At 34.7% G+C, this 72,089-nt stretch overlaps 1 pseudogene; it reads left to right on the top strand.

The window, feature by feature from the left end:
- The first annotated feature begins 43,377 nt into the window (after positions 1-43,377).
- On the top strand, positions 43,378-43,493 carry LOC120238333 (annotated as a pseudogene).
- Positions 43,494-72,089: the final 28,596 nt, after the last annotated feature.

Raw genomic sequence — 72,089 nt, 5'->3', positions numbered from 1 at the left:
TTCAATTAAGTCTCTTGATTTCGGCTCATGTCATGATCTCATGGTTCGTGAGTTCAAGCTCTGCATCAGGCTCCGTACTGACTATGCAGTGCAGAGCCTGCTTGGGATTCCCTCTCTGTCCTTCTCTGTTCCTCTTCCATGTGCTCTCTTTCTCTCAAAATAAGTAAAATAAACTTAAAAAAATAAAATGACTGGCTTAAAGTGTTAAAACATGAATAGGTTAAAACATCAAGGAGAGGTAGAGGCACACTCAGAATGGCAGAGAAAGAACCATCAAAACTCTGCTCCTCAATGAAGTCAATGGGAAGACTGACAAGAATGTGAAAATCAAACAGTGGGCACCTGGGTGGCTCAGTCGGTTAAGTTTCAGGCTCAGGTCATGATCTCATGGTTTGTGAGTTTGAGTTCCACAGTAGGCTCTGTGATGACAGCTCTGAGCTTGGAGCCTGCTTCAGATTCTGTGTCTCCCTCTCTCTCTGCCTCTCCTCCATGCTCTCTCTCTCAAGTAACTAAACATTAATTTTTTTAAAAAAAAATCTAAAATGAAATCTGCTCCTCAATAATTCAGTGGGAAGACTGACAAAAACTGTGAAAATCAAAGAGAATAAAAATTTAAGTGCAAAAGGTAAAACTATAAAATTCTGAGCAAAAAAATAGGTGTAAATCTTCACAGCTCTGGATTTGACAATGGGTAATTAGATATGACTCCAAAAATAAGAGTAAGATTAAGAAAAGAAAAAAAAAATAGACTTCATTAAAATTAAAAACTTTGCATCCGAGAATGTAATCAAAAAAATGAAAAGACAACCATGGGGGAAACATTTGTAAATCATATATGATAAGGGACCAGTATCCTAAATATATGAAGAACTCTTAAATTCAACAATAAAAGTCAACCCAATTAATAACTAGGCAAAGAACTTGAATAGATATTGCTTCAAAGGAGATATACAAATAGACAACAAGCACATGAAAAGATGCTCAGTATCATTAGTTAGAAAAATGCAAGTCAAAATCACAAGAAAATACTGCTTTTTGGTAATAATAATAATTCAGAAAATAAAAGTTGTTGGTAAGAATGTAGAGAAATAAGAATCTTTCTACATAACTGGTGGGAATTTAAAATGGTGCAGCCACTGTGAAAAACATTATAATGGTTTCTCAAATAGTTAAACATCATAATGCCATCTGACCCAGATATTCCATTCTTATATATATAACTAGAATAATTAAAAACACGGACTCAAAAAACTACTTGAACATAAACATGGTACACAAGTACACAAGATGATCATAGCAATATATTCATGTTAGCCAAAAGATAGGAAAAACCCAAATGTCCATGAATGAATGAATAGATAAACAGAATATGGTACATAAATACAGTGGTCTATTATTCAGTCATAAAAAGGAATAAAGTACTAAAAAATGCTATGACATAAACAAACCTTGAAAACATCATGCTAGATGGAAGAAACCAGACACAAAAGGTCACATATTATATTATTCGATTTATATTAAATTTTAAATTAATAGAAACACAATATGGATTTGTGATTGTCAGGGTCTAGAAGTGTAGGAAAATAAGTATTAACTTCTTAATGGGAAATAATAGCCTCTAGGCACTATACCATTAGTTGTGTGTGATATTCATGCCAACACATGGTTCCACAAGGCTGTATCCAGCCAGTGACTGAGTGAGGCAGTGTTACCAGAACCAGACCTATTTGCTCACTGAAAGACTTTTTAAATGAACAAGAACCCACTGACAGGAAAAATGCCTGGGTATCTAGGAGGAAGGACATTGTAGCACCATTGAAAGTATGCATTGTAATGATTCACCCAGTTTTCTACAAAGAGACCTATACTTGGGAAAAGGAAAGACTTATCCATTTTGGAGATTATTTGACAGTGTCTGTGTTAACATTGGTATTTGGAAAATCAAAGTGTTATTATGGTCCCTTATTTAGAGTCAGAGTTTGTGGAGGTCAGAAAGGAAATGGAATTCTGGATAAAGTATGGGTTACCCTCAATACACTAATTCTGGAAACTGACTTTTAACTTATTTCTTAGATATTATGGCAGAGAGGATAGCTGGGGTGCCAATCTAAACAGATTTGGCTCTTATGACCCTGCACTTTACAGTAAAGGGCATGGGATCCAGACGAAGAAGTATAGAGACTATACTCCTAGCCATACTGAGTAAAGATGAAGGTGAGTCCTTAATAAGAAATGATAATTCTGGCCAAACCATGATTGCTTTGTTCATCAAGTAAAGGCATCCTTCTAGTTTTGTTGTCTTCAGGAAATTGGACTAAGTAATTTACCAAAGTTAAGGTTTTTGGAGTCAAAATGGACAAAATTTGGTGATTTGCAACCCTTCTAATATAAAGAGCTTTTACTACTGAATGTGTTGATGTGTCCTGGGCCAGGGTCACCAGGTCTGTAACAATCCAACGTTACAACCTCTTTGAGGTTACCATTGTAATTATTCTGGGGTGGGGGGGTCTCCAAACCATGCCCATATGAGATGGGAAACTTAATTGATAAATTTTGTGTGTGTTCTCATTGCTCCACTGATCAACTATTCCCTCATTTCTCTCCATCCCCTCGGGTATTCCAATTCCCTGAGACACATCAATATTGAAATTAGATTAATTAATAATCCTATGATAACCTTAAGGTGGTCAAGTGAAATAAAATGTTACAGATCTCTTTATATTTTTGTGTGTTTTCTTTATTTAATTTATTTTTTTTAATTTTTTAATGTTTTATTTATTTCTGAGAGAGAGAGAGAGACAGCGTGAGCAAGGGAGGGTCAGAGAGAGAAAGGGAGACACAGAATATGAAGCAGACTCCAGGCTCTGAGCTAGCTGTCAGCACAGAGCATGACACGGGGCTCGAACCCACAACCGGGTGATCATGACCTGAGCTGAAGTCGGACGCTTAACTAACTGAGCCACCCAGGTGCCCCTCTTTATTTAATTTTAAAATCCAATATAGTTAACATACAGTGTTATATTGGTTTCAGGTGTACAAAATAGTGATTCAACAATTCCATACATCACCCAGTGCTCACTGGGACAAGTGTGTGCCTTCATCATCATGAGCTATTTTACCTATTCCCCCACCCACTTTTCCTCTGGTAATCATCTCTGGTAACCATCCATTTGTTCTTGATAGTTAAGAGTCTGTTTCTTGGTTTGTGTCTCTCTGTTTTTCCTTTGCTCATGTGTTTTGTTTCTTATATACCACATATGAGTGAAATCATATGGTATTTGTTTTTCTCTGACTGAATTATTTTGCTTAGCATTATAATCTCCAACTCCATCCATGTCATTGCAAATGGCAAGATTTAATTCTTTTTTATGGCTGAATAGTATTCCTGTGTGTGTGTGTGTGTGTGTGTGTGTGTGTGTGTATCACATCTTCTTTATTCATTCTTCTATCAATGGACATTTGGCTATTGTAAATAACGATGCTGTAGACATAGGGGTGCATGTATCTCTTTGAATTTGTGTTTTTGTATTTTTTGGGTAAATAACCAGTAGTGTGATTGCTGGATCATAGTTCTACTTTTAGCTTTTTAAGGAACCTCTATACTGTTTTCCACGGTGGTTCGTTCAGTTTGCATTTCTAACAACAGTGCAAGAGGGTTCATTTCTCTCCACATCTTCACCAACACTTGTTGTTTCTTGAGTTTCTGACTTTAGCCACTCTGACAGGTGTGAGGTTATATCTCATTGTGGGTTTGATTTGCAATTCTCTGACAATGAGTGTTGCTGAGCATCTTTTCATGTGTCTGTTCGCCTTCTGGGTGTCTTCTGTGGAGACATGTTTTCTGCCCATTTTTTAAACTGGGTTATTTGGGGGCGCCTGGGTGGCTCAGTCAGTTGGGAGTTTGGCTTCGGCTCAGGTCATGATCTCACAGTTTGTGAGTTCGAGCCCTGCATTGGGCTCTGTGCTGACAGCTAGCTCAGAGCCTGGAGCCTATTTCAGATTCTGTGTTTTCCTCTCTCTCTGACCCTCCTCTGCTCATGCTGTCTCACTCTCTCTCAGAAAAAATTAAAAACATTTAAAAATTTTGTTTAAATAAAAAAATTGGGTTATTTGGTTTTTGGGTGTTGAGTTGTAGAAGTTCTTTATATAATTTGGATACTAAGCCTTTATCAGATATGTCATTAGCAAATATTTTCTCCCATTCATTAGGCTTCCTTGTAATTTTGTTGATTGTTTACCTCACTGTGCAGAAGCTCTTTATTTTTATATAGTCTTAACATTTTATTTTTGCTTTTATTTCCGTTGTCTCAGAAGATATATCTAGAAAAATGTTGCTACAGCCAATGTCAGAGAAATTACTGCCTGTGTTCTCTTCTAGTATTTTCATGGTTTCAGGTCTCACATTAAGTCTTCAATACATCTTGAATTTATTTTTGTGTATGGTGAGAGAAAGTCCAGTTTCATTCTTTTGCATGTAGCTGTCCCATCTTCCAAGTTCCCTTTGTTGAAAAATTATCCTTTCCCATTGGATATTCTTTCTGTCTTTGTCAAAGATTAATTGACCATATACTTATGGGTTTATTTCTGGGATTTCTATTCTGTTTTATTGATCTATGTGTCTCTTTTTGTGCCAGAACCATACTGTTTTGATTACTACAGCTTTGCAATATAATTTGAAGTCTGGAATCATGAACATATCTCCTACTTTAAATCGAGAGCTAGAAATGATTATGCTTAGTGAAGAAGACATGATGAAAGCCAAAAGAGGCTGAAAGTTAAGCCTCTTATTCAAAGTTAGCTAAATTTCAAATGCAAAGGGAAAGATCTTGAAGGAAATTAAAAGTCCTACTCCAGTGAACACACAAATCATAAGAAAGCAAAACAGCCTTATTGCTCACATTTGAAAGAAGTTCTTTTATGGATAAAATGATATCAAACATCATTACATGCTATGGAGAAAGTATTCGTGAAAGGAAGAATCAATCAATACAGCAAACTTCATTGTTGTCTTAAGAAATTGACACAGCCACCCCATCCTTCAGCAACTACCATCCTGACCAGTCAGCAGCTATCAATATAAAAGCATGACCTTCCACCAGCAGTAAAACAGAAAAAGAAAAAGAATGACGACTCCTCTCTGGAAGCTCAGAAGATGGTTAATATGTTTTAGCATAAAGTAATTTTAAATTAAGATATGTATATTGGTTTTTTAGCTATAACGCTATCATATACTTAATAGACTACAGTATAATGTAAACATAACTTTTATATGTGCTGGGAAATAAAAAAAAATATTTGACTTGCCTTATTGCAAGATTTGCTTTATTGTGGTGGTCTGGAACCAACCCCATGATGTCTCCAAGGTAGGCTTGTACTTCCTACCACTTCAGGCTTTTTGGCAGAAATATTTCTTTCTTTCCTTTTTTTTTTTTTTTTACAAATAGTTTATTGTCAAATTAGTTTCCACATAACACCCAGTGCTCATCCCCATGAGTGCCCTCCTCCATGCCCCTCCCCCCTCCCCCCCACATCCATCAGTCCTCAGTTTTTGTCAGCATTCAAGAGTCTCTCATGGTTTGCCTCTCTCCCTTACTCCCACCATTTCCCCCCTTCTTCTCCCCTTTGTTCCTCAGTTAAGTTCCTCCTAATCCTCCTATACGTGCAAACATATTATATTTGTCCTTCTCTGCCTGACTTACTTCGCTCAGCATAACACCCTCAAGGTCCATCCATGTTGCTACACATGGCCAGATTTCATGGTTTCTCATTGCCATGTAGTATTCCATGGTATAGATAAACCACATCTTCTTGATCCATTTGTCCTTTGATGGACACTTAGGCTCTTTCCATGTTTTAGTATTGTGGAGAGTGCTGCTATGAACATTGGGGTCCATGTGCCCCTATGCATCAGCACTCCTGTATCCCTTGGGTAAATTCCTAGCAGTGCTATTGCTGGGTCATAGGGGAGTTCTATTGTTAGTTTCCGGAGGAACCTCCACACTGTTTTCCAGAGGGGCTGCACCAGTTTACATTCCCACCAACAGTGTAGGAGGGTGCCAGTTTCTCCACATCCTCGCCAGCATCTCGTGTTCTCTGATTTGCTCATTTTAGCCACTCTGACTGGTGTGAGGTGGTATCTCAGTGTCGTTTTGTTTTGTATTTCCCTGATGAGGAGGGATGCTGAGCATCGTTTCATGTGTTTGTTGGCCATCTGGATGTCCTCTTTGGAGAAGTGTCTGTTCATATCTTAGCAGAAATATTTCTTGACTCATTTCTGAAGAAAAACAGGAGAGGAAAGAAGTAAAGCAAAACTCAGAGTGCCCTGGAAAATAGAATGAAAAGAACAAACTTGGGAACAAACACAGCATTCTTGTATTAGGGACCACTAGGTAACAGAGGAAACAAGCGAGGAAAAATGCAGACATTATTTCTGTTTTGAGGAATGTATCCTTTGCTTGGCATCTGCCCCCTCATCAGTGTTAGGTCTTCTCAGACTGTAAGTTCTGCCTTACCCCATGCAGATACTCATCAGAACCACCTTCTTCCTTCTAACTTCTACTTCCAAACATCACTGTCAGACCACTTTCTATATGATCTTTCATTTATCTATTGAAATCAATCTGAATAGATTGTAAAATGCTAGAGGGCAGGCTCTGGGCTGTTGTGAATAGAATCTAAAACTCTACCACAATTCTTACAGGTAGACAAACATTTTATATGCACATGCAAGTAGAGAAATACAAGTTTGAATTATATGGGTTGTTTTAAAACAATGTCATATACATTGTTCCATTCATCACTATTATCCAGCATATCTCCAATACTATTTTGTTCTGTTTCCTAAACCCTACACCTTCATTCATAGAATATTAGAAATCTTGACCTTGCAAACATTCAGTAATTTAATTCTTTCATGATTTTGTCCGTGGTTTTATCTTGGCTTTGAACACCTTACCAGTCTTCTTCAAATTTTATATTTCCACTTATCCTCCAAACTCAAACCTCTAAATCACTTCTTATCCTCATCAACCATGATAATTCAATCCCCTTCCCCAGAATATCCAAATTACTTTTGCTTGTATTGGTTATGGTAATTAACACACTGATTTCCACTGAAGTCAGTGCTGTGATGAATCTCTGTCCCTAGTTTTCATATTTATTCAACAAATACTACATGACATTTTTTGAGGGCAGAGACTTTAATCTTACCTAATTATGTGATTCTTTTAGCTCCATAAAACTATGAATTTTTTTTTTACTTTTTTACTACTATTACTTGGCATATTAAAATATTCATTAGAATAACAATATCTGTTATCATGTACTGAACAACTATCTTGTGCCAGATATTTTAGCAATCTTATTTTTTAAGAACTATTTAGAGTGATAATTAGTGAATTTACTTTATAGGAAAAAATAAGTCCATGATGGATTAATTTGTCTAAATCTATACAGGAATTAAGTCTCAGACCTGGGATTTGAATCCAGTTCTGTTTGAAAGGAAGTTCTGTAGTTTTAACCATTTTTGCATGGTCTCCCAAAAAGTAAGTACTCAGAAAGTAAGTACTCAGAAAGTACTCAACTGAATGTTGACCATTTGATAAATGATACTCTGCTATTTAATAATTTCATGAATGATTAAGAATAAAATACTACTTCTGGTGCTGATGATGGTAGAAGAAATATTCAGTTCCATCTGAATTTATTAAGATTTATTACATAATTGGTCAACTTTGAAAACCAAAGCACTTTTTGTAAACTAGATATATTATATCATTACTACTTCTTGACTTTGAATCACTTTAAGACAACATTCTAAGTATTCACTTGGAAATAAGAATAAGACAAAAAGATAATAATGAAGAAATTGGGGAGCAGTAAGTTAAACTGTTAGAAAATAGGTTATATAATTCATATGAAGACCTCATCAAAAGGCAGAGAAACCACTCAAGGATTACATTAAGTAATAGGGTTAAGAAGAATATGGTCTGAAAAATTGAGTATCTTCTAATAACTGTAAGTACATGAGTTTCTAAAATGCCATACATAATATCCATGAAATTATGTTGCATAATGTAATAACACGTTATGCTACCATTAACGCATTATAACTATGTCATTTGGAAGGCTAATTTTTTTGTGTAAAACCACTTAACTACATAAAATTGAAAATAATGATTATTGTAACTACTTTCACTTTTCATCTTTAGAAGTTCAGGATTAAATACTCCATGCGCAGTTATTTTATGGTGATGTGTATTTTTATGGAGTGGTCATAGACTGTTCTAAGTAATAATTGTCTTAAAATTCCCAAATACATAAATCATAAGATCTTTTTACATATTATCATTATGAAAAGTCAAGGTAAGTCACTTAACACCTACTTAACAATGCATATAGAGTTGAACATAAAATTTGGATAAAATCTAAAAAGAAAACTACAAGTTTTACAAAAAAAGGAAGGGAGGTAAAATTTTATGGGCTAAGCACTATATTTTATATGTGAGATTTATTCCAAATCCATGTAAAATAGGACATTATTTTCTCCACTTTTAGGAATAAGAAGAATGAGGCTCAGAAAGGTAAAAGTCTTCTCAATATCTAATAAGAACTAATAAGTAACCAAGAGAGTTTCCCTAAATATCATGTAACATGTATTCAATCAGTTAACCTTATTGATTGAACATTTATTGAATATCAAACATGGCTCTAGATGTTGAAAATTATAAAGATGTTTAAGATGTGGTTTCTATCCTTAAGGATCTCACCACACAGTGAAGAGAGACAGATAAATAAACATATACTGTAATGATGGATAGTGTAAAGGACCTGTTTGTAAGACACTATGAAGTTTAATCTACGAAGTGTTCCTATAATATGGATATCATGACCTGGAGAACAATAGATTATCAAGAATAAGAAAAGAAAGAACTGCACCTTTATTTAAACTTGTCCTTATAAGTTTTTATTTATCTGCCACTTTTTCCTCATCTCCCTTCTAATTTATGGCTATTTAAGTTTGAATATATGATAGAAACTACTCTTTGTTAAGAAAGAACCTTGATAGTGTGCCTGAGAAATGCTACATAATACATTACACATTCAAAAAGCAAACAAATTAGGATTTTCTTTTTAAATCCCAAATGTCTGCCTTGAAGAATAGGTAAAGACCCTGTAACGGCTGGCAGTAGAGTTTTCAAATGGAGATTAGGTAAAAGAAAGCCTAAATATGATTTAGTTTGATAAATACTCCTACTCTGGTTATCACATTCATCTTTCCAAATCTCAGACTCCTGTATCTTTTGTGTCAGGGCTTTATTTTCCTTGAGTAGAAATGTTTAAACGTTATAAATGTTTAAAATTATTTGTTAATATATTCTTTTCACTGATTTATGATTGGGATTCTTCTTTCATTTTCCTCTATCATATTTGTCATTGCTTCCTTGTTTTCTTATAGTTCTGAATGTGTATCAACCCAATCTATTTTTCCTTTTATTATTTCTCTTTCTTCTTCTTTTTCTCTTTCTTTATTTGTTGCATCAGAGCTGGCAACATTTCCCAATTATTATCAGCTGCAAATTTAATTAACATGCTGTTTATTTCTTCTTCCAGATAATTAATAAAGTTGTTAGAGAAAACTTGGATGAACACCAAACACCCCACCAGACAGCTCCCCTAAGTCGGATGCTCTGCCACTTATAATTACCTTTTTCTTATGGTCCTTAAGCACATTTTCAGTGCTCATTCCAGAGCCAATTTAAATTAATTTGGAGGGAACTACTTTAAGAGATACACCAACTGTTTCATAAGTCCTCTCTTAGAACTTTGATTCTGTAAAACATTTATACTTTATTACTCATGCCAAAACCATATTAATGAAATTGAACATTGAAGCACAAGGAGAGCAAAGTCGGAAAGTTCTCAATGAGAGAGCGTGGTCTCAATAAACATTTAAGACAAAGCTCTAATTGCATTATTTATGACTTAAATTAGAACATGAAAGAGGCATTTACTTTTCACCTTTTGTGCCACTGATTTCCCATTTCACTTAATGAAATTACTAGCTGATTTCAACTTTTATTAATCATTTTTGGCATTTAATATATTCTATAGTAATACATTGAACAGTCATTAACGTTTTGCCAAAATTGAAGAAGAGTATTTCAAGAAAGCTTTACATTAATATCACCTCAAGAGGTCCCAAGTGTAAAACTTTAGCACTAACCCAGGGTTATTCTCATAATTTTAAACTTATATAAGGCAATATATCCAAATTTCAGTATCTTTCTTAGGTTTTTTTACATTATGTGTTAATACATAAGTATATTATTATTGTACATTACCATCTTTGATTCCTATAATCATGGAATTTTAAAGCTAAGAGGTATGCAACATAATAATACAATTTTCTTGTTTCATAGGTGAAAAAAGATACTAAAGTTAGAAATGAAAATTAACCCAGGTTGATCAATCTGGTACTGTGACCCATAGAATCATTCTCTTTGAACCAAAAACTAAAGATTCAGATCTCTTAAATTTTAAGTTTTCATTTTCTGAACACGTTGGCTGTGGCAGCAATCCAGAAGAAAATTGTGTACGTACTATGTGGATTAAGTAATCAACTTACATATTTTCCAGAAGCCAAGGAGACATCACAATCAGAAGATAGCATTGTAAATAAACAGCAATAATATAATTAGAGTGTTATAACACAACAAATCTATAGTACATGGAGGAATAGACTGCCTGCTCAATTACTGGAAATAGACAGATATGCCGATGGTCATTTGTCATTGTTAAGTTCAAGCTAAGTGTACTTATTAAGAAAGGAAAAGTTCCAGGAACTCAAGAAACAGGGCCAATAAAGAATCTTAATAGCCAATAACCCCTTCTTGTGTGTAATCACAATAGGCAACCAAACATAATTTATAAGTTTTAGTTAAGTCTTCTCTTGTCTTCACTCACTAAGCAATTATACTTACTTAAATATCCATAATAGACTAAAACATTTCCAAAGGAAAATAGCTTTGATTTTCTATTATTAAGTTTAACACACAATGTTTAACACACAGCTATTCCTTCATTTTCCCACATGAGAACACAGAGTCATACATTTAAATGAAATACATAAGACTTTGATATTAGACAGTTCTCCTTAAGTGTGATAGTCACTTGCCAAGCTCTTATCCTTCATCCCAGCTTTCTCAAGAAGGTATTGATTTTGAGATCATAAGATGTGTTATAGATAGTTTTCACTTGCAGCTGTATCCCATAATATGCACATAATATTATTAGCTGCAAATCTGTTAATTCAAACTGTGTTCCTCACAAATACTTAATACCATACAAGAGATGTATTTTTTTGAGTGAGAAATCTTCCCAAAAGTCAGAATTTACATTGCTTTTGAGGAAGTTATTAAGATGCAAACCAACCATATGATTCAAGACAGAGAACTGAGAACACACTGTAATTTCTTTCATTAAGATTCATTGAATTGAATATAAAAAAGTATAGAGGTGAAAAACTAAAATTCTGAGGTACAGGCTATAGGAAAGAGGAGGACAAGAATATTAGAGGACCTATCATTTTGCATAATTTCTTAAAAGTGAAAGGGTATAGAATTGAATCTATGGATAAAGGAGGGCCATCTAATTAAAAAATATTATTCAAATCTCTCTCTATTTATCTATCCATCTATCATCTCTCTATATACATCATAGAATAAAATATTGATTTTCCAGGGTAGAACTCTTTAGTGTTAACAGGTAGCATGTAGTGTGGCATGGCAAGTGGCTTGTCTGTTAGACCAGAACGAAGCCTTCTGGTTATTAACAAGCTCTCCACTCACATAGCTGTTGTGGTCAGTCCTCTTAAGTCAGTGAAGGGTCAATAGTAATTCGAGAAGCCCATATGAACTACCTATATTAATCAAATTAGTTCTTCACTCAGAAATGAAAAATAATCACTAAAGAATCATAAGACCTAGGAAATATCAATAGTTTAAAAGAGAAAGACTGAGGTAAATAAATAGACAAAGTAAGATCAGTAGAAGCAGAGAAAATGGAAAGAAAAAGGATGTTAAGAGAATTCCAAAGGTACCTCTCAAAGAGCACTGAGATAACTTTGAATCATAACACAAGAAACTACTTCTATGAAAGAGGAACAGAGAAGAGGAAATGGTTCTGAAATTGAACTTGGCTGAAATTGATAATAATAATAATAATAATAATAAATGTACTAAATTTACTGAAAAATTCTCTGAACATAGAATAAAAGATCAAAAAGATTGAACACTTAAACAAAAAAATGAATTCTAGAACAAAAATAATTTTATACATAAAATAAATCTAGGAGGGCAAATGTTTTTCAAACAGAATTTTATTAATTTATTAGGCAAGTATATATGTTGAGTATTTACTGTGTACTATACATTGTCCTCATGGCTTTTGTCATGGTAATGAATGAGAATCTTTGCCTTCATGGAGTACATAAGACGCAGAGCATTCTAAAAAGAAAAAATATATATACATAGGAAAACAGAAGAAATATAGAAAAATAGAAAATATTTTCCAATAGAAAAATATTTTCTTGAGCTTCTCAATATATAGTGAAAGTAATTTTGAATTAAAATTCTATACCCAATCTGGTGAGTGAACTGGTATGCAGATAAAAGCTTAACAACTGGTACTGAAAATAAATAAATATATTATTATAAATAAATAAATAAGCAAGCCAAATGCTCCTATCATGGGAAATTTCAAGCTAACAAAGTGAAGTCCTAGAGTAGGGAAGAGATGCTAAACCATCAGCATTTGTGAGCTGGTGTCATTTAATTTCAGCATTCCACTGGGGGCACAGTGAAATAAAATACACTTTTTTTGAATTGCAAGATCCCAGAAATTTACTACTCATCCACTGTTTAAAAAAAAAATTATTCCTAGAAAGTGAAAATGAAGTTTAAGAAAGAAAAATATATGAGATCTAAAATATGTTGGTCTTACCTAGGAGTGCTTTGATTCCCATAAAGAAGTTTCTCCAAATTTCACCATTCATCTGGTAGTGCAAAGAGTATATATTTCTATTTAAAAAATTTTTTTTAGTTTATTTATATACTTTGAAAGAGAGAGAAACAGAGCATACAGTCGGGGGAGAGACAGTGAGAGAAGGAGATAAAATCCCAAGCAGTCTCCGTGCTATCAAAGCAGCGCCCCATGTCGGGTTCAAACTCACAAAATGTGAGATCAGGACCTGAGCTGAAGTCAAGAGTCAGATGTTTAACTGATTGCGACATCCAAGTGCCCCTATATTTCTATTTTTAATGTTAATAATAAAACTATGGAATTAATAACTCTTGCTCTCCAAGAAAGTCATAGCCCCCAAAATTTGGGGCATTGATCGGTTATAAGAAAATATAACATGTTTGACTTTGACATTTAGCTTATCCCTCCATAAAAGAAATAGATTTAGCTCAAAAACAGTACCTGCTTCTTTATGGAACCAATATTTACTGTATTCTGTACTCTATAGTACTCATTATTTTAATAATAACAATATTTCAAAAACTATTTATTACCAGTTTTCAGAATTAACCTAAATATGAAGTATAGAAAAATAATACACTATATAGGTATACATAAAATATATTTTGTTGTACTATACTGTTTAAATAGATATATAAATAGGAAAATAAACGTACAACTGGCAATATTGTATTTATGACACAGCTAACAAAAGTTGGGAGGGGTTAGAGAAAGGATGATGAAGACTGAGATGGAGACTTAATGTCTTCTTATGCATAGGGGAGTTATATATAACACCAAAAAGTTATGGATAAAGAAATAAAATTTAGCGTTTTCATGGTGTAATCTATATAACTAAAAAGAAAAATGTAATTCATAAATTTTGGAGTTTAGAGAAGATAATTTAGTGAGCTAAATCCCTTACCTATCTTAATGAGAAGGCTGTAGAAGTCATTTATTGTTGATAGATTAATAAAAAACTTAGTATTTAGTTTTATGGAGGAAAGAAGCAGGAAATGATAGGAAAGTTCACTTTTATGTGAGTTTAATTTCATGTCTTTCTGTACTTTCAAGTATTTCTTTTCAGTGTGTAGTTACATACATAGGAGGTATATTTTCAGGACAAAAAAGCTACATTGACAAGATGGCAGACAGTCTCATGGAAGTCTCTACTCATCAGCAGTAGTATCGTATGTTGACAGTTTACTGCATTGTTCCTTTGCAGAATATTATCAATTTCACATGTACCTTTTGTGGTCTACATCATGCTGCTTGACAAAATTTCAAAAATGTTCCAGATGCTCAAAATAGCTTGTGTATTTTGTATATACACAAAATTGTATTGTGTATATAGAAAGTACATGGTAAAAACAGACGGAACAACTGATTTCTCCACTTGTTAATACTTTATAAAATATTTTTTATATTTTATATATAAAATGATTTAAAAGGAAGAACAAAACATAAGTATTTGGGATCATAATAGACAAAAGAGAGTTGGAAAAACACAAGTTGAATATTCAGCCTCTGGAGTGTGGTCAAAAATGAACATTATGAAACAATTACACATCATATAAGTCTGACTTAGTTTTAGAGTTAAACATATCTAGCTATATCTGCTAGATATAGATATGAATATAGATATTCATCATATCTAGCAGATATGTACACAAAAGAGTTAACAAATATTTATGAAATAATAATTGAGTACCACACTATGTTGTGTCATATAGAAAATATAAAACAACCCTTTCCAGAACTTGATAAAAATTAGGAAAAAAAGAAATCACATTACATATATTATAAAATTAGAAAATATTTCTAAGAAAAAAGTATGAGTAAGAATGGCCAGGTATATCTGAGGTTACATTTGAGTAAAATAAAAAATTTATATTAGAGAAAAATAATTATAAAATGTGTGACTCTGTTAAGATTTTGTGGAAGAGGGAGACTAACCTGTATCTTACAGGTGAGCAGAATTGGGCATGAAGGTGTGGGGCTGGGGGAAAATCTCAGAGAAAAGTCCTCAAGGCAAGAACAAGTGTATGTGATTGGTTGGGGAGGGAGGTGCGATGTGAAGAAGCAATGAGAAATCATTTTTAAGACAAAGTTTGTAAATTTTCTATTGTTTTCCTTATTAAATAGAAGGACTCATCTTCTGCAGACTCAGCTTTGCATGGATTCTCATGAAACACAGGACGTAATCTTATGCTTGTTGTTTTTTATGCTTGTCGGTCTGTGAAAGGATGTGTGCTTAACTGGGAGGTATTGCAGCAAAGTTAAATCATGTTTCAACATTTATAACATCCAAACAATATGTCCATGAGTATACATTTTCTTTGTTCCCCTTGAGTTATTAAAGTCACCTCAAATTAGGGAATAATTTTTGAGATGTGTATTCCAGAGAGGAAGTACACACTAATGTTTAAAGCTTAGGCTGTTGATCAGACTACTTGGGTTCAAAATTCCAGCCACTGACTACATGACCTATGGCAAATAACCTATTTGTGTCTGTTTCCTAATCTACAAAATAAGAATAATAATAGTTGATTGAAGGGGTGTAGTGAGGTTTAAATTTGAGTAAAATTAATTTGAGTAGTTAATTTGAGTGAAGTACTTCTATTTCTACCTGCCATGCAGTATAAGCATATCACAAAAATAAGCTGTTCTAATATTTATTTTAAAACAATAGTTGTACATAGATAATAATTAGAAAGCTTGACATTAAAAACTCTACCATCTCTGAATTGCTTCTTCCAGAGGCAACCGTTGTGTGAAAATCCATAGGTATCTGTAGTGTTATGCAGGAATGAAGTAGCTCTTTCCTCTTTTCCAGTTATCTTTGTACGTCCCTCAGAACATGTTACAATTTTATACACATGGGTCTTGAGCAATTCTCTTTAGGTTTTTTTTCTCAGTATTATGTCTTGGTGTAAATATGAAAAAAGACAACTTAATCATTATTTTCTAATCCAATATATCCTCAGTATGTGAGAAATCTACTGACTTCTATATACTAATTTTTTGACAAGCCAATGTACTGAATTCTCCTAATGCTTGCAATCATGTTCAATTATTCAGCATTATTTTTATGTTTGAAATGATTGCTTTAGCCTCATCTAAAATTCTATTCAGACACCTGTCTTCCTAATCATCCTCACCCCACCCTGTGGCTGTCCAGAATGGTGGCCTCCAAAGTGAACAAGTCATTCTATTAGGACATAGAGAAATATCAGGTCCTGTAATGAAATTTATTTTCATCTAATAAACAAGAAGAAATTATGCTTTTTTAGAGATCAACACTAGTCCAAAGAGAGAGGCTCATTGCTATGCATTCCATCCTAGGGAAAGAATGAGGTTCCACAACGTGGTTGAAAGAGGTGGTCTTACATCACTGTTTGCCTTCAGCATATTGTAACAAGTCACACCTTTCATAACTATAAGATTTTTTTTAAAAAATGGGATTTATATATAAGCAATCCATTTAAAAAGTAGAATCTTTACAGTAATTTCGAATGACATGAAGAATGCCATGAAAATATTCACTGGTTTTCTTATGAAAAAGTTCCTAGAAAAAAAAATGTACTATATATTTTTATCTTTTAAAGAGATAAGTATTCCAAATTCATTGATGATGACAAGTGGCTCCAGTGGTGTAGTAATTAGCTGGCTTTTTTTTTCCCCCCAAAAGGATAAAAACACTCATTATATCTCTTTTTTTGTTTTTAATGTTTATTTATTTATTTTGAGAGAGAGTGCGGTTGTGGGAGGGGAAGAGAGAAAGGGAGAAAGAGAATCCCAAGCAAGCTCTGAGCTGCCAGTGCAGAGCCTGATGCAGGGATTGGGGCTCCATCTCATGAACGGTGAGATCATGATCTGAGCCAAAATCAAGAGTTGGACACTTAAACAATTAAACTAGCCAGGTGCTCATCATTATATCTTTTAAAATAAAGATGCTATATATTAACAAATAAACCTTTATTTTGGAAAAAAAAACATACAGAAAATAAATTTTGAAAATAAGTGTATGGAGATGATATGTCATTTTGGGATTTTGTGGCTAAAGTGATATGTCCTCTATAAAATACATCTTTTTTCACTTAAAAAGAAAAAAATCTTAGTAAGAAAATTTTCTAACATGTTTTGAAATCTCCTAAAGAATTTCGGCAATGTTGAAGCTATTCATTAAAAATATTAAAGTGTGGGTGCCTGAGTGGCTCAGTCGGTTAAGTATCTGACTTAGGCTCAGGTCACGATCTCATGATCTCATGGTTTGTGAGTTCAAGCCCTGCATCAGGCTCTGTGCTGACAGTACAGAGCCTGCCTGGGATTCTCTCTCCCTGTCTCTGCCCTTTCTTGACTTGCTCTCTCTCTCTCTCAAAATAAATACATAAACTTTAAAAAAGTATATTAAAAGCCTACTCTATCTAACTAAATGCAAAAGTAATTGTCTTTTGCAGAGAAATGGAAATTTATCATCAGCATTTAAATAAAAATATTTGCGTATTTTGGGATGGAATTTGAATATCAGTATAATAATTTCATAAAAGCATTTCTTGTATAATAACTTTGTTAGATATTATTTCCAGCTATAGTAACAATTAAAACCAAGTATCAAAATAAACTGAATCTACAGCCAGTCTTTGGAAACTACTGTACCACTAAGACTTTAAACACAATTTCCAAAAATAAGGAATCACATCCAGTTATGTACAATTCACTAAAATATTATAATCATTATCATTACTAGAAGCAAAATATGTTTTTCCCTGTTAATAAATAAGACATTAATATATATTTTATTTTATTTTCTCTCATCCTTAATATCCTCTTCATGTGTGCCTTAGAATATTTTCTGAATAGAATAGATAGATAGATAATTTACCTATAAATAAAAAAAATATATTAAGGACGCTTGGCCAAGTGTTTTACTGATAGAAGTGAGAAAAATAAAAATTTAAACTGAGTGTAAGGCACCAGTCAATATGAGAGATAAATATAATGAGACCCTAGTGGCTCAAAAGTGAACTACTCTTTCCAAGGCCCTAACTTACAGTCAGGAAATTCCCTTGCTTAGAGAAGAATAAGGCTTATCTATTGATATGCTGAGATAACATTGTGCTTTACTTGCATTTCTCCACAAGCTCACATTCTGAGGAAAATAGAGACCAAGGGAGGTTTTCTTATAGTTTCGGTTTGATAATTCATTTGTTAGACATTTATTTAGGTTCTGAAATATTTGCTCACCGAGTGGCAAAGACTATCTTAAACCATATTGATCTAAAATAAGAGAAAATTTAAAGAAAATTATATATTTAAAATTTGTATATATTTTGACAAGTGGCTGTCAATTTAAAAAATGTGATACTAAAACAACATTTTACATATGAAATATAGAGCTCCAAAGGACAATGACAATAGTATACCCACTGTGCTCCTGGGTATCTCAGCAAGAGATCCAGATACAGAACATTCCATAGTATTTCAAGTTCATTCTTAATAAGAAAATATATTAATTAAGAATTTATTTTTCTATTAGATGTGGATATACAAGGACAGAATTCCACAAACAGCATGATAAAAGAGACACTTTCCTATATTGTATCACTATGGATACTGAAATTCTCAAAAGATAATTTTTAACAGTAACAGGTTATATTCATGATAAGCATATCATTTATGTTGATGAGCTTAACTGTACATTTCTCTTTCCCCTTATATGTTAAATTTCCTGAGAGCAAGAAGTTGATTTTTACATGTTTGGTAGCTCTCTACAGAGTTGAGATTTACTCAAAAACCTAAACTGGTTAACTCCGACTTTCACTTTTACTCTTTTGGCAAGGTGTTTATCAAATAAAGAAATAAAAAAGGGTACTTTGGAGTACCAAGTTTGAGAGGATAAGGATTTGTTGGGGACAAAGTTCCAAATACGGCCTGTTACCTCAAATATTTCTTATATTATTTGTATTTCTGTTTTTCTTTACTCTTTTTTATAAAGAAGTATTTATGTCCAGCTCGCGTTTTTGAGAATTCAGAACTTCCCTGACAGGAAACGTGTCCTCCAACTCGCTCCCCAAGTTGTCAGAATCGGGTTCAGAATTCAAGCTCTCTTCTTGCACCATATCGAATAGCAAGAAGGGTTCAGGGGCTGGTACGTAGGTAGATGCTCCCGTGATTTGAGCTGTGTTAGTGGTGAAGTTGGGCTAATACCTATCTCATGGGGGTATCCAGAGGATTAAAAAAATAGATTTCTATAAAGCTCTTTGGAGATGCTTGGATAAAAGGGGCCGCCGAGACACACGACGTTCTTATCTCTCCAGTTGCCACGGAGCCTGCGATTTCCCGTGGCATGTTCTATCAACCTGAGAAAAAGCAAGGGTGAGCTGTGGAAAATAGGAACATTGGCAACTGGAAGGGACAGATAGCACTAGCCCATCTGAACTGCGTGGGCTGCCTCCTGGGATGCTAGAAGATAGTCAGGATTGTAATTAATGGACAGGGATGTTGATTCTCTTTCCAGGATAACTGTGGCATTGCAAATTGGTGAAATTACACAGTGTGTATTCTGTAATTTTGTTTGACTAAAAAAAAAAAAATTAACTAGTAAAATAGCCTCTAGGACAACTCAAAGCAAGCATGGCATCAAAACCTGCAATGTGAACAGCTTAGCATTGAACTTGAAAGGTATCCTGCAGTTAACTCTTTCATTTATGGGCCAGGAATTTCTACAAGCCAAGTTAAGTAAGCGTTCTTTATAAAGATCTTGCTGGGTTTTGCTATGGATAAAGATGTTGAATAGGCATTGCTAGAGGGAGAAAAGTCTTTAACTTATGCTATATATTGTTTTAAGTGTCAAAACACATGCCATATTTTGAATCCCTTTAATTCAAATAAGCCACATTTTGGTTTTTAAAAAGCTATTCGTTTCAACTGCCTCATTTCATAAACATCACCTCTGAAAAGCACATATTTCTCTTTCCTGGAGAAAAATTAATTAGGTATTCCATATTGCCATTATATGACATGATGACATTAATTTCCTGTACATATGTGGGTGGGGGAGGAAGGCGATAGAAAGAATAATTCTTATTCCTTTTTCTCTGATGGTGCTAGAAATCACTGAAAGAGTAAAATGCAGGGACTAAATAAAAATATGGGGGTAGAGAGGGAAAATCAATAAATATCTAAATTATTTAAAGAAAAGCTAGTACCGAGTGTCTTACTGTCATGCATCATACCCTGGATCTGAAGGCAGCCAGGTGAATTGTCTCCAGCCTGCATTGGTTTGGACACTCTCTCCAGCATGCTCATTAGCAGCTCCAAGTCTAGGCTCCCTGTTAGTAGAAAGGCAGGGATCACAGCAGGGAAGTTATATCTCAGGCTTCTCACATTCCTGCTCTATCTTAGCAAAGCTTTACAAAGCCTTTTCTGGCAGCTCATTAGTAGGTGCACTGATGCATAAGAGACAGTCATTAGAAGTGTTTTTCAACATTGGCTTTTGATCAGGTGACTAGTAGCATCGTGGAGACATTTACTTACATTGTTTTCCATAAGAGATTCTGTTGCTATATTGAGAATGACATACATAAAAATGTTGAAAACTAGCTTGACCTTTCTATGACAAAAGGGGAGAAGAAAAAGAAACTCCATTAGTTCCCTGAATCTTGCCTTTATACTGTCAACTATGACGTAATAGATGCGTGGACAGCTCCCTCAGTAACTGCTGTCTCGTAGCTTTAATAATCTAAGCCAAGTTCAAATCTACCATTTGATTTAGGGTTATGACAAGGGGACACTAGTGTGAGCAAATACAAATACAATATCATAAGCTTTATAGAGTCTCTTCTAACGCTAGGCATATGTTTTTTCGCCATAAAGGCTGACTTTCCAAATAAGGGCAAAATCCAGCATACACAGCCTAATACAGCATTGTAAAAAAGTTAGCAGACAAAATTCAGGTGGCTGATTAGTCCCTAAAGACAGCTTTCATTGTGAAAAATTTGTTAAGGCTACAGGAACCATTTTTCATAAGTAAAAGCATAAGACACCCCATGTGGAAAAAGTGTATATGGTGAAGTAAACCTCCCCTTACAAAATCAGACTGAATTTGCCATTTCTTTAAGAGTGCTCTGTTAATAAAATAAAGCAGGCTATCATGGGTAATTGTACTTTTGCTCATATATTTTCCTTGTATCGATGATTATCTTTTACCACCAGTATTGTCTTCCCTTTTCCCTAAACACAGCTTTTGTCAGGTCTTTGGTGACAATTTTTATTTCATCAGCTCACAGAGGACACTTTTAGCCTTTGGTTCCCTATGAAGGGAAGAAAATCATGGTAAGTACATACCCTGACATGTAACTCAAAAGGAGGAGAAGCTTTCTTTGTGAAACTTTACTGAAACAAAGTGCATCAGCTTAATCAGGTCTGTGCTTGGCAATGTAGGAACATGACATGCCAATTACATAAACTTTCAAGTAAGTGAAGACTCCTGCTGACTAATTCAGTGTTGATTGTTTTCCGCTACTTGGCTTTGACTGCTTGTTAAGACTTAAGGGTAAAAAAAAGAGAGAGAGAGGGGATGGGAGAGAGGGTAAAAATCGTAGGAATTCTCTCCTTCCGTCAAACATTCTTATGATTGCCAGCAATTAGTTAAGCTTCTTGGCGGTAAAATGACAAGATGGAACTTGACCAAATACAATGTGTGGAACTCACAGGCTTCTGCCCCAGCTGAAAGACATTACAATGTTTGTTAACCTTACGGGTCATTCCTGATTCACTTCTGCAGACAGAAAACAAGATTTATATAACACAGATCAATACTGCCCTAAGACTTTCACCATTGAGGATGCTAGATTGAGGCACTTCTCTTTATCAGTTTACCATGACACTAATGTATTTTGCCTGTTTTGCCTGGGCAGTGATGAATCTGTTGGCAAGAGAAAACAAATAAGTTTTGTTGTTGAGAGACATGTTGTCCATGATTTGTCTCAGCAGACATGCCAGCTTGCTGGCCAATTCATTTCCTATTTAATTTAAGTGGCGTATCTGTCTTCCCCTTTCAGGTATGTCTTTTGTCTACTGCACAACCACACTGGCAGTGCACCGAGAGAGTCTGTAGTAGATCTCTGCGAGTAGATTGACACAGCAGAGCCAGGAGCCCAATCTATAATTTTCAGAAGAATCTTGCTGAAATATGGAGCCACCATCTAACCTAGCGTCTGGCATGAAACCTGCTCTCTTACCCAGTGTCTGGCATGAGAGGATATTTTAGCACCATTTTACAAACAGTTTGTGAATCTGATGCTGCTTCCAAATTGTAAATATATAGCAAGTATTCTTTTGAAAATAATTTCTCCTACTGGAGAAATATTTTCTTTACTTTGAGAGATCACGCAACTTTTACTTAATTGTGAACTGTCTCTGGCAAGATATGAAAATACTCGGGTGTGTTACGTGAGGGTGAGGTTCCTAATTTCTTCGTCACCTGAATTAGTTTTACTCAGTTCTCTCACTTTTAAGACATAGGATAATATTTAAATAGCCGGGAAACAAAACACAAGGCGATTCATTTTAAAAGCAATGTTTCTATAGTTTAATTGTAAGCAAAGCTGCGTTTAAAAGGAAGATCATATACTCTATTACCAGATACCCGCGACACCCACCTAAATATTAATAGGAAAGCTGAGGAAGAAATGAGGTTAAGTTTCAAATCATGACAAAGCTGACGCTCTCGGAAAATGTGTCGGGTGGTGGAACCGTAACACAGGAACCCCTAACTCTGACAGTCCTTAAGCAATGGAACAGTTAACAGAGCACAGCACGGTCCACAAATGTGCCAGCTAAATCTCTGTGTCAGAACACATTAATTATAGCAGTCAGTTTACCTTTCTCCTTCATAACATTTTTGATTAAAATTTCACACATTACAATGATATGTGTCTTTTCTACAAGCTGTGAAATTTACTCAGCCATCAATAGGTTTGGATTTTGTTCCTAAGATGCTTATAGTACATAAAAAGTTGACTCATGATCTCTGAATAGTGAAATCAAGGACAGTTTCTTTTGGATAGACTTAGAATTTTATACCAGCAGTGATGTCGCAGAGCAAAACATTCATTAGTAATATTGTACCCCCAAAAGCAATAACTTCTCTCTTAATATGTTGGCTCAAAATTTATAACTGCGAGGCTTAATTAAGCTGTAGATTATGTTTTGAAAGGTATAGTCAATGTAATGAATCCCTGAAGATAAAAAATAAACAATAAAAGATAATCAAAACATTTATCTATTTAATGGATTTATATAGTTGTGTTGTAAATGTTATTTAACAGATGTGCAAAGATTAGTAAAATAATGCAATGATAATTGTGAACACATTCAAAGCATTACTATCTAAACTGACATGCAATACTTCTATGTTAACTCTTAAAACTGCAGAATACAAGTTTATATACCAATTTGAAATCCAATTATTTTTAAGGGTGGTGCACTGTAGTTTAGGTTTGTTACTTTTCCAATTAGTCACATAACACAAGAATGTTTTCTACTTAAAAACTGAGGGTTTAAGACAGTAACCTTGAACAAAGACTTCTCCAGTGTTCCATCATTTATCAGATCTTAAGATTTCCTCTACACCGATCATGTCCTGGAATTACTCTTCTTATGAGATTCTTTTTTTTTATGTTTGTTTATTTTTGAGAGAGAGAGAGAGAGAGAGAGAGAGGAGGGTCAGGGAGTGAGGGAGACACAGAATCTGAAGCTGTCAGTACAGAGCCCGATGTAGGGCTCCAACAAACGAGCTGTGAGATTATGACCTAAGCAGAAGTTGGATGCTTAACTGACTGAGCCACCCAAGTGCCCCACGAGATTCTTTTTTTAAATAATCATTTAGATATCTGAAACAAAAGTATGCAATGTGTATTCATAAATACACATATATAAACACATACCTAGCCACCCTCCTGCATACATAGATAATATAATATGTCAGATTGCCTGCAATTGCTAAAGAAATCAAAAGTTAATTTTTTCCTGCTAAAACACAATAAATGACAAACATTTTTCTTGTTGAGACATACTTGTTATCAATGTACTAAACCCCTAACTCCTTTATTATATAAAAAACAGTTGAAGTACAAGCACAATATTTCAAATTTTCTATTGAGTTTAAAAGTTCTATGGATTTAAATGCCAGTGGGCATCCGTAGATCTTCTTCTCAGACATGAATATTCTCAACCTTTCCATCATAAGAAGAGTGCTTCTTTTGATAAAAGAGTTAATTGGGCCCTAATCAATCTCCTTAGATCTCACTGACAGTTTTACAAAATTCAATTGTTTGCTTTTAAAATGCAAAATTTCTCAAAGAGAGAATATACTAACATCAATATTTGGAAATGGAGTGAGTTATAATGGTTAAATTTTTTAAAAAATGAAGATTTGGCTAACTGTAGGTCATTGATTCTAAGTCTTCCTAAATTATAGACTGTAAATACCCTTTCAGCATTCATGAATAACTGGAGTTGAACCATTTGTGAATAGAACTGGTCCCTTCTTATGACACCTCGCCATATTTCGAAGAGTGAGAATCCACAGGAATGTTCCCCACACCTAGACCAGGGATGATAAGGCTCTGGCTTCCTTCTCTTCAAGTCACTTCCCAACTTTCCACTGAAGAAGTCCAATTCCATTCATGATGAGGCATTTTGGTGTTAATCCTAATTCCAAGAAGGTTGTTCTAGTTAACCTATGTCTTACCGACTGAAATTTAAGCTTATCCCTTTCACTTTTGCCATTGAAGGGGATAAACTACTAGCAACTGTTTTTCATAAACTTAAGGGAAAGTGGTAGGCTGCCTTTCAGTCTTTCCTTCTCTAAATTATTTAATCGGAATTTCCTTATTTTTCCTCTATTAGCCTGCTTTGAAATCTTATGGTTATTTCTACTTCTTTCCTTTATATTATCTTTAATTTCCTACATTTAGCTTAATGTGAGGATCCCAAATGTAATGCGGTCCCAAGTTCAGTGCCCCAATGTACAAACTTCAAGTTGGCCATGGAAATACTGAGTTTAAACACATTACCAAGCACATTAGTAAATACACATAAACTGCCATTATATCCACTTTGCATGTACTTTCCAAATAAAATAGAGATTGCTATTTATCTAAGAGCCAGTATTTATTAAGATTGTTGGAAGTCACCATTCACAGAGGTCACCTGAGGACTTTTACTAAGCAATATAACCAATATCAGGAATAATATAAGTGATATTCTTTCCCAAGGAAATGATACATTTGAGTATCGTTGAACTGGGCTTGGGAAGGAAGCTGTGCTTCATCAAGACCTTTCCCTCTCCTTCCAGACAACACCGCAGAGGTCATTTGGGAGACCCACATCTTCTACCATCACTAACTTAGCCTTGCCCTCCTTGGGAGATGTGTATAGGCTTCTGCTCTTCCTTACCCTTACTGGGTTATGCAAAACCTGGTGGTTTCCAATGTTCTATCCCTAGAAATCCTGAGTTCTTCCTCCTATTGCTCTGGCACTCAGAAGCTTGGACAATGTATCTCAGATCCTCAATTTTAAATGCTCTAAAAAGGGAAATAGGCATGCTTTGGTATAACAGAAATTTAAAGGCTAGATTATTTCTAGAACTTTTACTTTACATCAAAGGCATTCTTTGTTTATCCAAAGAGATCACTGTGGGCCAGAGGTTCCAAACCTTTAAATGTCAGAATCACCTGGAAAGTTTGTTAAAATACACATTACTGAGCCCTGAGTGCAAAGCTTCTGATTCAGTAGATGTGTGATGAGACTTAAGAAATTTTCATTTTCATGGCTAAAGGACATAATCAACAAAATGAAAAGGCAGCCAACTGAATGAGAGAAAATATTTGCAAACCACATATCTGATAAGGGGTCAAATATTTAAATATATAAAAAACTCATACAACTCAGTAGCAAACAACACAATCTGATTTTTTTTTAATGGACAGGGAATCTGAATAAATATCTTTCCAAAGAAGACAAAGAGCCAACAGATTAATGAAAAGGTGCTCACCATCACTAGTATCAGGGAAACGAAAGTCAAAACTACAACAAGATATCACCTCATCGTAGAGTGGCTGGTATAAAAAAGACAAGGAATAACAAGTGTTGGCAAACATGTGGAGAAAAGGGAACACTTATGCACTGTTGGTGGGAATGTAAATTGGTGCAGCTACTGTGGAAAACAGTATGGAGGTTTCTCAAAAAAATTTAAAACGTAGCTACCATATGTTCTATCATCCCTCTTGTGTGTATCTATCCAAGGAAAGTTAAAACACTAATCTGAACCCCCCATGTTCTCTGCAGTATCTTTTAAAATATCCAAGACATGAAAACAACCTAAATGTCCATTGATGGCTAAATGGTTAAAGAAGATGTTACACACACACACACACACACACACACACAAAATAGTTAAAGATGTTATATATACATATACATATATAGAGAATATTATTCAGCCATAAAAAAGAATGAAATCTTGCTTATTATAACAACCTGGATGGACCTTGAGGATATTATTCCAAGTGAATAAGTGATGCAGAAAAACATAAATATCATATGATCTCACTTATATGTGAAATCTAAAAAACAAAACAAAACAAGCTCATGGATATACAGAACAGATCATTGGCTGTGTGAAGCAGTGCATTGGGGGTCCATGAAATGGGTGATGGGGATCAAAAGGTACAAATTTCCAATTTTCAAATGAATAAGTCACGGGGATGCGATGTAGAGCATGGTGACTATAGTTAACAATACTGTATTGCATATTTGAAAGTAGCTAGAAGAGTGGATCTTGAAAGTTCTCATCACAAGAAAAAAATGGGTAACTCTGTATAGGGAGATATTAACTGGATCTCTTGTGGCGATCATTTTGCAATATATATAATATTGATTTTTTTTAAAAAAAAGTAATTTCCACTTCTAACAGCCCTCAGATAGTGTTAACACTTATGGCTGATGACTACACTTTGAGAATCACTGGTGTAAGCTACGCTTAAACAGGCAAATTCTAGAGAAGATGAAACATCCAGAGCTTCATAAAACACACACACACACACACACACACACACACACACACACACACAGAAAATACTGGGAATGAACTGAATCCTTCTTCTCCTTCATTATTCTACCTGTTTTAACCTAGGCTTGGAAAATAATTTGGTCACTAGGGACTCAGAATTTTATCTGTTTGCTTGTCTTCCTCAGAGCTCTGTTTTTGTAGGCAAAGGTTAGTATAGGCAAAGACCTAGTTTTAGCTGATACTATCTGCACCCTCCATTGCCTCCCCTCCCCTAGTTTCATGTCACACCCTTTCTCTCATAGAAGCACAGAGGAAGGGAGAATTCTGTAGCAGCATCACCCATGTGTACCTAGGAGAACAGTAAACCTGGCTTTTGGTTCTAAAATATTTTACATAGCCAAGTAAGCATCAGAGTTCTAGCATTTTTCCACAGACGTTTATTAAATTCTTCCTCTAGTTTATAATTCTGCAAATCATATGGGTACAGAGATAAATTTGGGGGTCTTTGAATAATTTCCGCTTGTATCACTTCACTATTAAAAACTGTTTTTGCCCGTGTTACCAGATGTGATCCTCAAAACATCCCTGTGAGGTAAGGATCAAACCCTACTGGGGTTTGTACATCTTGATTTAGTTTTACCAAATAGACTGTAAGACAAGGATTTGAGTCCAAATAATTTATTCAGAAAGTCATCCAGAAAGTACTGTGAGGGTCTGGAAATGTGAGACAGAGACAGGAGGAAAGTCAATAAATTAAACGTGCACAGATGAACAAGCTCACAATAAAATCCACAATCTATGTATTAATTGGTCAAGGAAAGATGATGATAATTGATCAGCAAGGAGCTATTTGTGTGCTTCACTGCAGTTTTTCAACCATGGCAAAGATTTTTTAACATTTCTTAAATGCACCTTTTGAAAATGAACAACAGTTTCCCCTGCGCATTTTGCATCAAAGCTGACCAAGCCAGAATTTTCAACAAAATCTAATTAAATCAACCAACTTCGCTGGATGGAGTTAGGCTGTTTCCTGAGTGCACATGACTCTCCCCCTCTGCCTGGAAGAGAGCTCAGCCTGGTTTTCTGCGGCCCTTTGCTTCTGGCTGGCCTTGATCACTCCTAATGATCCCCAGCTGTACCAGTTCCCTGCCTGCTTTAACCCCAATTGGCCTGGCCTCACATCTTGGCAGCGTCTGGAGGACAAATGAAGCCAAGCTGACCAGCACCTCCTTAATGTAGTCCCAGATAATAGGTGCTAATAGACATTTAAATCACTCTTTTTGTTCTTCTATACGTGCGATGAAAATTAATATGGGCATTTTTTTAAACATCAGGAATAAACGCTAACAAGGTGGTAGGCCTGTCAATCTGGTTGCTGCTATATCACCGTTCCCACCCCTCTCACCTACTTCGTTATTTTAAAGATGTTTACAAACCTGCCAGCATAGCGCAGAGGCTATAACTGAAAGGCCGAGGATATTTGTTCAGAATTGGACACAGATGGGCGACGGCCCTGGGGCCTGGGTATGCCACTGTCCGTATCTCACCTAGTTCTAAAACGGGCCCTTTTCCCAGGATGCCTATTTATGAAAATCATAGCTCATATAATAAAATGAGTAGTAGTCGACTGTATTCGTTTATTTTAAACTAATACTGTTTAAAGATTAAGAAAGTATCACAAAATCAAGTGTAAGACATGAAGATTGGCAGGAGGTAAGTTTGTTGTATTTGGCTATTATCTTGCTAACAGGAAGGAATCTGGACCCTGTCCTGTACAGAGATATTTTTTTTTTTTCAGTTTTCATAGATTTTTATTTTTATTTTTATTTTTATTTTTTTTACAAATAGTTTATTGTCAAATTAGTTTCTACATAACACTCAGTGCTCATCCCCAAAGTGCCCTCCTTCATGCCCATCTCCCCCTCCCCCCCACTCCTGTACAGAGATATTAACAGATACAATTTGGCTAAAGGCTTGGAGGTTATGGCAGTCCAGAAACTATTACTAGTGAGTAAAGAGTCGAAATCCACACAGACACCCCTTGACTGTTATATATCCCAAGTCATGTCAATTGCTTAACTTTGTTCAAATTACTAGTTTATACTTACCCAGCCTCCAGTGTAGGTTCTTATTAGGTGTTGTCATATCTTTATTCTATTTTTAGTTTTTAGTTTTGTTGTTATTTTAAGATCCAATCATTTTTCTGAAAACAACAGCAACACAAAAGAAATCAACATCCTCGGTCATTCTCCTCAGCACCGAAGAGGGTTTTGAATTGCCAACAGCGTCTTCATGAGTACCGTCATCATTAGCCACAAAGTCAGCTTCTTCACGATTCGCTCTAGATGCAGTATTAGAATATATTGACAGAGAGAGGAAAAACCATGGACTTGAAAAGAGCCATTATAAAATGTCATCCAGTAACTTTCCTAAGAACTTTTATCACCAGGGACATTGCTAATATAATAAAACTTTATTGGAAAAATGTACCTGACAGTTTTTCTTTAGACAACAGAAGATAGAATGTTTGAAAAGTTGAAGATACATTGTGTTTGTTAAATTCAAGTTTCACCTACATTTATTCTATAGGGAGCTATCCTGGTATGTCTATATATGCATGTATATACTTTACACATAGGTACATATGGAGTATATGCATCTCTGTCATTGTGGTATATTCTGAAAAATGAGTGTGTATGTATATACATAAATGTATGTAGTATACAACCACATTAAACTAGTTAAAAATGAATTCCAAAGTGTTACCTGTTCATACTCTCAAAAAATTTTAGAGATAATCACCCTTTGAATAATAGTTCTAGACAGATTTACACTGATTTTACAATTTTTCTGTGAATTTATTTTCAGTCTTATGAGTTGTGTGAAAAAATATAGAATTGTTAAATACTGTTATTTAATATGAGTTTAGTCATCCCACTCCCTTTTGAATGGAAACCAGGTTTTTATTTCATGTACTTATGCTCCAAACTCAATTCTGCACTTTGACATGAAACTCCTTGGGAAATCAAACCAAAATCACCAAGAATGTAATTCAAGTTGAAGTTTTTACATAGCTTGCTGGCAGAAAATTTGCCTATAACCACATGGCTTGTGATATCACAGTTGGCTTCTTGATGAATGATTTTCCTGTCAGCACTACTTTCTACTGCTGAGGAAGAGTGGGTGGCGCGTGTGTGTGTGTGCGCGCGCATGTTTGTGGTGTGGTTAGTACCATGAGTGGCTTCGCCCCAGCCCCTGATATTGTTTACTTCTGCCCACTTAAGTCAAGTGTACTATGTAATGCACTTTAAAACTAAAATGCAAAACACTATGTAAATGCAAGATTTATTCACCCTTCATAAGCTGATGAAGTCAACGTCTGAACTTGCCTTACCGAAAGGATTTTTGCAGCAAATGGTTCAGAAAGCCCTTTATTCAGGTCTTCTGGGGATAACGTGTCCAAACTAAATACCCAAAAGGCCTTCCTTCGACTAAGTTCACCACCTGAGTGATCCCTTCTCTGCAAAGGATTAATTTTCTAAATGCCTATGAATTTCAAACTAGAAATTGCATGGTACAAATTAATAAAGAGTTTAGCTGTAGGGCAATCAGTGGCACTTTTTCTAATCAAACACAATATACCCAGTGTACTCTTCAGATTCTAATAGTTCACCAAATCTATTCGAAGCGATATGGGCATGTCATCACACAAATAGCCTTATTAGAAAAACAACTCTCGAATTAATAAAATCTGAGGCGATCATTGCCAGAATGTAGGAGCGTTTGATGAATGAGAGCCAGCAGCGTCGAGGCAGAAAACATAAGGGAAAATGACCACTCCTGTCCTCTCCAAATGCACTGGTGTTGGGCATGCTCTGAGAGCATGGACTTCACTTTTGCTTTGAGTTGAAAACTTACCTAAATTACAACCTTAGTAATTCAGGAAGGTTAAAATGAACATGTTTGCTTGAGCCTCTCCTCCTGTCTTTTATCTGCTTCTTTCCTCCTCCATTTTTTTTTTTTTTTTATTGTATAAGCTCGGATGCAAAGAAACAGATTAAATCCCTCAGCTCATGGCACCTCATCATATCCCATTTCTTTAATATATGTCACTGTTTTATTTTGTTTTTAGCTTTTCTCCATCGTCCCTATTTTTTTTTTCCCCTCTTCCTCTTCCCACTAGGTACATACTCTCATTAAAAGTAAATTTATAAGATATGTAAGAATACTTAGAAAGATCTCTAGGTGTATGTTGGTATTTTTACTTTTATTTAATACTTATTATACTCTTGTCCTTGCTTTTTACTTTTCTGAGTTTTGTCTTTTTAAAAAAATTTTTAATGTTTATTTTTGAGACAGAGAGAGAGAGAGACAGAGACAGAGCATGAGCATGGGAAGGGCAGAGAGAAAGGGAGACAGAATCTGAAGCAGGCTCCAAGCTCTGATCTGTCAGCACAGAGCCCAGTGTGGGGCTCGAACTCACAAACTGCGGTATCGTGATATGAGCCTAAGTCAGAGGTTTAACCAACTGAGCTGCCCAGGAGCCCAGGGTTTTGTCTTCCTGTTTTACTTTTTTCACTCAGCAATAAGTTTTAAGATTTCCTCCTCCTCTCTGTGCTTCTAGTTTACTGCTTATGACTATCCATACTTTACTTACCCATCTCCCTACTGATGGACCTTGAGATGTGTGTGTGCTTCCAATTCACACACACACACACACACACACACACAATATTGAAGTAAGCATCCTTGTATTACATACCCTATTATGAACCTAAGCAAGAGTTTCTCCGGATGGTGTACATACTCAGGTATACAACTGTAGACTCATGTGGTAGAGGTGCCTGCACATTAAATATCACTGAGTATATAACTTATTACTGAAGGTACCGTATTGCTATTTTAATTTCCATTTAGTAAATGTATAGTAATTTGCATTACTAGTAGTATTGCTCTACTTGTCTATTTTTCTAGTTTTCCTCTTTTTTATCTTACAAAAGTTCTTTAATTGATGTAAACTACAGCCCTGTTTGCATTTTTGGAGTGGGTGTATAAGAAATCCTTATACATTTTACTATCACAATTTCATTGACATTTACATAGAATTTGAGGGGTCGACATGCCTGGTTGATATTATCTTACTATTCTTACTTTTAGACCTTGGAAATTTTATTTGTAAATATTCTCTGCCTCATTTATATATTATTATTAGGTTTGCAGCTTGTATAATGTTTTACATTTGGAGGCTTCCATTCTAGCAGTGACTGCTTTTTAAAATTTTATTAACACCTGAAAAATGGATATACTTATAGGCAAAGGTTTAGTATATTAGAAAATGAAATCCAGTGGAGTAGATATTAGTTCTAAACTCTAGAAAATATCTTCCTTCATGTTGTTGGTTCTCTGTTTACTTTTTAAAAAGTAAATATTTCTAAGTTCTAAATATATATATTCTAAGTATATATATTCTCTCTATATATATATCCTGAGATTATATCTTAGAGACTGGGAATAAATGTTGAAAACAAGCATAGCTTTATTAAATTATTTTATGAATAACTTGAAAGGAACATTTCTTTTTTGACTCTTACAATTCCTTTCATTTCGTATGAGAAATTTCTGGGCATGTGGAGTTTTTGACTCTTGATTTGAGATATTTTGTGTTCATAATGATCTTAAATAAAACTCAAAATGATCTTAAATAAAACTTTCTATACTAAAACTTTAGTATAGAAAGGCTGGAAGAACAGGATTTGGGAGAGTTGATTCTGACTGTTAGATTCTTTCCTTCCTAACTGTGGGTATAGTGGGATGGCAGAACATAATTAGTAAGAGGGTCTCTTCCCCAAAGGAAAACTCTCACTACTACCCTGCTGTGGGGGATGGAGGAGAGTGTGGAGAACATGTGAACATAGAGCACACAATAGCAGGAAACCTGGGTGAAGAAGATGGTGACTCAGCCTTCCTGGGTGAGGAAGATGGTGAGTGATTTTCCCACCCTTGTACAGAGATTTGCTTTGATCCTTCCAACTCCAGCACATGGATCTCTCTTGTGACAAGTAACATACATGTACAAGAAAGTTATTCGTGATGAAGGGTGTGATGCATAACCCTTGAATACAACAAAGCAAATAATTGCACCCAGTAGTGAACTCATGACCTTAGATTCATTAGCTGAGTGTTCTTACCAATTGCACAGTTAGCCATGGATGTATACAGGAAATGGGTCCTGCTGAACTTCAATGCCACTTCACAGTCAGAACTCAACTGTAGAAATTAGCCAGACAATCTGTATACCAAAGAGCATGAAAGAGGAATTGAGGTACAAGCAATTAGGGTCTGATCACTCTCAAAGATTTCAGTTCATGAATATGACACTGACTAGTAGCAGATTCAACACTTAGAATATAACATAATTTGTGGTTTGTGAGTCCTTAATGTACTGAAATTGTTAAGTAATTTCAGATTTAGTATTATTCATGAATCATGAATGAAAACCCCTCAAAAGAAGAAATTTTATTAAGAAACTGTTCATGGATAGTTTTGTTTACAACCCTATAGAGTGTCTTAAACTATAAAGAAATAATCAATGTAAAATATTATTTATTATGTTATTTTACATGCTATAAATATTATATAATGTAATTTGATTTTATTGAAAATAAAATGTATTTATTGAAACGTAAAATACTACCACTGTCAATATCATCTCCTCTTATAAATAAAATTGAACTTAATTATAGTATAAAATGAAATCCAATAAAATATGTATCTATAAAACCAATTGTTGAACATCAGAATATCTTCTACAAGAGAATAACATGACAATCATTAGAACTTCAATAAACTACATTTTTATAGTGCTTAAAAGAACAGTGTTATATTTGGAAATCAGGATGTATTATAGAATATCCTTTTCAAATTTTCAAAGGGAAAAATGGTATCTTAATATTAAATAGTCATGAAAATGTGAATGCTCTTGTGAGATCTTTCATTATATTACTAGGCCTCCATTAGCTGGGATGTACAGATATTGAGGAATTCTGCTTCAGATCTAAATCCGCTTCAAACATATTAAATAAACATGTACATAAGACAAAAATAGTCAAATATTGGAGATTTCATATGATTCAACATAATAGTGTTGTCTTTGATTTTTGTTGGCTGTTGGTCCCTTTTCTGTTACATAAGCGTAATTTTTTAATTAAGAAAACTTGTTTCCCTTTCATGTCTTTCTTTAAAAATCAAATCTAAAAGAATAGTTCCCAGTTAGTGAAGTGTGTGAATCAAATGAGTCTAATAATGTATTCAAATATAGATAGAAACTAAAGAAAGCCTTTTAGATATTTTCAATACTGCATAACAAACATAGAAAGCTGGGTATTGGTATTTGATTTGAAATTTTTTACTCAATTACCTTAAAAGTTTGAATACAATGACCTTCCAAACTTTTCTAGAATATTAGGAATTCTATTTTTGGTAGTAAATTGAAAAGTAGCTATACACATAACACAGTGGATAACTGTACAAAAATATTTTATTTTATTTGTGTGCACATAACTGATGAGGATACATAAGTTTATAGAGACAGTATTTATGATAAGGTTGTTGGTCAAGCAATGTAAACACAGGAAGGTGGAGAAAATAAGTCCCTGATTTTTAAAATGGGATGGTTTGTGTTATATTTAGTACTGTTCTCTTCTACATGCTTTTTTGTTGTTGTTGTTTATTTGTTGCTTTTGAGCCTTGGAGGTTTGAGACAAGAAAGATCATGAAATAGAGGTGTGAAAATTCAGATAGCAGTTAATTAGTTTAGTTAGACTGTTAACACGAGCATAATGGATTTTCAGCTTTTTCTCTTTTTTATCCTCTGACTTCAGGCAATTATACACCAACAGTTCTTGAATAAGTTATAGTACATGATTTCAGAAAATAGACTGCTTGCACACTTGAGCCCAACCTAATTAATTTAATTTATTGAAATTGTTTATTCATCTTAAGTCCGTTTGAGTCTACTATGACCATCATTGAGCTCACTCATATAGTGTTATCTCTGATGTTGAAGTAAGTCACCTTTTTTCCTTCCATTGGCTCCAGAGGAAATATTATATATTGAGCGATTTATAATTTAAAAACAGTAACTTTACAAAAGAAAGATTATGTTTATTGATTCTTACATGCATGTGTCTGAGTGTCTGAGAAATAAGCCACATTTGGGTCTTGAATTCTTCATGACTACTTTAATATTTGTCTTGACATCTTATAATTTATCTTTTATTTTCCTAACAAGTTGGGAAAATCCAAAAATGGGAATTGAGTAAAACAATCTAAACTTTTAAAAAATAAGACAATAAGGATGAGGACTTTGAAAAGCGGTTTTATTTTCTCATATTGTGGGACTATGTACAGAAGCTTTCCTGATTCAACATAAGGGACTCTGGTTTCCAAGAGTGATAGCTTTCATTGTAACTTTTCCTTTGTGTTTCTGAATTACAAAACACTGCTCCACTCAACTCTTCTGCACCATCCAAAAGGCTATTGTTTAACCCATTCTTAGGGTTGGGTGTGAAAGACAAGCCCCAGACGCCTCAATTTGGGTGAGACTAAGATTTCTGCAACAATCGGGTCTGATATCACTCATTTGTTCAATATTTTAAGTAATTATCTAAACCTTTTAGAGATTGGTTTTGGAAACTAGAAAGCATCGAAAATATCCCTCATGCTATATAAATGAATAAAAAAAGAAATGAACAGTCTTACTGTGGGATACGTGCATAACATTTAAGTAAAGACAAAAGTTGATAATCTGGCCATTCTACAATTGTCACCTAAGGAAAAAAAAACATTTTTGTAGTCAGCGTGTGACAGGGAAAGATAGAATAAAGTAGGCAGAGAAGGAAAGGTTAGGACCTGAGGACCCTGGGTTGGGGAAAAAAACCACATATTTTGGAACAATGCTGGGAGCATTTGCCGGGAGCAAACCCCCTCAGGCGTTCCTCATCAAACCCCCTGGGTTGTAAGTTTCCTCTTAAGAATGTAACAGACACTGCCTACTCCCCCTCAGCTTCCCTTCAGGAATTTGACATTCAAAATACCTAACTAAAATAAGTATACTATAAAACTTAATCCCTGTTGAGGGACAGAGTAACCATGGTCTGACTCCTCACACAATGGAATGGAGCCAAGCAGGAATGAACAACCCACCACCTAGAGTTATCATGCGTAGAACTTGAGAAGCAGAAATGGGAACCAAAACCCTATAAAGCCACCAAAACCCTATAAAGCAAAGTCCCTTGCCAATAGTCAAGGGGTATTCACTTTCGAATGCCCCCTCTCTGTAAAGAGAGCTTTCATACTATTCTTATTTTCTAATCTTATACTCTAATAAATGTTTGCCTGCTGCTCATTTTATTCTCTGTCCACCTCTTCAGTCTTCAAAGCAGTGGGACAACAAAGCTGGGCATTGAAGTAAAGAATCCTGCAACAATTACATCAGTAAACTAGAAACAACTAACAATTTGTGGCCAGCCAAAAGAAGAAAACTGTAACTCTCCACAAATGAAGGCATTATTTTTTTTTGAAGGGGTAACCATTTCTTGGCTCAAATCATCATGAAATCTTGGAATATTTTCAAAATAGACAATGAGTGCAGCCTCCCATGGATGCCCCAATTTTTTTTAACATAATATAAATAGCATAATGATCAAAGGAACTTTGATGAAAGAAAAAGAATTATTTTCATGTATTTTTAGAATTCCACAGAAAGTGTTTTTATAACATGATTAGAGTCCCTGAATGAATTACATTTCTCACTTGAAAAAGGAATGAAGACCTGGGTTAGGAAGTAAGTAAAAAAAAAAAAAAAAACTGAAAAGGAGGGATTTTTTTTTAAATTTTTTAATGTTTTATTTTATTTTTGAGAGAGAGACAGACAGACAGAATGTGAATAGTAGAGGGGCAGAGAGAGATAGAGATAGAGAATTTGAAGCAGGCTCCAAGCTCCACACTCTCAACACAGATTCCAATATGGAGCTCAAAGCCAGGAACCACGAGCTCATGACCTGACCTGAAGTCAGATGCTTAGCCAACTGAGCCACCCAGGCAATGTTTTAAGAAGCTTTGCAAAGAAACTGCAGGATTTGGTGATTTACCAAGTAACATGTAGGAGATGACAAAGAAGGACATATTAGAGATCACTCTAAGTTTTCTCCTACTTGAGCATGTTTATAACCTTTTTTCTCTTTCCCTTCCTCATTTTGTACCAAACAGCGAAATGCAGATTACATGTAAACTTTTGTCTGATAATGTGCAATGCCATTTCCACTGATTTTTAAAATTATTTTAAATTTATTTTTGAGACAGAGCACGAGTTGGGGAAGGATAGAGAGAGAGGGAGACACAGAATCTGAAACAGGCTCTGAGCTGTCCGCATAGAACCCGAGACGGGGCTCGAACCCACAAACTGTGTGATCATGACTTGAGTCGAAGTTAGACGCTTAAAGGACTGAGCCACCCAGGCGCCCTCCTCTGATTTTTTAAAGAAAGTCTACAAAGTTTGCTTAATGTTTGTTGAGTTTGGTCTGATGGTGCTAACACCAGGTAAAGATGTCTAGTAGGCAGGCCAGCCCCTCAGGAAACAGTGTGTGGCCACTTCCCAGGTAGAGTTATAGGACAACAGATATAACAAGGCATTCCATAGACGTGATGCCTCAGTTCACTTTTAGAGCTATTAGTAATAGATTTCAAGGCTTCTCCTTGGATTAATTTCATTGCCGAGACTAAGATATTACTAAAACTTTTTTTTTTTTAAGATTGGGATTTATTTTTTAAGGAAAATAATGTATCCTTAACTACTTGACTTCTAGAAACACCTTTGTCCATACTCCTATTCTCAAAAGCCAGGAAAGACACAATTTGGGCGAGTGTTGATAGTGACAAATTCAGTTATCTCGAAGACATATACAGGCCGCCCAGGTCTTGCAATCTATTCCCACATAGCATAATGCTGTCTACATTGACTGGGCCAGAAATACTTCATTTCACTGGATCACAATCTTATAAGACAGCCTTGTCATTTTAATTTGTCACTCTTTGTCTCCTATTTCTCATTGAAGTCTCATCTCTTCAGCCAAGTGCCATAGGCTACTTTTCCCAGAAAAAAAAAAATGCTATCACACTGAATAGAAAAAGGAAAGTCACTAAGAGAAAGTTTGTGTCTAAAGACACTACTATAGATTCCATTCCCACAGACATAGCAGGTGGTATAAATACAATCTAAACTGAGACAGAAAAATGAATTGTTGCTTCTATTCCCTGTCTCCAGTGTTTCTCGGAATGTTATATCTGCTTCTTCTACACAGCTATTGATTTCGTATCCCTTATCATCCACAGAACAAAAAGGAAGGGGGCGAAGGAAATAGAGAATGGGAGGGTAATGTCTGATTCCTGGTCTGAGCCTGCAAAAAATATAACAATTTTGAATTCTTAAGATCCACAAGCCTATTTCCTTCAGAAATCCTTCCTGCTGATTGAGAAAATAGGTCCCACGTTTAGTAAAGCTCCACCCTGTATAAAGAGGTGGATGCAGATATGAGGCACTTTTATTATGTTTTATCGTCTCTTTTAATTTGATCTAAACATTTGTGACATCAAATACACGCAACGTAAATGTCATATGTGTACTAATAGTATACATCAAGGCTGTCACTTATTTAAAAAAGTAATTAAATAATTTTTCTGATTAATAATAATACCCTCCTCTTCTCCTTAATACACTTTGGAACCACAAACATGATGCTGGCTGAGGTTCCTATAACTCTTTAAAAAGTATCCACTGGTTTTTAAACTGAAGAACAGGATCAAAAGATCTGTATATTTAACATATATTTTTTACAAAGCAATTCTTCCCTTCTGTTGGGCTTTATTTAAGGACACTTTCCCTTCGTGAGACAAGGATTTAATTGATGGCAGCATTTCATATATATATATATTTTGTGTGTGTGTGTGTGTGTAGTGAAGAAGATGACCACAGAATTTGCCTTTACTCTACCTGGGTTTTAAGACACAAGACCTCCAACCTGAGTGCAGACACCTGAGAATTTGGCAGAGCTGTTAATCTGGTTGCCCTTCTTTTTCTAAATCAAACAAACAAACAAAGCAAAAACAAACACAAACTTCAAAACTAAAGCAAAACAAACAAAAAAATGGAAGCCTAACTTTTACACTCTCTATGTAAATTACTTTGCATCATGTCTTAGTTTTCTTCATATTTCTTCAAAATAAGTGCGAGAAATTCTTATAAGGAACTATAAAAGTGAGTGAAGATGAATGTGAAATGAAATGGCACAAAATTGTGTGAATGCCCATTACCATCTTCTTAAAATATTAACGATGAATAAGCATATTTTTAAAAACTAAGGTATAATATTAGACTCATAGGTATGTAGTTGTTCATATGCCTTTCATGTATGTCTTACTTGTTTGAAATTATTTGCTTTAAGGTCAAAGACCACAGACATTTAAGCAATTCTGCATGCTATTATGTACAGGTAAGATACAAAAAAAGAGTTTTTATGTGATATTCTGATATTAAAAGTAAAGTGTGTGCAACAAGTCAGAGAGAAAAAGCCATAAACTAGAGCTGGATATTGAAGACTAGAATACAGGATTTAATTCTGGCCACACTTAAGACATGGAATTTAACTTTGATTTGAGGGCTTCCTCTAGTTTATTCTCATTCTGTGGCTCTGCACCTGACTGTACTCCGACATTGTGGTCACCTCCTCTAATTTATGGTGGTAGAATATTGCATGAGAAGTACTGTTATATCACTTTTTTTACTCTACAAAGATGCAAAATACAAAATGAACAAATTTAGTATTTCATAGACATGTGCACAGGTGAGCATTAAACAAATGTTTCCTGATAAAGATAGCTCTACATCTGTGTGTTCACCTGCTCAAAGAACTACCAAAGTATCAGGAAACACTGGAGTGTGAACTGTTTCTAAAAATGATGGCATCAATGGGTTGTCTAAGAATGTAGTTTAAAAAAAACCCATAAAATTTGTTTTTTTAATTAAGTTTTACTGAACATATTATGCACTTATCTAGTGAATCTTTTCACTTGAGAACAATAGCATAAGCAATGTGCATCCTGAGATATAGAAAAGTAAACAAGATGAATGAGTAGTCATCAAAATCCTGGATCAACACTTACTGTGGTGAGCATTGAGCAATGTACAAAATTGTCTTTGTTGTGTACTTGAAACCAATGTAACATTGTGTGTCAACTATACTTTAATAGTGGAAAGAAAGAAAGAGAGAAAGAGAGAAGGAAGGAAGGAAGGAAGCAAGGAAGGAAGGAAGAAGGGAGGGAGGGAGGGAGGGAGGAAGGAAGGAAGGGAGTGGGGAGGAAGGGAGGAAGGAAGGGAGATTGATTAAAGTTTAAGGGCTTCCAGGCTAAACAAAAATTCTGGATCATACAAGTGCTGATTGAAGGACTTAGGCTTTTTCATAGTTTATTTTACATTTGTTGAAATGAAATACGTGCTACATATATTAATATCAATGCTTATTTTTTAACATTGAGATAAATAATTGACATACAATAGTCACCCCCTGTAAATGTATAATTTAATGATGTTGGTAGATTATTTATAAAGATGTGAAAACAGGGGTGCCTGGGTGGCTCGGTTGGTTAAGCATCCGACTCTTGATTTTGGCTCAGGTCATGATCTCACAATTTCATCAGTTTGAGCCCCACCAGCAGGCTCTGCACTAAAAAAGCAGAGTCTGCTTAGGATTCTCCCTCTCCCCGTCTCTCACTGCCCCTACCCTACTTGCACTCTCTCTGTCAACCTGTTGATCAGTTTACCAGCTAATGGAATTTTGGATTTTTTCTACTCTTTGACTATTTTTAATTGTTTAAATGTTTTAATGTTTTATTTATTTCTGAGAGAAAGAGAGACAGCGTGAGCAGGGGAGGGTCAGAGAGAGAGGGAGATACAGAATCTGAAACAGGCTCCAGGCTCGGAGCTAGCTGTAAGCACAGAGCCAGACGCGGGGCTTGAACCGATGAACTGTGAAATCATGACCTGAACCAAAGTTGGATGCTTAACTGACTGAGCCACCCAAGTGCCCCTCTTTGACTATTTTGAATAATATTGCTGTGAACATTTGCATACATATCTTTGTGTGAGAATACATTTTGATTTCTTTAGATTAATTTTCTATGAGATTGAAGAATTGCTTTCCAAAGTGTCTGTAACCTTTTGCATTCCCACCAGCAATGCATGATGATTCCAATTTCTTTACATCTTCACCACCACTTGGTATAGTCCGTTTCTATGACTACAGCCATTTGAATGGATGTATAGTGGTCTTTCATGATTTTACTTGGCATTTTCCTAATGACTAACAATGCCAAGTATCTTTTCATATACCACAAGCGATTCATATATTTTATTTGTTGTAATCTTTCTTGACATATTTTTTCATTGTAAAAACTGGGTTGTATGTCTTCTATTAATTGATTCATTACAGTTTTTTTGTATTCTAGATAAAATTTCTTTATCAGGTATATGACTTGTCAAATTTTCTCCCTATCTGTGGCATCAAATATATCATTTTTTCTTTATTGATCATACTTTTCGTGTTACATCTAGGAACTCTTTACTGAATCCAATGTCATGAAGATGGTTCTCTTGTATTTCTCTAGAAGTTTATAGTTTTTTTTTTTCTTTAAAATTTAACTTTAAGCTCCATTTTTAGTTATTTTGAATGTGGTAATAAGACAAAGATAAAGTCTAATTTTTTTTTACTTTTTTTTTGCATGTACACATCCAATTGTCCTGGCACCATTTTTTGAAACAGCAAACTCTTCCCCATTGACTTGTCTTTTTTGAAAATAATTGAATTGAGCTATAAGAACACATTTGCAAAATCTCACCTCTGTCACACTGACCTGTCTCTTTGTCCTATTCCCGTATGGCTCTGCCCTCATTACTGTGGATTTACTACCAGGTATTGTATGTCTTCCAACAATTTTTTCCTTATAAAAATTGTTTTGAATATTCTCTGTACTTTGATTTTCCACACACGTTTTAGGGTCAGTTTGACAATTTCCATGGAAAGGTATTACAATAAATTTGAAGATCAGTTTGAGGAGAGTTGTCATCCTACCAGCATGACGACTTTAATCCATGAACATGGACCACCTACTTTTCTATTTATATGGATCTCCTTTAATTTCTCTCAGTGATATTTGATAGCTTCTATGCAAGTCTTAAACATTTTTATTAAATTTCTTCTTAAGCAGTTTGTTCATTTTGGTGGTATTGTGAATGAAAATGTTTTCATTCAGAGTTTTCCTTGCTAATACATATATATTTCTCCTTTAATTGATGTGAGCAGGTGATTTTTTTTACTTTTTTAATATAGGAGATTTAATTGGTGGTTTTGAATACTGAAATAGCTTTGCAGCACTGAAATAAACCCCACTTGGTTGTGGTAAGAGGTTTTTGTTGTTGTTTACTTTAACTTTTTATCTTGAGATCATTGTAGATTCACATGCAGTTGTAAAAAATTATTCAGAGACTACTTTTACTCTTTATGCAATCTCCACCGATAATAACATCTTACAAAACTATGCTACAATATCACAATTAGAATATTGTCATTGATACAATCCATGTATCTTATTCAGATTTCTTCAATTTTAATTGTACTCATTTGTGTGTGTTTGTATGTGTGTGTCTTTAGTCCTATACAGTTTCACTTGTGTCACTTTGTGTGTGTCAAGTATCACAGTCAAGATACAGAATAATTTCATCATCCTTGCATTATGCTTTTATAAAAATACACAGTTCCTTCCCACCCCCAATCATGCCCTAACCTTGGGCAACCATGAATCTGTTCTTCATTACTAAACTTTTGTCATTTCAAAATGTTATATAAATGCAGTAATATACTCCATAATGTTTTGGACTGACTTTTTTACTCAGCATAAATTCCCAGATATTCCTCTCTGTTGTTGCATGTCTCTGAAGTTCATCATTGTTTTTTTTTTTTTTTTTTTTTTTTTTTTTTTGTGGTATTTTATAGTTTATATCTACCCCAGTTTGTATATCCATTCACTCATTTGATAGTCTCTTCAGTTAGAATAAAAAGCAAGGTGTATTTTAACCAAACTTAGGTAAAGTTATCTGCATAAAAAAAAAAAAAAGAAAGAATAAAGATACAGATGAAGACAAATACAGTTTCTAAGTGTCTCAGAGGATCGCTTCTCGGCCTTTTGGCTAAGATCAAGTGTAGTATCTAAGTGTCTCAGAGGAATTTTTCTGCTGATATTTTACCTTTTAAAAATGTGATTTTTTTACAGCCAACTAATCTTTGAAAAAGCAGGAAATCGTATCCAATGGAAAAAAAGACAGCCTCTTTAACAGATGGTGCTGGGAGAACTGGACAGCAACATGCAGAAGAATGAAACTAGATCATTTTCTCACACCATACACAAAAATAAACTCAAAATGGATAAAGGACCTGAACGTGAGACAGGAAACTATCAACACCCTAGAGGAGAAAGCAGGAAACAACCTCCTTGACCTCAACTGCAGCAATTTCTTACTTGACACATCCCCAAAGGCAAGGGAATCAAGAGCAAAAATGAACTATTGAGACCTCATCAAGATTAAATCTTCTTCACGGCAAAGTAAACAATCCATAAAACTAATAGGCAACCAATGGAATGGGAAAAAGATAGTTGCAAATGACATATCAGATAAAGGGTTAGTATCTGAAACCTATAAGGAACTCACCAAACTCCACACCTGAAAAACAAACAATCCAGTGAAGAAATGGGCAGAAGATATGAACAGACACTTCTCCAAAGAGGACACCCAGATGGCCAACAGACATATGAAACAATGCTCAGCATCCCTCCTTATCAGGGAAATACAAATCAAAATCACACTGAAATAGCACCTCACGCCTGTCAGAGTGGCTAAAATGATCAAATCAGTAGTCTCTAGATGCTGGCGAGGATGTGGAGAAATGGGCACCCTCCTACACTGTTGGTAAGAATGTAAACTGGTGCAGCCCCTCTGGAAAACAGTATGGAGGTTCCTCAAAAAAGTAACAATAGAACTCCCCTAGGACCCAGCAATAGCACTGCTAGGAATTTACCCAAGGGATACAGAAATGCTGATGCATAGGGGCACATGTACCCCAATTTTCATAGTATCACTCTCAACAATAGCTAAATCATGGAAAGAGCCTAAGTGTCCATCAACGGATGAATGGATCAAGAAGATGTGGTTTATCTATACTATGGAATACTACATGACAATGAGAAACAATGAAATCTGGCCATGTGTAGCAACATGGATGGACCTTGAGGGTGTTATGCTGAGCGAAATAAATCAGGCAGAGAAGGACAGATACCATATGTTTGCACCTATACGTGGATTAGGAGGAAGCTAATGGAGGACCATGAGGGAGAAGATGGGGAAAAATAGTGGGGGAGAGGATGGGAGGCAAACAATGACAGACTCTTGAATGCTGAGAACAAATTGAGGGCTGAAGACGGTAGAGAAGAGGGGAAGGGGGGTGGTGGGCATGGCGGAGGGCACTACTTGGGATGAACACTGGGTGTTATATGGAAACCAACTTCACAATAAACTATTTAAGGGAAAAAATCTGACTTTTTTATCTGATTGTTGGGATTTTTAGTATAATATATTTCTTCATGTACTCTAAGACTGATATAAGTTTTGAGAAAGTCTGAGTTCATATAAAGTCTGATTTTATGGAACACCAAACATTTCAATTTGTCTTAAAATTGGTTTATTCAACTAGTTGATCTAATAACTTTCTGTGGGTGTTATCCTTTAGTGTGGACAAAATTACTGATATATAATGGATATTGTTCACATGGATCCCATCACAATTTCTTTTTAAAAAATTTGAATAATCATTGGAAAAGTATTATTGGTTGAGCCTACTTTTATTTGTTGTTGATTATCCATTTAGTAATATAAGTTTTTATGTAATGGGGCACCTGAGTGGCTCAATTGGTTGAGCATCTTACTATGGCTCAGGTCATTATCTCACAGTCACAAGGTCGAGTCCTGTGTCAGGCTCTATTTTGACAGCTCAGAGCCTGGAGCTTGGTTTGGATGCTATGTCTCCCTCTCTATCTGCCCCTCCCTTGGTCACACTGTATTTCTCTCTGTCTCTCAAAGATAAACTTAAAAAATTAAAAAAAAAAAACTTTTATGTTATCATGTCATTTACTTTTCCTTTGTAACTTGGTTTTTATAGCTGCATAATAGTCCATTTTATGCATTTACCATATTCTACTTAACCAATTATCTACAGATATATGATCAGGTTATTTACAATATTTCAATATTAGAAATAAATAGTCATGAAAATTATGCACACTCTCTTTTGCATACATTTCAGTACTTTTTAGGAAAATTTCTAAGAAATAAGCTAACAAATAAACTTTATACACATTTTTAAATGTTTATTTACTTTTGAGAGACAGAGCATGACCAGGGGAGGGGCAGAGAGAGAGGGAGACACAGAATTTGAAGCAGGCTCTGTGCTGACAGCTCAGAGCCTGACACAGGGCTCAAACTCATGAACTATGAGATCATGACCTCAGCTGAAGTCATATGCTTAACCCACTGAGTCACCCAGGTGCCCAGGTTACACACATTATTTAGGCTTTTGTTACATATTGCTGAATTGCCTTCCAGACAAGATATATTAATGTTCATCCTAAAATCTATAGACAAAGAATGCCCATTTTCCTAATTTATCATTTACATTGGATATTAATTGGGAATGTTTGAAGAGCGATTCTATTTTTCACATGTCTGTATTTGGCATTGTTATGAAATAACACACAGTGTGAAAAGATTATTGATCGCGCCCTTTTAAACATGCATAAATGCTCAAAGAGAGAACATATAAAAGCTTTGGACATCTGCATGCTATAGTACATGTGATATTAAGTGCTTAACCATTTATTTGTCCATTTATAAAACATGTTGTAGTAGGATTAAACTACGTCCCCAAAGAGACATTAACTTGTATTATACTGAAGTATTTATTATTGCAGCATATGTAACAGATAATATTTGTTTACATTTTTAATTACTTACGTTTTCAGCCAAGAAAATCTCTGAGGATAATGCTTCATTTACAAGAGTGTCCTGGCAAAAGACAACATAATGTAATCACATATTACCAACAATTCCATGACAACGATGCAGTGGTTTGAAAATGACTTCCAAATAAAAGCTTAATTATAGCAAGCTATAAAAAAATTAACCAGAAGATACAATAATGGCACTAAAATTAAATTAAGGGAAAATCACACAGTACATAAAGATGTGAATAGAAATGAAGATAGTGAAAATAAATACCTGGCATATTGTCCATTATGTTCTGGAATCCCATTGTTCAAGTCTAATTGCTCCTTCCTCAGAACTCACAATGCTGGATACAAATGAGCCAGAGGGCTACACCCAATAATCAGAATTGATGCAATGTTTGGAGGAAATAAGGTACTTTTTATTAAAAGTCTTTTCCACTTTTTCTATTCTAGTGAGATTTGTGGTGGGGTGGTGGTTGGAAGCTGGAGAAACAGAATTACATTATTATGAAGGACAGGAGCTACATCATCTTACCCATTTTTTAATTTAGAAATATGCTGCATTCAGGTTTGGCGGGGGGGATGGGTAAAATCGGTGAAGGAAATTAAGAGTACACTTGTCATAATGAGCACTGAGTAATGTATATAATTGTTGAATCACTATATTATAGAGCAGGAATTAATATAACACTGTATGTGAACTATACAGGAATTAAAATTAAAAAATAAAAATGAACAAAATAAATGTTTAAAATGTGTAGCATTCAGTAAGTAGGCTGAAAATATCGGAGTTGCAACCTTTCTTATTGGGTTAGGAACATATTTGTACTGAATATTGTAATATATGTGTATCTGGTGCCTCACAGACCTAAAATTTTAAAGAAAGTGAAAGAGCCATAGTGAAAACTTCTACTCATAAGAATTTTGTAATGAATAATCAGGAATATATAACAGAAGAAACAGGAAGCTTATATCTTTATATTAAGGGTTGTAAGCTTTTTTCCCTTAATATGCATGATGTATTTCTGATTTATGAGTTGCAGAAACCTAGTAGAGTTTATCTCTTTACAAAGATGTGAAAAAAATGTGAAAGAAGACAAACTTTGCTATTCACATTGGATTCAACCACCTTCGAATATATGAGATATGAACTGATTGATCTGGCTGCACTTTATTTATGAACTCACTCTCCATATGGTACACATCTTCCAAGTAATATATTTATTTCAATAGAATCTCTGAGGTGATAAAAGGAGGTCTGGGGCAATGTGAGAGAAATTCTGGAAGAGGAAATTGTGCTGTGATTCAAGAAAGGGTTATTGACCTGCCTAGATGCACTTGGAGGACATAACCAAAATATGAACACCAAAATGAGAGAAATAATTATACTTTAGGAAGTATTTGGCTTCAGTTGGGTATGCTTTACAAAATGGTCAGAGGTATTTTATACACATTTTTCTTCACTTGTTGATGATGAAGAGCCAGCATGATTATCTGAGTAAAATAAGAGAGAATGAAGTACAAATAACTTTTTTGAGGTCTTTTGTTTTAGTGAGATCAGAACTAGAAAATACATTATATTTTATTTTTAGTACAGGATGTCATTCATAGATTTGTGTTTCCTAGATTTCCCTAGGGTCTGCGAGGACCACTTGAAACTCCAGAGTTTATAGAAAGATTATTTTAGGCTGAAGATATTTGAGGTTCAGCAGATGCAGACAGAAACCTCTCAGAGCTTCACTTAATCTGACAGAAAGCAGAAACATCTGAGAAATGAAGACTGCCATAATTTGCATTCCTGAGTTGCATTCTACTCCCTGGGGAGAGATCAGGAGTAAACCTACCATAAATCCTCTCACTGGGGGATTTTAATGGGTCAGAAGAAGACACCAAGACTGCTCATACCTGCATAGACAAACATTATCACAACTTTTCTTATCTCTCATCCATTCTGCTAAGGGGAAAAAAAATCCCTTTATCTTTCCTAAAGAAACCAATTTGCTCTCCATACTCGAATCTTTCCTCTTCCCTCCCTTTCTTCTACTAAGGTATATATGTCCCAAATTCTAACCACCCCTTTGAGTTACTCATCTCTGAGCATTCCTATCTCTGTGTGTGTGTTGTATGCGTAAATACACCATTTTTCTCTTGTTAATCTGTCTTTTATCAGTTTAATTAGCAACTCCCAGTTCTTGAACATAAGAGTATAGATGAAAAGTTTCTTTTCCTCAACCGGCACTTATTGAAATCCACTTTTACCTAAATAGGGCTATGAAATTGGACTCTCTAAGAACAGATTCTTTGAATAAACATTTTAAACAAAAATCTAAGTAACTTTTATCAAGAAGTTATGACAACATTGTACTGTGAACCTACTGCCATGAACTAGTGGTTTGGATTCTAAAGGGAAGTAAGCTGAGAATCAAAATGTACAATTTCTAATTTGACACAGGAACAGAAAAAAGAAACAAGGTATAGCTTTTATTACTAATAAGGTCTTAATCTTTAACTCAATCTACAAGTCAAATTTTACCAATTTTGTCTGTCTTGACTTAATCAGTTCAGCCTATGCAAACAGATCTAACAAGAACATAATTTCTTCCCACTTTATCAGAGAGAACAATACTATCATCATTTATTGAATACACATTATGTGTAAGTTTCCATTCCATTAAACTCATTTAATAACATAACAACCCTATAAGGTGGAAATTTATTACCCCTATAAGGAAACTGAGATAGAAATATATTAAGTAATTTTCCCAAGATCATAACACTAATAAGTGCCCCAAAGCAATTTTGAACCAAAAGAGAAAGGTGCCAAAGACATGTTTCTGCTTAAAATTATAATCTTCTATGCATCCAAATAGCCAAAATTTTGTGGAGAGAAAAAAATGCATTTTAATTCCTCATAATATGAAGTAATAATTGTGCAAAGAAATATTTCCCAGCAGAGAAAAAAGAAGTTTGAGAAAATAGTGAAAAATAAAAGGATAATGAGGAGGAGGAAGAGGAAGAAGTGGGGGGCAGGGAGGAGGAGCAGGAGATGCTATGATAGTGGGAAAACAGGAGATTTCCTAAGAGGCAAGAAACCATAAGAAGCCATTCTACAGTAGTAAGGAAGCCTTGAAGGCTTTTGTCTTGAGGACACTTGCAGACATGTCTGGTCAAAGGTGCCATCTTGGGGAAGCATGACAGGACAAACAAAGCGAAGACCAGAGGTAGTTGGAAGTCAGATACTACCCTCAAAAAGCAGGAGCCTCAAATGTATAAAGGCTTCTATAAGCTACCTAAGAAACAACCTATCACTTTAAAGAACACTTACCTGTTTGGGTTTTGTTTCTTCCTAAGTTTAGAGAAAATTTGGGGGAGAGTTTCCCTGAAAATTCCTAATTATCATTTTACATTTATAAGGTTTGGAAACTGGAATTCAAATTCTTTTTTGGCCACCCCAAATCCCAAATCAAATGTTTAGTTCAAAATGTAACTCAGTGAATGATTGCCCCTACCTGCTAGCAGAAGCATATACACATTTTCTATGAAAGGTCCGTCTTTAGAATCTTTTTGAAGATCTAGAAAAAAGATCAAAAAGATCCCAGGCCTCAAAGAATTCTCACAGATAATGTTTAGAGACACATAGCCCCATAGCTAAAAAGGTAACTAAAACATGTAGAAAGAAAACATTAGAAATGAGTATAAGCAGAAACAACAACAACAAAATATTCAGAGATTCATAAGACTGCCTATATTTGAACTAATAGATACAAAATATAAAATACAAATATTTAACATTTTTAAAACCAAAGCATAGAATTATTTATTTAAGTGATGAAGAATTAGCGACTGGGAAATTTGAAAAAGCATGAAGTAGAATTTCTGGAAAAGATAAAATAATAAATGTCACTAGAAGTTCATAAAATAACTAAAAAGAACATTTAGACAAAGCTAAAGGAAAAATTATTAAATTGGGTGATATTAAAAGAAGCCAGGGATAACACAGGCTAGTTACCAAAACATAATAATGGCACAGATAACTGGCTTCTCAACAAGAACAACAGAGGAAAAGAAGAGGTCAAAAAATTTCTCTAAACAGTAAAAAACTGTAAATAACAAATTGCATGTTCAGTAAAAATAAAAATTAAAAAAGATCAAAATAAAGATTTTTTTTACATTAAGAGAGCTGAAAGTTTCCAGAAACCAATGTTGCATTGTATGTTAACTATCTAAAATTTAAATGGAGAGAGAGAGAGGAGAGAGAGAGAGAGAGAGAGAGATCTGAAAGAGTTAAAAAGTAAAAGACTTTAATTAAAAGAAATCCTGCAGGATGTACTTCTTTCAAGAAGAAAGGAGCTGAAAAAAGAAATAACGTTGCAGAAAATGTTAAACTAGACAGATTTTTTTCTGTAAAACTGTAATATAGTAACTACCTCATGGGTTGGTATAAAATCAAGACAGACTGAAAATCATGCACACCAATAGACTATTAAGAAGTGGGTGATCAGAGTTTCAACATTCTAAATGCTAGCATTATTTGGGAGAAAGGTGAAGATTAGATTTTGTTAAATTTTATATGTATGTTAAAATTCCTAAATTAATGAAAATATAGCATATTACTTACCATTTAGTGGAGATAATATTAAAATTATTATATGTAAATTATATGATTTCCTATAAAAAATCCATGACACATCATAGACAAACTATTGAGATTTAAGAAACAATTTTCCTAGATTAAAAAATATTAGGCAATTCAATACATGAAGGTATACAGACCAGTGCTCTAACCTCTGAGCTATTGAACCAATCACATAAAGCTATATGAAGTACAAATCTATAAGTGAATGACTTAGAAAATGCAATTAATACAAAAATAAATGCACAAAAGCATTAAAAAATAAAATACTATCAACTAACACAAAAAACAATAAAAACTATAAAATATTATTGAAAGATGTTTAAGACCCAACTAACTAAAGAGGTGCACCACGTATATGGATAGAAAAAAAAAGAAATTCCATAAAAATGTGAATTATTGACAAACTGATATGTAGAGTCAATGCCAAAATCACAACAGGCTTTTATTTTAATAAAGGAATGTTGATGATCTGATTCTATGATACAAGATTAAAGACAAAGAATATCCAAGATATATTCTAAGAGAACAAGATGAAGGACTCATTATTAGATACCAACATTGATTACAAGTTTAACATATTTAAAACAGTGTCCTAATGGTGCAGGAATAAATAGATAGACCAAGGTAATAGTTTGGGAGGACTCAAAAATCTCCTTAATATGTGGAGACCTAAAGAATGAGAGACCTGGATATTCACATCGGTAGAGAAAGAATGGACTCTTTCGTAAATGGTGCAGTTATAATTGGTTATTTTCTCAGAAATAAAAAAGATGGATAAATGCTACTCTAAACCTGTCAGTGAAAGGAAGGCATGTGTTGCCAAAAGCAAACTTTTTATGTTATTAGAGCAAACTATCCTCTAGTTAGATAACATGTTTTAAGCAAGACATAAAAACACAAAACATAAAGAAGAAAAGTTTTGACTTTACTAAAATTGAAACTTTATATTTAATGAATGACACAATAAGGTAGAAAAAAATACAAACTATAATAAGGGCTGTAAAAAAGATAATAGAAGAACACAAAAGAGAAAGGATTAGCATTCATAATATACAACGAATTCCTATAAATCAATAATAAATAAAAAGATGGACATCTCCATAGGAAAAAAAAAATGGATAAATGACATAAACAAGCACTTCAGAGAAGATAAAAAACAAGTGGCACACAAATACATTAAAAAGTTATTCAACATCTGTAGTAATCAGAGAAAGGCAAATTAAACACATAATGAATGATATCTCACCCATTAGATTGATAATAATTAAAATATTACTACATTGTAAATCCTACCTCCAGGGTCACCTGGGGGACTCAGTTCCTCGAGCATCCAACTTCAGCTCAGGTCCTGATCTCACGGCTCATGGGTTCAAGCCCCACGTTGGGCTCTGTGCTGACAGCTCAGAGCCTGGAGCCTGCTTCAGATTCAGTTTCTCTCTCTCTCTGCCCCTCTCCCATTTGCTCTGTCTCTCTCTCAAAAAATAAATAAAACATTAAAAATTGAAAAAAAAATTTTTTTGACCTCGATTTAAAGTAATGAACTCTCACGTATGGATGGAATTTGTAAATAACACAACCTTGCAAAACAATTTGCATTATCCAATAAATTTGAATATATACACATCCTTTGATTTAGATGTATAACTTAGAGATACCTACAAAAATGTTCATAGCATATAGTAATATGAAAAACAAACAAAATTTTAAAACCTGAAAACAATCCAGATGATATTTACCAAGAGTATAAAGAATCACATAATGTATCTCGAAACAATGTGTCTTAAAAATCAGACTATAATTTCAAATAAAAATGAATGATATACAAATTGATAAATCTTTATAAGTCATAAAGTTGAATGAAAAGCAGTAATTCATAAAAGATACAGACATTATGATTTTATGTATGTAAAGTTAAAAAAATTATGGTGACTGTACAGATGATAAAACTATAAGTAAAGACATGTGAATGGCTCCTACACATTTTTTGTATTTTATGTGTGGTTATGTTTCACACAAAAAGTTAAAACGAATGCAAAGAAACTTTGCCCTGCAAGTAAAATATTTATTACATAATGATAGTTGTATCCTGCAGGCCATGCTCTTTACGCTTTAGCTGCAGTTCTAATTTCTACATGTGATTCTTCCAGCTCAGCCTGCTACAAGAAAATTGCAATCAGTTATCATAACATTTCATTTGCTCTGATGAGTCTTACTAATGTCATGTGAGGACACAATACTTACGTATTCGAGATGTAAGAAGATGTGGCTTGAGGGCCCCCACTACTTCAATTATAGTATATTATTTTAAACAGTAAATAGAGCTCCAAAATTTAAATATCAGCTTAAAGAGAGAAATAACAATGAAGACTGTAATGCTATGCACATAGTATTAGCTCTTCCTGCAATAATCAAATCAATGTTTTTCTGTTATTTTATTTTATTGTTTTTAGTAGGTATAGAGATGCCAGTCCAAACCTTTTAAATTACTAGTGAGACAAAATTCAAAGAGAATATAAAGCCATTTTCCAATATCTGTTACTAAAATACATTACCATCTGCTTGGAACAGTTAAGAAGTGACAGTTTTCCTTTTAAAATATTTCTCAGCCTCTTTTAAAATTTCCTCCTGAATAGGAAATCTAACAGAATTGGAAAGACAACCAAAATAGTAGAGGAAACCTCCTGTGCACCAGTAAATACTCAAACTACATTGGAGTCACATAAAAGAATATCCATATGAGGATCATATTTGATTAACTAATGATATATCTTTGATGTAATGAGTTAATACTAATGATCTTTACCTGCCTCTGATTTTCAGCATGATAATCTACTCTAGTTCCTATTATGTGCATACATGCATACAGAAATGTATGAGTACATACACAAATACATATGAACTATCAAATAAAAATTTAGGTAAGGCTATAACTAATCTAGTAGATGAGATGAACATAAAGGAAAAATCTTGTAAAGAATTTTAAGACCTTGACTTCACAGTGAAACTGAACTTTAAAAAGCCCCAGACCCTAATAAAGCAAGGTTTCATTATCAAAAGTTTCTATGAAAAAAAAAAGTTTCTATGAAGAATAAAAACAAAAATATATCAATGACATGAACTAAAAATAAAATGACCTCAATCTTTAACAGGAGAACATGGAATTAAGGAAGGATCTGGTAAAGAGACATCTAATACCATGTACCTTCAGAAATAACTACTGCCTTCAGAAATTACCAGTGCTGGCCACATTATATGAGATATATCCCTGGTCATAGAAGAACCTGAACATTCTTGCTCTTGTTAATACTAATTGAAAAGTGTTGTAGCAACTTGTAGTTACAAGTCTGAAGGAGGATAAACTTTAAAAAGGTTTTTTTGAATAAAATAAACATAAGTTTTTGGTGACATCTATATTAACTAGAACTCTGTAAATTGTAATTAATGAAAATGAATTCAATCTAGATTAAAATATAAAGGAAAAAAAACAGAAAAATCCAAACTTTATGAATGAAGCACAGATATATTGTAACCCCAAAGGAGAAATTATGCAGCGTATCTCCATGAATGGGAAATTTTGCTGGCAGTTTTTCTCTTTGTTAGCTAGCTTTCTCTGTCTCTCAATCACCACCACACAGTGGGTAGAAGAGAGTTACCCACACTTCTAAGTTTCCAGTTACTCCTAACTGAACAAGGATATATCCATATCAATTATGAATTCCCTGGAAAGAAAAATTTTCTTTCAGTTTGGAGAGTGTTCTTTTTCTTTTGTTTCAATCGGGTAAAATAGAAAGATTGATTATGCCCTCAAGTACAATTGACAAAAGGCAGTTGAGGTAGTGGCTGTTTGTACGATGGAAAATACTCTACGGAGTATTTATTGTAATCCCAGCAGTTCCCATTCGCTAACCGGGGAATTTGGATTGCCTCAGGAACTCTATAATTAGACCTACTTTGCTGTAGTAATTGTATTATTACAACACTGTCCGGGTTCACACATCTATACTAATGTGTATGCTTTGGGCTTAATAGGGTAGTTGAATTTTATTTTGAAGGGAATCAAGTAGTGAGTTCCCTACTGTAGTGCCTTCCCTGTGGGAAAGATTCATGAGATAAGCACACCCCTGCCTGAGTGTATGGCTGATCCAATTACCTGTGAAGGTAGTATAGAAGTAGCAACTAGAGTTTTATTGTTTATGCTGGATTTATCTTTGCTGTGTACTTCCTTTCACAGATAGTGAGCTATTCAGGGACTTAGTGAGCTATTTAGACCACACAGTTTTCAGAAGCATTATAGCATAGAAGTACTGGTTTTAGAGACACATCAGCACAGTCCAAGCGAAAGGTTTGTCATTTACTAGTTGTGTGGCCTCCATCAGATTACTTGACCTACCTGTTCAGCAGTTTCCTCATCTGTGAATCTGGGATTAAAAATAGGTTAAGGGGCGCCTGGATGGCTTAGTCGGTTAAGCGTCCCACTTTCGCTTAGGTCATGATCTCGCGGTTCGTGGGTTCGAGCCCCGCGTCGGGCTCTGTGCTGACTGCCAGCTCAGAGTCTGGAGTCTATTTCAGAGTCTGTATCTCCCTCTTTCTCTGACTCTCCCCTGCTCACGCTGTCTCTCTCTCTCCTAGAAATAAAAAATAAAAAAATATTTTTAAAAAATAGGTTAAATAAATAGGGGCACCTTAATAAGTAGTTTAGGCGTCCAATTTCAGCTCAGGTCATGATTTCGTGGTCCGTGAATTCGAGCCCCAGAGCCTGGAGCCTGCTTCAGATTCTATGTCTCCCTATCTCTACCCTACCCCTGCTTGCACTCTGTTTCTTTCTCTCAAAATTAAATAAACATTTAAAAAAGTCTCAGAATAATGCTGATTCACTGTGAAGTTAAACAAAGTTAATTTTCTGAATTCTTGACTTTCCAAGGCTCATCTACCTATCTTCGCATTTTTTTTTTCTTAAAACACATTCCAAATGATTTCGGTGTCAAGCCAAATAGAACTTAATTCCACCCGTGGCCAAGTAGAGAGGACCCAATCCAGATAGGCATTCATAACTGTACTAAGAGAATTTCTTTAACTCAGACTTTTAGCAAGATGAAGAAAGAAGGATTGACAACGACTGAACACTAATTAGGTTAGAGGAAACTGTTCAGCCTATTGTACACAAAATCTTGGGAATAACTACTTTATTCTTATTCTATATAAGAATAACTAATAGTAACTTTAAGAATTTAAGTGTCATTTAGTATAGTATGGTCATCGTGACCATAATAGTGTAGAAAATGTTCATTTAACTGCTGACTCTAAAATCCCCTTTAGAGAGTTATCTTTGAGAAAGAAAAGTTCTTGGGGTCATAGTGGGACTCCCAGATGCTGGTTGGCCGTCACTGCTCCATGAAAGAAGGAAGAAATTAGAAGAAATTGCTCTCTGTAATAGAAGGGAGGGGAATTTGAGGTCCCACAATCTGCCAAAAAAGATGTAGAGGACAAAAAGATGTAGAGAGAGAAAAGCTGCATCCTGTGCAAAGTGACTCCTCCCAGACACCATTCCAAATTCTCAATAAAGTCATTTAAACTTGTAAAAGTTGTGGAAGGGACTATTTATTTTGAGAACTGAAGAACAGCTGAATCTCACCCATGGTTAGCTTATGAGGACACAGAGTTTCTAGAAATGTTATCACCCTGGGGGTACATAGAGATCCCAGGTGGGGTGCAGAGTATATATACCCCCAGAAGTCGACGCTGAGACAGGATTTTAGTGCAAAAAACCCCACCAGTCCAGCAGGGAGGAAGTGAGATAAAGAAGGGAAGGTGGCTCTCAAAATGTTCCTGATTAAGCTATTCTAGCACTGTGAGTGACTAGGCATCTTCCTGATAGGGGAAGGGGAGCCAGTGTGAGACTACACACCTCAGAGTTGTCCTGGGGCGAGGGGGTATTAATATATCATTCCTGCAAATTATTGGTAGAGAGCTATTCCCAGAGGGTATTCCTTGGCACCTCTGTCTCCAAGAGATAGAGGGATACATGTTGGTGCTGGAAGTTGAACACTAAGTGAGGGCATGTGGGTGGGGCACGAACATCATCTACTCCAATGATTTTGATTTCCATCAGGTCTGGAGTTGACAGGAGTCTTAAGAGAAGTTCACTCGATTTCTGAAGGTCAGAATGACTCCCAATGCCTTTGAATTGCATGGTGTTATTTTATTTTGTTTTAAATTTACACTCAAAAAGGATTGATTCTTTTCAAGAAAGTCTTTCTACAGATATGCCTAGGAAACATGAGTGTGAGGGCTTGTCCTGTCCTTTTCTTCTAAATCATTCAGCTGGTAATGATTCTCGTAAAATGTCCACGTCCTCTGTCCAAAGTTTTCCTATATTGGGATGATTTCCCCTTTGTATAAATTAATTAAATCATTAAAATTAATGTACAACCTCCACTCTCCAATTTTTAAGACCTGATCTTTAATAAAAGTATTTAAAGGTATCTATATTGCCCAAGAATTGGCCCGATTTGCAGTGCTTTTAGTTCTGTTTCCATTTCTGTAATTTCATAATCTGCAATATTAGTGTTTTATTCTCCTTTCTTTTTGGAAAGAAGGACAAAACTCCAGAGGCAATCTGAACAGGAAAGTTTCCCCAAATTACAAAGAAGTGTAGAAAACATTCCCTTGTCAGTGTAACACATTTTAAAATAGACATACTCCCTACTCCAATGCTACTAGCTCAAAGCTTAACTGCATATCATCTTACACAGCACTGAGTAATCTTTGCAGGCATTGTGTTTGATATGTGTAAATATCCAGCACATACCTATAAGCTGATGGGTAGGAAAGAGAAAAATTATCGCTGGTTTCATTTATTTGAAATGCTATATAGGCTTAACAAAAACATAAATGTGAATGAATTCAATAATTTCCGGGAATATATAGTATCCTTTTTTCAATAATCTTCGGAAAAAGTATTGATTTTTAGTTTTCCATCAGTGTTCCATTTATCTTTTTATTTCCTCATAGTTTCAATCCCAGTGTTGAATTTTCTTTGGCCTGAAAACACTTTAGTTCCTTTCCAAGTGAACAATGACTTCCTTTCTTCTATCTTTTGACTTCCACAATAGAATCTCTAATACTGGGGGCCATCCCAGCCTCCATGATTATGAAGACAGTTCTGGTTCTCTTCCTTCATAGTTCTACAAGGGTTATCAACCTGCTTTTTCTCTACTTCAGGTAGAAGTTTTCTTCTGAACCAATTATCTTCCTATCTTTGTCCTCTGAAGAATTGGTTTTCCACTCCCAGCTATTTTCTCTCTTAGGGTAAGCTTTCTGTCTGGGTCATTTTGCTTATTTCTCTACTCTCTTAAAAACTAGATTCCTCTGCCTTAGAGGATTCTCAACTTCACATACTATTTGACATGTTTAAATTTTCTTCGATTCTACGAGAATTTTGTTTTGCTGCTATTTGAAAGGTGCAAAGCAGGTCATCAGTTCAGAAACACAGAAACATATGTTACCTTGAGAGAGAACCCACAGCTGTATTTTGCAGGTGCTATAAAAATCATCTTGTGGGGAACTATCCAACTACTGTGTTTTATTTCCCCTTAGTCACCAGTAAGTGCAAATTCTGGAAATTACTAAAATCTGGAAACACTTCACCAAAGATTGAAAAGTTTTTCTTAATGACACTTGACCCATTTTTGCAATTTGTTGGCTATATCCTAATATTCATCTTCCTAGCAATGCAAAAGACGATTGACTACATACATGGAAAACTGATCTTTGTGGAAGTAACTTTTTTCCCGTTCTATTGAGAAATAATCGGCATATGCTACTGCATAAATTTAAGGCATAAGGCAGGATGATTTGAATTACATGTGTTGTGACGTGATTAAAATAGTTTCAGGTAACATCCATCTTCTTATATAGATACGATAAAAAGAAATAAAAAAGAAAACAATGAAGAAAAATAATCTCGTTGTGGTGAAAACTCAAGATTTACTCTCTCAACAACATTTCTGTATATTATACAACAGCATTAACTGTAGTTACCATGTTGTACCTTATGTCCCTAGCACTTATTTATCTTACAACAGGAAGTTTATGCCTTTTGACCACCTTCTTCCAACTTCCCCTCCTCCCACGCTCTGCCACTGGTAACCAGAGGTCTGGTCTCTTTTTTCGTGAGTTTTTCTTCTTTTTTTTTTTTTCTTTTAGATTCCACATATAAGTGAGATCATACAACATTTGTTTTTCTCTCTCTGACTTATTTTACTTAGCATAACGCCTTTAAGCTCCATCAACGTTGTCACAAATGGTAGGATTTCTTCATTGTATTATGACTGAATAATATGTCGTTGTATGTCTAACCACAACATGTTTATCCATTCATCCACCATTAGACACTTAGGTCATTTCCATGTCTTGGCTATTATATGTAATGCTGCTATGAAAAAGAGGGTACAGATATCTTTTCAAGTTAGTGTTTTTCTTGCTGGATCATATTGTTCTATTTTTATTTGTTAGCAATTCTCCATTCTGTTTTACACAGTAACCGCACCAGTTTACATTCTGACCAACAGTACACAAGGGTTCCCTTTCCTCCACATCCACACCGGCATTTATCTCTTGTCTTTTTTATTCTAACAGGAATAAGGTGATATCTCATTGTGGTTTTAATTTGCATTTCCCTATTGACTAGTGATGTTGAGCATCTGTTTATGTACGTACCTGTTGACCTTTTGCATATCTTTTTTTTGAGAAATATCTATTCAGGTCCTTTGTCCATTTGTTCATTGAGTTATTTGGCTTTTTTTTTTTTTTGCTATTAAGTTGTATGAGTTGTTTATATCTTGAGATTCATGATCAGATATATGGTTTGCAAATATTTCTTCCCATTCTATAGGCTATCTTTTCACATTATTAATGATTTCTTTGGCTAGGCAGAGTTTTTTAGTTTGACTTAGTTCCACTTTGTTTATTTTTTAGTTTGTTACTTGTGCTTTAGATGTCACATCCAAAAAATCATTACCAAGACCCATGTCAAGAAACTTTGTTCATAAGTTTTATTCTAAGAGTTTAGATGAGTTTAGATATTGCATTCAAGTCTTTGATCTATTTTGAGTTAATTTTTGTGAGTAGTGTTAAGATATGGGTCTGGTTTCATTCCTTTATTTATGAACACCTAATTATCCCAGCAACATTTATTGAGGAGACTATCTTTTCTGTGTTGAGTTTCTTTGCCTCCCCTGTCAAATATTAGTCGACTGTATATGCTTGGACTTATTACTGGACTCTTGATTCAGTTTCGTTTTTCTGTCTGTTTTTATGCCAGTACCATACTGTTTTGATGACTATAGCTTTATAGTATAGCTTGAAATCAAGAAATCTGATAACCTGCTGCTTTGATTTTCTTTCTCAGGAATTCCTTAGCTATTTGAGGTCTTTTATGAGTCCATATAAATTTTAGGAGGTTTTTCTTTTTTTTAAATTTCTGTAAAAAATTCCATTGCAATCTTGATAGAGATTGTAATTGATTCTATAGATGACTTTTGGTAGTATTGACATTTAACAATATTAATTCTTCCAATCCATGAATAGGAGATACCTTTTCATTTATTTGAGCCTTTTGCAATTTCTTTCTTCAATATCTTGTAGTTTTCTATGGCCATGTTGAAGATCTTCCACCTCCCTATTTAAATTTACTCCTGAATATTTTATTGTTTCTGATGTTATTATACATGGGATCAATCTCTTTATTTCCTTTTCAGAAACTCTATTGTTAATGTATAGAGATGTTAAGACAGTTCAATGGAAAAAGAATTCTTTTAACAAATAGATTCTAAATGGGTCATGTGCATGTTAAAATCGTTAGGATGATGGCTGGACTTCATTTGGAAGTATAACCATTGGTGATATATCAAAGTGTTCACTGGCTAAATGGGAATGCTCAAGAGTTTTGCAGATGATGTTGAATAGGAAAAATAGAGATGGTGTAAGAATGTGCCATGAGCCTCAACAGAGGATCAGGAGAACCCAAGTTTCTCCTCAGGAAAACCTAAGTTTCTATTCAACAGTGAAAAAGACAACAATCTGGAAATAGCACTGGGAAACCAAGTGAATATTGACCAAATTTCTTCCTTGACATATATGAAGAAATATGATCTATATAAAGAGCTTGACATAACAATCAATACTTGTTAGATGTGCAGTGATGATAATAATAAAGCATTTTGTACACAGGAAAAAAAGTATAGAGATGCTACTGATTTTTGTATGTTAATCTCATATGCGGCAACTCTACTGAATTTGTTCATTAGATATAATAATTTCCACATATTCATGAATTTTACAGTTTTCCTTTTGTTATTGACTTCTACCGTCATATCATTGTGGGCAGAAAAGATACTTGGCTTGATTTCAGTCTTCCTGAATTTGTTGAAACTTGTTTTGTGGCCTAACATATGGTCTACACTAGAAAATTTCATACAACAAAGAAACTATTCAGTATGAGATTATCAATTAAACAATTCACTTTCCAATCTGTGTTTTAAAAGCAATAAAATATAGGAGTGCCTGGGTGGCACAGTCAGTTAAGCATCTGACTTTGGCTCAGGTCGCAATCTCACAGTTTGTGAGTTTGAGCCCTGCATGGGGTTCTGTACTGACAACTCAGAGCCTGGAGCCCACCTTGGATTCTGTGTCTGCCTTTCTCTCTGTTCCTCCTCTGCTCATGCTTCCTCTCTCTCTCTCTCTCTCCCCTTCAAAAATAAATAAACATTCAAAAACATTTTTTAAAAAAGAAATTAAATATATCTTTTTTTTTGAAAATAATAGCTAGCTCTAGCGTTCTCAAAAATATATGGAAGGAAACTTCCTTGGTAGCCATAGAAACATTTTTAAAAATGGAAAAATAGTGTTGTAGAGAATAGGACAAGAGTTCTATACAGTGTCTTCATGGGATAAACGTCCTCAGAAATTCTTCATAAAGAAAAAGGAAAAATTATGTGATGCCACAAAAAGAAAAGTGTAGAAAAAAAAAAGATGTGTTGAAAGTGGAACAAATTTAAATATATATATTTTGCATGTGTGAGTGTGTGTATGTACATATATTTAACTCCAACAAAAAACTACAAAATTATCATTAGGAGATAAATTTTAAATATTTACATCTTCCAATGATATAACGTAGTACATAATAAGGACTCAATAAAAATAGATATTAATTTTATAAGATCCAATTTATATTTTATGTGATTAAAAGTTAAAAATAATAAACTTCAGAGCACAATACTTAAAAGTTTACAGGCATAACAAACTATGGGACAGAGATTTAGAAATTCCACCACCAAACATAGGAATCATAGAATCATGGAATACTAGAGCTGGAAAGAATCTTAGAGATGAGGGAATGCCATAAATCTGAGGTTTCTTCTGAATGGCCTACATGTTGAATGGAGAGCTTGCCTCCCATGACATGTGGTATTTTACTGGAGAAGAAAGAAATAATATACAGTTGAGGGAAGAATCATTTGTGGTTGACTTAGAATGTTTTACAAGAAATAAGAAGGGCATGTTTAAATTACTTATAAGAGAAAGTGTCCTAAAGGCAAGAGCAATTTAACAATGGAATAGCCACCCAAAGAGGTCATTGAAGAAACATCAATAAGACATTCAGAAAGAGATTAAATATAATTCTAAAGGGAATGATATAAGTGTCTAGCAATAACATGTACTAGGTACAGAGGTCTGAATACTATGACCTGTCATTTTCCTCATAGTCTCTGTGTCTATGATTCACGTAAAATAATCATGAGAGCAAATAGAGGTAAGGTGAACATCAAAGGGGGAAAACTCATGAGACAAAATAAAATAGGGCTACCAGAACTGACATGGTAGCACAGAAGAAAGCAATTCTTTTTTAGCTGAAAAATCTTACTAAATAGCATTCTGCTGGTACATTTTGCTGCTCTGTCTAGAGGAGCAATGGCAAGACACTCACGTGCCATTCTGTCAAAAGCCTGAAGATTTTTTTAGAATTTTTTTCTCTAATCTGTAACAGAAGCAGTCTGCCTTTGAGTTTTTATGGTCTCATCATGGAACAGATGACCAAAAAAGGAGCTTTTACAAAAACCTATATAGAGTCAGAACACATATCCAATGCATTTAGTAACTTGTGAAGGTGTATGCTGGCAGGAATAATGTCACAGAGCAGAATCATAAAATTGGGATGTTTCAATTGGAAGAAAAGTTAAAGATCCTTAAGCATAAAGCTTCGTGTGGTTGAAAAACAGTAGCACGGGTTTCTTCATGCTCAATATTAAGGCAAATATGAGAACACGTACACCTAAACCCATATCCACGTAACGATGGTCTAACATACAGTCCAGGAAAATACAGGTGAACAATAACTGTATCTTACTATGCAAAAAAGCTGTATAAGTAGGAAATGAAACCCAGAAATGATAATAGGAAATGATGTTGATATTTATTACATTAAAATTTTTACTTTCCATATGTCAGGAATCAATACAAGTAATATTGAAAATAAAAAATGATACGGTGAAAAAATGAATTTGAAGTAGATACTACAGGCAAAAGTTAACGTATCTACTTGGTACAAAGCCCTTGACACTTACAAGAGAAAGACAACCAGTTTTTCCACGTTGAGAAAAGTTTCAAATGTAGGCACACACTCACACAGACACAAATGGCTGTGACCATACTAAGCTTCATCTCAAATCAAAATGCAAACTAAGATTTTTCAAAAAGATCAAAGTGGTACGGATTCTTTAAACAGAACAAAAATTTAAAAACAATTTTTTATTTATGTTTATTTGTTATTGAGACAGAGAGAAACAGAACATGGGTGGGGGAGAGGCAGAGAGAGAAAGGGAGACATAGAATCCAAAGCAGGCTCCAGGCTCTGAGCTGTCAGCACAGAACCCGATGTGGGGCTTGAACCCACAAACCGAGAGATCATGATCTGAGCCGAAGTCGGTCGCTTAACCGACTTAGCGACCCAGGTGCCCCAGAACAATATATTTCGATGAGAACTTATGTTTTGATGAGAAAAACAAACACACATATACTACTGATGGTATGAAAATTTACAAAAACATTTGAAGAGCTGTTTGGGAACACAGAGAGAAAACCTTATTTTACAAATGACATGTTTTCATTCTTTTTTATGACTAATATTCCATTGTACACATATACCACATTTTCTTTATCTATTAATTAGCCAGTGGGCACTTGGGCAGTTTACATAATTTGGCCATTGTAGATAATACTACTGTAATCATCCAGATATGTGTATGGAGCTAGAGAACATTATGCAAAGTGAAATAAGTCAGACAGAGGAAGAAAATGCCATATGATTTCACTCATATGTAGAATTTAAGAAACAAAACAAGCAAGCAGAGGGAAGGAGAGAGAGAGAAAGGCAAACCAAGGAACAGACTCTTAACAATACAGAATAAACTGATGATTACCAGAGAGGAGTTGGGTGGGGGATGGATTAAACAGGTGATAGGGAGTAAGATGTGCACTTGTGATGCGCTCTGAATGATGTATGGAAATAATGTTGAATCACTATATTATACATCTAAAACTAATATTGCACTGAATGTTAACTAACTAGAATTTGATCAAAAACTTTAAAAAAAAGACTAAAGGAAAAAAACCTTGTTTTGCATATTCTACGCAAAATTTTAAGTAATTTTGGTTTTTTAATTATTTATTTTGAGAGAGAGAGATAGAGTGTGTGGGTGAGTGGAAGAGAGGCGGAGAGAAAAGAGAGAGGGAATCCCAAGCAAACTTCACACTGTCAGTATAGAGTCCAATATGGGGGCTCTTTCTCACAAACTGCCAGATCATGACCTGAGCTGAAATCCAGAGTTGAAGGCTTAACTGACAGAGCCACCCAGGTGCCCCATTAATTTTCTAAAGAAAGTAATTATGAGTGAAAAAATGAAGATACAAGGATATTTATTCCAGTACCATTAATGTAAAATCAAAGCGAGGTAACTTTGATGAATTTTTCCCAGTGACGTCTCAATGGCTCCAAGTACTTCTCTACTTCTACACTAATCATCCAGTAACACTTCTAAACTTACAACCCGGAATATGAAAACTCTCTCTCTTAATTTTATAAGATTAATTTTATGTTGTCAGACTTTCATGTATCTTTAAAAATAATAAAAGAAAAAGTTTATGTACAATGTAGTAAATGCTGTAAAATTAGCCATTATAAAATAATTCTTAAAAGGGCTTTGATTCCCCAAGACATCTCAAGTAAATATTTATGCTCAGATGCACATAATATATTCACTGAATGAATATCTTTTCAGGCACATTCATATTGTTTCATTGAGATTGTGATATTCTAAATAAATTCCATTTTTAACTTATTCAAGAAAGTAAAGAGCACATCAGTATTTCCTAACGATGAATTTTAAAATTGTAATCGAAAGTAGTATACAAAAGCCCCTTTGATGGTAATTCATGGAAATTGGCTTAGCTCTTTAGTAATTTCCTTTGGTAGATTCTACTGTTTAATATAAAGTAGGAAAAAATTCTGTCCATTGACCTTACATTCATGTTGCCACTTAATTCTAGATACTCAGCAGGGGTACTGAAACTAAATATCATGACAAGGAAAGAATACAATTTTTTGATGAATTTAGAATTAAAAAAATTTTTTAATTAAAAAAGATGATTTATAGTAAAATTTCTTTTTTAATTTTCTTCTCAAATGGAAACTTGAAACTATGGTATACTCTTTTTACGTATATAGTATGCATAATTGTGAGAATGGATTTTCATCATTAAGTATTATAAGATTGGGATATAGACTGGCTTCTCTGATAAAAAGAAAAGCTAAGGGGAAGGGGACCCTGTAGTCTAATTTTCTACATCAGTTATTAAGCAATTAATGAAACAAATTTTACTGAGGGTCTACTCTGATCCTATCACTAATTTAGACATGGAGAGGGTTTTTTCTGTCAGAATGAGTTTTAGAGTACAATGAGATAGTAATGAAAGATAAAAAACAAGCCATTTTAATTTGAATAATTACCTTTATAATGAAGATATATATAAGGTGTATAGGAGCCTAGGAGGATCACTTTTGGTTGGAGGGGGGGTACTTACAGAATGACCCACAGAAATGATTGCCTTCGATCTGATACTGCAGGTACACTAGCTGGATTTAGGAAGGAGGTGGTAGTGGCATTAGCCTCCCAAATAGAAAGCTCAATTTGAGCAAAGACATAGCTGTTTGGAAGAACATGGTGTGTATCTCAGTATTGCTGTGCCAAATGAAGAGTGGCAGAAGACAGAACTGGACCAGTTATGCAATGGACATTCTTGAAATGGAAAAGATCCCTATGCTTACAAACATAGCAGGGTGGCTGGGAGGATAGACAAGCAGCTTGGACCCGGGCAGGGGCTGGGGGTATACATACTACCTCAAGAACTCAGATATTCCATATCTATGAATCTCAGTGTGTTTGTAGTTCATCCGAGGTATTTCCAAGGCACCTTGGTTGGGAGTCATTGAGAAGTGGATTATAGAAGTTACGTATATATATGCTTTCATTCATTTGGTTGCCCCTCCTTGGTTGTACGTCTTGGGTGGAGACAAAAGAAATTTGTGAATTGTGATTCACCTCAGATATTCTTTCCCCCCATTCTTGTGACTTCATAGGTACTGTCATAACTATAAACTTTGGAATCAGTATAAGAGTTTGAATATGTTGGAGGCAACTTCATGATTTGGAATCCATGTAGCTTCTTGAGTGAGACAGTTTTGTGTTTCAAACCTGGGTACTATGATTACCTCCTAAGCCATTTTTTTTCCTCTACAGGAATGGTTAAAATAACCTATTGTAACAGAGTAGTTGAGAGTTATTTTAAAAAAATAGAGAAATGTAGCTGACATTTAATAGTTAAATGCTATTCTGGTTACTTTGCTTCTCATTACTGGACAGTTATGATGAATTCAACCTTGTCTCTATGTTTCCCAGAATCTAGCTTGGAAATTGTGGAGTTCTAAAAAATGCCTTAATAGGTGGGGCGTAAGCTGACAGTCCAGTAAAGCCGAGTAGCACCTTGAGACTTTATTTTAAACAGAGTTAAAATGAAATACATATTAGATTCTCTACTTCCCTAAGGGGCAGCCATTTGGTTTTATATTCCTCCACACTAGCATACGGATAAACACAGTAAGACAATGGTGCAGTTTTTCTGTTTTTATATTTTTATAGAAACATCTTGAAAATGCTTTGAGTGTGAATAGTTTTCTAAATATAGCTCTGCATTACTGTGTCTCTTTCATTTAATATGGAACTTATAAGCAAAGCTATAGAAGCATAGAGTATTTTCATCAATCTGTATGATCAAATATATGTGACCATAGCAGCCCATTTGGGTTGATTCCCCCAATCTGCACATTCCTTCCTCCCCCTCTCAGGAAATATCTATTTTACGAGCAGAAATGTGAAAATTGTATTTGAGTCAAATGTAATCGTAAGTAGAAACATCCAACTGTACCTCAAGCACAATAAAGGGAAGTCCTGATTCCAGAATCCTAACAAATGTTAAGATAGCACAGGTGCAAAGTGTCCCACTGAGGCTTACTTGCAACAAGAAAATTCTAATCTTTAATTAATCACATCAAAATAATTTCAAACAGGTTAGAGGACTTGAAAAGCTCCCAGAGTAAGCACCTCATAGTTTTGTTTCTCCCCCTCAAGGGAATACTTATTTGCTATCTAAAGTTCATCTCATAATATAGCTGTATTTGTTCTCATTTTCCCAATGTATGACCAAAGCATCCATGGACAAATACAAAATAAAACATGTCATTAAAAACTATTTTCCCCTCGGGGCGCCTGGGTAGCTTAGTCGGTTAAGCGTCCGACGTTCGCTTAGGTCATGATCTCGCGGTTCGTGGGTTCGAGCCCCGCATCGGGCTCTATGCTGACTGCCAGCTCAGAGCCTGGAGCCTATTTCGGAGTCTGTGTCTCCCTCTCTCTCTGACGCTCCCCTGTTCACGCTGTCTCTCTCTCTCTCCTAGAAATAAATTAAAAAAACAAACAAACAAACTATTTTCCCCTCAATAATTCGAGTCCTTTGAAATAAAAGACCAGGGAAATTAACTGGAAGGATTTTGCTAATTATTATAAAGAGAAGAGAAAAAATTATGTGAAAGGTAGAAAGATCTAAGGAGAATTTTAGTTTCAAAACTTCTTTAAGCTGTAAGACCTCATAAGTTATATAATTCCTAGTTTTTCTTTTATTAAACAGAGGCTTTATAATTCTTCTGCACTTTTTGCCAGTGATAAAAGATAGATAGCAATGGGGAACAAATAATTATACAATGTATTTATCAATTTATCATTTTATTCCATTTTATAGTGCCTCTCCCATTATGGGAACTATAGATTTTGTATCTAGCTCTGCTTAAGACCAAGCTTTGTAAGTAATATATTTTCTCATTTTAATTAAAGGGAGCAGTTGTATTAGTTGTGTGGGCTGAGGCGTCAAGAGGGTAGAATGGAATGCATTCACAAGAAATGTTCTTACAATATGAAACCTTAAGAGTCATTTTTAACCATCCTTGTTAACAATGCTCTTGTAGTTTATGAAGGCTCATGTCTTGATATGACTGGAAAATAAGATTACAATTAGATACAAGTAGGCAAAATATATGGTAAATTAATATATTCATAAATATATATAAATATATAAATATATTATAATAGGCATTGCTGTGATTCTCTGGCTATGGTCTCAGAAAAGTCACAAATTTTTTCATTTTATTTTAACGTTATAAACCATGTTAATGTTTAATTATGTTTTAATCAACACCTTTAAAATGTGGTTTATAAACATTTTGGAGCAATTCAAATTAATACCAAATGGGATAATATTTCAGTTTTATTCTTCACCAAAGATTCATGCACCAGCACCCACAATAACTCATGCCCCTCACGGTTAGGGTAGACAAGCACACTATAGTAATCGCTAGTAATATGTTTTCTCTTCTCTTTGTTTCCTCCACAGGAATTGGGAAACATCAGAAGATTTCAATATAAAGATGCCAATTTGAGTCCTTGTGTTTATCTTCCTCTTTTCCCTATATCCTATTGAAAAGTCCAAGAAACTATGAAAATAAGCAAGATAAAATTAGGATGGCAAACTAAATTAGGGATCATCAAAGAAGCAGATTAAATAAAGCGCCGATGAATATACAATATTAAATGTCAACACTGGTGTTGTTATGGTTGAATTGTGTCCCCCTTAAATTCACACGTTGAAGTTCAACCGTTAATCCAGCAAATGTGACTGTATTTAGAGACAGTGCCTTTAAAGATGTGGTTCAATTTAAATGAGATAATTTGCATGGGACCTAATAGAATATGGTGACTGGTGTCCTTATAAGAAGAGAAAATGAGGACACACACACACACACACACAGAAAAGACCAATGAAGACACAGGGAGACGATGCTCATCTATAAGCCAAGAAAGGACTCTTCATCTCCAGAACTGTGATGAAATACATTTCCTTGTTAAAGTCATTCAGCGGGTGGTAGTTTGTAATGGTGGCCCTGGTAAACTAATATGACAAAGAAAGGAGCTACTTCAAAAGTAATTGGAAGTATATTCCCGAAAAAGGTCTGGGAAACCCTCAGGCACAAAACAGTGGCTGGAAAAATACCTACATCTCCAGTTTGGGAGAGTGGGAAAGGAAGCAGGAAGAGATAATGGAGAAGTCAAATTTCATTGAGCCCCAAGCAACCGAATGCAGCATTTGTCCTAGATTTAACTTAATGTAAACATTGACGGCTCCTGACTGAGAGATAAAGACAGGAGAGAATGAGGCTAGCATTTTAATGGGTAAATGTGACTCATCACAACAAAAATGAGTTTAAACAGACAAAGAAACAAAAGGTTCAGAAGTCTGGTTAATGTACACAGCATTCCATAGCATTCTAACTGCGAATTTCAACTCTGACCTGGCACAGGCACTTGTGAAATCCAATCAGCTGATGCAGAGGAAACTTTGGGGAGCTTCCCCAAGAAAGACCACACTGAAAAGATTTGGGAATCTCATAAGAACCCTGTGCTTAAGGTTGCTTCTCTTGAAGACTGCTTGGCACAGAGAACTTACGTAGTCGAGGGAGACTTCAAGCATGTTGAGTGTGGTAGACTCGCATATCAGATGCAGTACACTTCCCTCGTCTACAAGTCCAAGTGTAGACCAAGCACCAAAAAGAAAAGGAAAATTGCAATATTAATAGCCCCTAAGAGGGAGACCAACATGAATCATCGTAAATGTTTCCCCAATTAATATATAACAGAAGTAGTGCTGAGTAGTAAATTCAAGGGAAAAAATACATTTAAGGAGCATATATCTTATTTTTTCTAAATTTTAATTTCTAAATTCTTAGATTCTAATTATTAGGTTCTAAAGTCTTATTCATAAAGTTTACTTTGAACTTCACGGTTGATTATAATCTTTTAAAATTATTTGACTAGAAAAAAGGAACAATGATATGCTAGAATTGGTTTATAACAGCTTGCTAGAGTAAATTCGGCATACTTTTCCTAATTACACATCTGGTGGCATTGATGTCCATAGCTTAAAACTGGCCACGGCAGAAGTATTTGCACAATGAAAAATGACAAATTCTAACAGTCAAGTATTTTGTTATTCCTCCAGAGAGTCAGCTATTAAACATTTATCAGTACATATTATTATAATTATATGGATTATATATAATATATTTATTACATACATATAATTCTATGATTCAATGATTTATTATATATATATAATTCCATGAAATAATGAAAATAAGTGACCCAGTTCACCCTAATTAATAAAATGTAAGGTATCTAAGATTGGATATAATAAGCATTGTATGGACATACAGAAAAAAAAAGCCGTAAAAACTTACTGAAGGACATCAGGGAAGACATACCAAATATTTAGTGGGAAATCTAAATTTTATAAAAGAATTCTCCCCCAAAATCATTCTGTACATTTGTTGCAATTCCAAAAAAGTAGTTACAATTTGAGAAGGTGCTTAGAGTTTATTTTGTTCATGTAAAAAAATAAATGCTAAATTATAAACACAAAAATGTTTAGACCACAATGATGATAAATTTCTCTAACCAGGTATTGAAATATTTTATAAACTCATTTTATTAAAAGAATATGGTGATGTGGAGGAATGATCATATTTCTGGAACAGTGTGGAACACAAGAACAAGTAGATACATATTTAAATTTAATATACAAAAAATGGTGGTGTTTCAAATCCATGAATGAAAGGGTGCATTGTTTCATAAGTAATACTGGAAGAATTGGTGACGTTTGTGAAAAAAAATTAGATCCTTGCCTCATGCCACTACAACTATTAGGTTGAAGAAGTAGGGCTTGTAGGCTGTAATGATAAACTTGTCTTGTCTCTTTTTTTCCTTTTAAATATAATCTGAGTTCTGCTGATATCTGCTCACCCTCATTGGTGACCTTTGGGACAAGGCCTAAGCTGACCCCATGTTCTATGCTTCTGTGTTGAGGGGCATGGGGTAAGGAGCTTCTGATCATAGGAAACACTCAGAAACCTCTGTACTGAGAAATCTTGGGAATGCAGATCAGCCACTCAGGAGCAATCTGCCCTTCATTCCAACATCAAAGAAGTTAGTAGACTAGTCACTTGGTCCTTCCGTTCTCCATCCTGCATCAGACACCTACCCACTGTGCCCTGAAACTTCAGAGGACAGTTGAACTGCTAGTTAAGTGGTCTCCTTAAAGAGAAGGGAGCCCCACCATGCCACTCTCCCCCCACCCCAGGATGATAGTAAGACTCACGGGACACTAAAAGCTTTATCTAAACAACATCCACCCATTTAATCAGCACCTCCTGACTCTCCTCTACCCTTGACAGAGTTGAGAGGTTTAAGAGTCCTGCAACCTTCATGATCTAAAACCGTAATGGCTGAATCTTGTTCTAGATAGTTTAGAATAAGGTATGGTATCTTGGTGCCTCAACACAAGCTTCAATTGTAGTATCATGTTATACATGTTTATTTAAACAATTCAAAATGGATTTGATATACTATTAAGGATTAGAAGTAAAGTTTATATTAAGATATATTTATAATCTTGAATAAGAAGGGTGTTTAC

This window comes from Hyaena hyaena, unplaced genomic scaffold, assembly GCF_003009895.1.
Source record: "Hyaena hyaena isolate Hyena2069 unplaced genomic scaffold, ASM300989v1 scaffold_207, whole genome shotgun sequence".
In the NCBI taxonomy this organism is placed as follows: Eukaryota; Metazoa; Chordata; class Mammalia; order Carnivora; family Hyaenidae; genus Hyaena; species Hyaena hyaena.
Note: the sequence above shows the minus strand (reverse complement) of the source record. Positions and strands in the feature narration are given on the sequence as shown.